General features: G+C 30.8%; 1 long non-coding RNA gene across 1 annotated transcript; it reads left to right on the plus strand.

Moving 5' to 3' along the window:
• The first annotated feature begins 18101 nt into the window (after nucleotides 1-18101).
• LOC129291754 (uncharacterized) lies at nucleotides 18102-45202 on the plus strand. Its single transcript, XR_008588757.1, has 5 exons — nucleotides 18102-18434; nucleotides 18650-18698; nucleotides 19026-19074; nucleotides 43855-43943; nucleotides 44862-45202. It is a non-coding gene; the product is annotated as an uncharacterized LOC129291754 (long non-coding RNA).
• The last annotated feature ends 26887 nt before the right edge of the window (nucleotides 45203-72089 follow it).

Raw genomic sequence — 72089 nt, forward strand, 5'->3', positions numbered from 1 at the left:
AGTCTCTAAAGGTGAGCTTTTAGAGAATGAAGATATCTTGGAGAAGGCATTGGGCATTAAAGATCACCCCGGTCGTGTTAGGGGTGTGGCATGGCTGTTACCAAAAAACAAATTGTAGGTGAAAAGAAGGCTCCAAAAAAGGATGTTAATGCTAAGCTTGAGGCATTGAAAGCACGAGTAGCATAGCAAGAATAATTTATTACAATAATAATGAAGACCCATGGACTTGGAAAGTCAACCTCGGAGCCTGTCCATACTCAAAAAGATAGCTGCACTGTGCTTCAACCTTCTCCTCGTCATCTCCCAGAGGTATTTAAATTATTTTACTTTCTTAATTGTAGTCCATAATTATTATTTCCTTATTTAACTTAGATTTCTTTTTATGTTCAGGGTGAGGCTGAGTGTTCGTTTGGGTCGATAGCCCAGGTAGACATAGAGTTGCCACGGGAAGAATGTACAATGTCCCAGGGCAACAAGTTCAAAATGAGCCCATGCCCAAGGGGTGGGTCAAAGGGCTGATTATCAAGCCTAATGATGCCACTTACAAGCTACTCAAACAAAATTATGAGTTAAAAATTATAGCAGACGCGATTGGCTCTTATATTGTATGGCCCAAGCATCTCATCTAGTTGGGAGCAAAAGAAACTCCACCATAGGTATGCCATTAATTTGCACTATCTTAATTCAAATTGAAGTTATAATCAATTAAAATTCAAATTCCAATAAATGATGTTAATTAGTACTTAGTCCAAGGGGAATGACACCCCCAGACAATAAGGTCAGCTATCAAAGATCGTGAAACAATCGACCTCCAAGCCAGCACCAGTGGATGTTGCTCCTCCTTTTACCAAAGATAAATTAAAATATACTAGTAAAGTATGTGCGATTGGCCGAGAACACGGTGGCATAGTTTGTATTGCCAAATGATGACATGTATCAAAAAGAGGTCAGTGAGCTTATTGATTTTGACATCGTCAATACCATCCTGATGCATAATGAGGTCGTCCATAGCCCAGTGAACATTTATATGAGGTACTTAATTACTCTTCCTATTCATATATCTAGATTATAGTTTTTATTCATATTTACTTCTGTTAATTTCTTCATTCTACTTGTATGATACCTTCATCATTCCTGGTAACTTGAGATCAAGGTTCATGTTTATCAATCCCCATGAGTTCCCAAGTTTTGAAGGCGGTCAAAAGGATAAGCATTTGCAACAATGATCTCAAACATTGACCACATACTTCAAGGAAAGACTGGCTTCAAAAGGGATATTATCTTTTATTCCTTATCTTAATGGGTTAGTTACTCGGTTTTTTAAAACCTTGATTGCATTTTATTGTCTTTCTCAAATTTTAATTATAACATACATCATCCAATTCTCCTAAGGGACACTGGATGCTCATTGTGATTGATCTAGCAAATCCTAAAGCTCCAAAGGTGTACTATTTAAATTTAGTTCCTTATGGTGGGGATCCAACTAATTGACCGAATATGATGGAGCTATTTAATAGGCAATTATATTTAGTAACTAATATTTTATTTGTTTCTAAAATTCTACATTTCTAACATGTTTGTCTTCCATATATTAGGGCTATTGTGCTATATCACATCGATGCAAATCTTCCAAACAAGAGATCATTCAAGGAATATAGGGATGCCATTGAATGGAATGTAATACAGGTATCCTTAAATTACTACCAATTAATCAATTATTTTCATTTTTTAATTTCAATAACATATATATTTATGATTTTCTTCATATAGTGTCCTCGACAAATCGACAACAATCATGATTGTGGCTACTGTGTGATAAGGTATGCTAAAGACATCATCATTCACGGGCAGCCTACAATCCCCCTCACGGTATCTATAATTTGTGTAATATATTTTTAATATTATAATGAATATTAATTGTCATCAACTAACTTCATTTTTATGTATGTTGCAGTACTATCAGATTGTGCTACACCTCATTTCGATAATACCCAAATTAATGAAGTTCACAAAGAGTGGAGTGAATATGCATATGAAAAGTGGATCACATCCAATATGAGGTGATAATATATAGTTTAGTTATTAAGGCTCGAAGTGGTCTAATGGGACAAGAAATGAGAATTGAGCACTTAGGGTGTAAGTTTTAAAAGAAAAAGCAATCTTTTACACTTGAGTGTCTAATTTTAGATTAGACCATCAGATTGGGTATAAACGTATTCCATTAGCTAGTACATGTTGTAAGCTTTATGTGGGTACTTAAATCACTCCAATCGGATGTCGAATGTGGAAATAAAACACTGTGAAAGTTCATCTTTTGAGCTATCCTATGACAGAAAAAATTACTATCATATATGCCACAGCACATAATGTGCCTACTATAAAGCATAACACTGATAGAAATAGAGTGCGTTCTCTTGTACCTCATGCCACGGCATATGTGGTATAAGCCGCAGCACATGGCCCTTTTTTAAGATTGAGATGTTATGTCTTGTTGAGTCTTATGGATGTGTTTGCACTTTTGCTAGCCCTTTTATTTGAATATATGTTTTAAGAAGTCAGGATCCCGTGATTTGAAAACAAATAAAGGGCTATTACTCTGATGTTATTGTTCTTGTATTGTGATTGTGTGATTGGGAATGGTAAAGTTTGAATTGAGTTGGGACATTATAGCTTTAGCTAGTGACTATCGGGTAAGTATCGTACAGCCTTGAGCTTCATTTTTACCTTATCTTCATTGAATTTGATTTGTTAAGAAATTGAATCAGGAAGTTTTAAGATATTGGAATCTAAAAGAAAGGCTTAAAAAGGGCCTTTAAATATAAAACTAAGGTTTTGTAACTAATCTAGAGTTGAATGATTGAATCTTAAGGATTTAGGCTCAAATTAGCTAAAAATGGTTAGGTTAAAATGGTGAAAATGGTGAATAAATAAGTTAGGTGGGTGTTATAGTCATTTGAACACCTATAAGGCTAGTGACTATAAAGAATGGATTATATGAATTCAAAGAGTGCTAATTAAACTATTTCAATTGTTTAAGGGATTTGGTTTAGCCAAATTAATACTTGTGTAAATGGTTGAAATTGATTGAGAGACCTTTCATTATGTAGATTGAGTATTCAAAGGTTTCTTGAGGAAGCTGGACTAACTTGAGAGGTTTAGTATGAACGATAACATTTGAAAATAAGGCTAAAAGGTAACTGGAATAACTCTTTTACTTATTCATTTATGAAATTATTTACAAGTATTTTGTATAACTTATGCATTATGATTTATGAACTAATAGAGTTGTAATATTGTGAAAGGAACATACAAGCGAGTGTGTGAGTTATGTATGAAATGAATGGGAAGTAACATGTGTATTGCATCTGTGAGTATACCACAAATTAAGGTAGGGGGTCATAGCCCAACTCTGTGTAAGGTTGGGAAGTCCTGAAGGTCTTAAGGGTAGAGCTTGACTCTATCAGGAAGGACCTAAGAGGTCTTAAAGGCTTAACTCTGCCAAAATGGACCTAGGATATTGATCTACGAGTATACCTTAGACTAAGGTAGGGGGCCGTGGCCCTACTCTATGTAAGTCTAGGAAGCCCTGATAGTCCAAGCATTGAGAAATGCTTCGCTAGGTGGGACTTAGGAGACCAACCATATACAAACAGGATACCTGGCCTAAGATAGAGGTATAGTGGGCCCTATTTTATATAAGGCTACAAGTCTTAGTTCGAGCATAGAGCCTACTTCGTGAGGAAGAATTGAGAGGGCATGAGCATAACTTTGATATTATGTGATTATTGTTTGATTATTGTGTACTTGAGAATGATAAAGTTTAGATTAAGTAAGAACTTCACACATGATTACTTTTATAATAGATAGTAGACATGAAAGAGGAGTATTTGATGTGAAATATGCAGTAAGGATACAAAGAAATATAGCTTAAAAATTAGAGAATTAGTGAGGAAGATTTTGCGAGGATGGAGGACATGATGAGGATAAAGGAGCAGGATATGAAGGGGTCATTTAGGGAAGGAGGCTAGTCAATGAGGATGAATTCCTATCAATTATGTCCTTGACCGCAAGATGTGATTGACATTGATGACCATAGATTCGACACCACCGTCACTATCCTTCTTCAACTAGGCAACTTGGAAGGCCTCCAAATCAAACACAACAAGGCCTTCAAATCAAACACAACAGCATCTGATTCTCGTTAGTCCTTTCCTCAATCCTTTGTCATTAACATTAGTGATATTCTCTAAGTACTCCTCTTCTTTTTGCTCACATTCACTCATTCATTATTCAGAGCAAGCTCAACAGAGAGAGAAGATGAGATTGTTAAGTTAACATAGGCCTACCATTTAAGAATAAACAACATTTGTTAGATTAGATGGAGGATTCTTGATACTATGTTTTAAATAATTGATGATTTATTTTGCACCATCTGATAGTATAGACTACTTAGTATTCCTTAAAAAATAGCCCATGGCTAAATTTGAACCTTTATCATTTTGTTTTTTGAGTTTTCTTTTTATTTTTTCAAGAAAAAAATTATTTACTTAGATCTTCATCACAATTAAGAGATGTATGAATCACACGACTTAGAAATTCATCCAAGTAAAAATATACTAGTTCAAACCATAACATCTTTAACTGATAGTCACAAAGATTAATCGACCCTATGGCATGGATAACATGGCATTAATGGCAATGAAGTTTGAGGAGGCAAGCATGAGCATGGTGGTATGAAAGGAGCCCAAGGCAAGAAACAAGGAGCCCAACACTTCCAATTCAACATGCTTAAAGACCCATCACAACATATTAGAGATCCAATGACAAGAGCCCGAACTAAAACCATAAAGCAAGCCTTGTTCAGTCTTGTACAAGAAGTCTAAGAGCTTGAAGAGCATTGAGGTACTCCTCTCAAGCCCAAAGGAGAGCATCTATGCATGTATAATGTGCTTAAGATCTAAATCCATAAAGAGTCAAGCCCAAGAGGTGTAAATCCTAGCCCAATGCAAGGAAAACTATAAGTGGAGTCTCCTCTAAGCAAGGAGGTATTAAACCCTAGCAAAGAGGTCAAGTGAGCCTTAGTGCTTTGTAATGCAGTTTGTGTGAGAAACTGACATGATTAAGAGCGTGATCAACTCTTATGGTGTCTTCAAAGCTTGAGGTTCCTAGAAGTAAGTGCTCTAAAGGATCTTTTTCTTGATCATTATCCCATTGTTTATTTTTTTTTTCTTTCTTTATTTTTTGTCATAAATTTGATCCCTTTCTTTTGTTCTTGTGTTTTTCTTATGTTTTAAGGTTTTGTCCCTAAACTAGCATAATTCTTCTTTCACGTCCTTTATCAAATTGTCATCAGAGTTTTGGTTGCTAGTTTGCTAGTTGTGGTTCAAATTCTTGTCCTTTCTTCTTATTAATTTTCGTTACTTTCATCTTCTTTTTCATCTTGAGTTATTTCTATGACCATTATCATATATCTCATCTACTTCTATCCATTTGTTTTTCTCTTCTTCATGTTTGTGATTTTCATCTTATGAGTTTTTTAATTTTATTAGCCTAGAAAAGAATACCTGAAAATTCATACAAAAAAAAGTGTTAGTGTGTTAGGAAAAAAAGAGAAAAAAATATGAAAATTCAAAAAATATATATATACAAAATATATATATATATTGTTGTGAGTTGTTATTATTGAAAAAGACTATTCTTGAACTCCAAGTCACTAAAAGGTTGCCTAAAGATAAAATATCAACTTGGGTAGTAAGAAAATCTTCTACTTTGGTCACTTTTCTATTTTAATTTTTGGTAGCACTTTTCAAATTATCTACTCTCCTATTTTGCTATTTGTATTACTTTCCTATTGTATTTGGTTTCTTATTTTTGTTTTTGAGTATTAACTTTTTGACTTTCTTTTTTTCTTTCCTATTTTTGTTTCTCATGTGTGATTTTTTCTTTTGCAAGCTTGATTTTATTTAAAAATTTTGCTTTCCTATTTGTTCAAAATTTCAAAAATTTGCAAAAAAAAATCCTCTTTTCATTATGCTTGTTTTCTAGTTTCCTTAATTTAGAAGATATTCACTTGATTGTTTTTTAGCTTCTTGATTTATGTTTGGTTTCACCATTAGATTCTATCCACAAGCTTAATGAGTGATAAAAGGCAAGTGTGTTTTTCATCATTAAAAAAGCCATTTTTTAGTGAAAACACGAGTGACTTTATTTGTCTTGAGAGTAAACACGTGAATTTGTGTGTGTAAGGATCCTTTTTATCTTATATGGTTTCTATTATTTTTGAGAACATGAATAACAAGGATGAATTCCCTAATGTTGATATGAACTTTGTTTTAAAACTTATTAAAACACCGTTATAGTAGTTTCGTTTGAAACTTAATCATAGGTTCCATAAGGAGGATAAGGATGAGCCAAAGTGAAGAAGCGTGAGACCACTAATAATGATAAGGATTATAAAGAGCCCCCTTCTCTTAAGGGAAAGAAATCCTCAAAGTATGATGTTGACCTACCAAATCAGAAAGTAAAGTATCCTTCATTTAAGCATAGCAACAATCCAGAAAAATACCTTAATTGAGAAATGAAGATGGACCAAGTCTTCATGACTCTTAATTTGTCTGAGTTAAGGAAGATAAAAACTACTTCTTTGAATTTCACTAACTATGATATTTATTGGTGGCAAGATTTACAGTACAAAAGAAGCCAACTTGAGAAAAAGCCCATTAAAATGTAGGAGAAGCTTAAAAGATACATGAGAAAGGCTTATGTCCCTAACTACTACTACACAGAGCTGAATAGAAAATTAAGAATGTTTTCTTATGGATCTATGATTGTAGAGGAGTATGTACACGAGTTAAATATCTTGAAGTTTCATGCAAACATTCTAGAGAATGAACATGAAGCAATGTAAAGAATTATGGATGGCTCGAGGCCAGAGTTGAGAGATAAGTTTAACTAGTATACTTTTGTAGATAAGGAAGAGCTCATACATAAAGCTATAAATTTGGAGTAGAGAAATAACAACAAACATTCCAAGTTCTCTTGGAAAGACTCTAAGGCAACTTTTAAATAGAAGGATTCCAAAGTCGAAGATACATCCAAGGCCAAGGAAGAAATGAAGACCAAGTATGAGGGTAAAACTTCTAACCTTAAGCCTTCTTCTTATTCTCCTATTAAGTTTTTCAAGTACAATGGCATGGGTCATATGGCAAGAGATTGTAGCAATAAAAGAGCTATAATCTTAAGAGATAATGGCAGCTATGATAGTATACATGAAAGTGATAAAAGATAATGCTAATAATGTTGATGATAATTCTACTTCTCATGAATCAAATGATGGGCTTGAATGCAAAGGCTTTGTTGACTTTATCTTAGTGGCAAGAAGAGCTCTCAATATTCAACCAAAGGAGGATGATGAAAATGACCAACATGAGCATATTTTTTACACTAGATACTTTATCAAAGAGAAAGTGTGTAGCATGGTAATTGATGGTGGTAGTTGCACTAATGTAGCTAGCACTTTACTTGTAGATAAATTGTCTCCACCTTTTAATTCTTCACCCTAAACCTTATAAATTGCAATTGTTGTATGATTGTACTAAAATTAAGGTTTCTAGGCAAGTATCGATTACTTTCTCTATTGGGGTTTATACTTGTAATGTATTACGTAATGTAACCCCTATGCTTGCTAGACATTTCTTATTAGGTAGGCCTTTGCAGTTTGATAGTAAGGCTACCCATGATAGTTTTAAAAATTTTTACAAGGTGCCTTTTAAATGTAAGACTTGTATTAAATCCTCTTAGATTCATCCAAGCCTATAAAGATCAATAGAAGATTGCTCAAGATTACGATTCAAGACATTATGGGTAGCTAGATTTCTTTGAATATCTTGTATCACCTCAAGCATCTATGCCATTATCGAGTCATTTCCTTGAGGTTGTTTCAATGGCACCTCTAATTCTTGCACACTTTGGGCACTCTGACCCCGTGTGTGTTGTGGATTTCTACCACACCCCCTCATGGTCACTATAGCTCTACGTGTCTCTCTCCCCTCCTAAGGAGTAAAGTTAGATGTTGGAGGCTAGAAAAGAGTAATGAATGTATAAAAGTTACTAACCAATATGATGTAATGTATAAATAGATCAAAACCAAATAAAACAAATACCAAACTATAAAGTCCGTTACTTAATCTGGACTTTACCATCACATTCACATACATTATAATACAATACAATATAATATCAAAGTTATAGCCCTTAATTTGCTTCCCAAATGCAGGATCCTAACTTTGTAAAGAGTATGCCTCAATAAAAAGGCTAAAGAAAGCATAAATATAATTTCATTACTTAAAATGACACCATTATCTTTCTTGAAAAAGGGCCACGCATCACGGCTCACACCACCATGTGCCACAGTATGTGGTACAGAGTCATGGGCTCTTCCCTTTGTGCCATGCACCATGACATGACACACAATATGCCACGATGCATATGACAATAATCTTGTTATCAGAAGATAATTTCATTACTCAAAATGACACCATTATCTTTCTTGAAAAAGGGCATGCATCACGACTCACACCACTATGTGCCATAGTATGTGGTACAGAGCCACGGGCTCTTCCTTCTGTGCCATGCACCACAACATGACACACAATACGCCCAGTGCATATGACAATAATCTTGTTGTCAAATAATAGTTCGCAAGGCAAATTTCTGCCACGCTCCAATTCCATATTTGATGTCTCATTAAAGTGATTTAAGTACCAACATGAAGTTTTTAATATATTCTATCTAATAAGATAAGTTCGGACACGATTCAATGGTCCAATCTAAGACTAGACACCCAAGTGCAAAAAATCCCTTTATCTTTCAAAAAATGGCACCTTAAGTGTTTAATTCTCATTTCATATTTCATTAGATTACTCTGGGCCTTAAACCAAGTCCAATAGGACTAAATGCACCTACTTAATACAATATATCATATATATCACATAAAACACTCATTTTGACCTCTCAATATCACATTACATAATTGTGGGCTTAAATGAGGGACCAACATATAACCACATACACACATAGACTTGTTGCATATCAACCATCTAACTTCCTCATATAGAGCTAAGCTACAACATATGGTCAATAATCACAATACACTTGACTCATATAAATAAGGCCAAGCCTCATCATTTGGTCAAGTTTCCCATAATACACAAGTTCATATAACAAATTCACATATATATAGTGGAACAAGTAATACAACATAATATAAATATGCTTGGATGGCATCTAGACCTACCCACATATCTACCTTAGCGAGATGCAATACCACATACACAAGTACGTTTTCACAGAGTAATCATATATTTATATTCACATGCACTTATGTATCTTAGTTGGCAACTCAAATCTTTAATCATACATTTATACATTTATTATGTTCAATAGTAGTCATACCACTACCAGATAAGAATACTCTTTCCTCATTTCCTTTTCTAAATTTCTCATGCTCTCTTCATCTATGTACAAAGATAATAGAGTGAGACATATGTCTCAATAACTCAAATATAACCCAAATACCAGTTAGTAAGTAAAATTATAAATAAGAGATAAAGCAGCATTATTTCAACAATAGTATAAATATACATGCACTCATTATCATTCTTATTCATGGCTATGCCCATGCACTCCTGGTTCCCCTTAGTGGAGCAAGCTCTATGCTTGAACCAAGACTTCCAGCCTTACATAAAGCAGGGCCCACCAAACTACTATCTCAGTTTTAGAATCATCAATATGGGTGGTTTCTTGAGCTCCCACTAGCAAAGTATTCTCATCACTTGGATTGTCCAGACTTCCTAGCCTTACACAGAGTAAGATCATGACCCCCTACCCTAGTCTAGGGTACACTCATGGATCATTCTCCTAGGTCCTTCTTGGCAAAGCAAGCTCTATACTCAAGACCTTCAAGACTTTCTAGCCTTGCACAAAATAAGGCCGTGACCTCCTACCCTAGTCTAGGGTAAACTTGCAAATGCAATGCACATGCTTATGCATATGTCACTTCTCATACATTTCAAACATCACTCGCACATCTGCATGCATCATTCTTCATCATTCTTTTGCAATATTACTGCTCTAACACATGCATAGTTTTATATAAAGTACTTGTAAATAATTTAACAAACCAAAAAGTAAAAGGGTTACTCCAGTTACCTTTTTACCCTTCTTACTAAGGGTTACCGTTCACACTAAACTACTCAAGTCAGTTCAACTTCCTCAAGAAACCTTCAGGTGCTCAATCTACATAATGAACATCCTTCAATCAGTTTCTAACACCCAACACAAGCATTAATTTGGTTAAACCAAATCTCTCAACAAATAAAACAATTCAATTAGCACCTTTTAAGCTCACACAACCCATTATCTATATTCATTTTCCCTTCAAGCTATCCAAATAACCAAATCACCTCTAATTCTAACTTGTCAATCAATTTTACCCATTTTTAACCTAATACTTAGGTTAATTATTCCTATATCCTCAAAATTCAACTATGAAACTTCAAATCATTTACAAAACCTTAATTTCGTATTCAAAAGCCTTTTTAAACCTTTCCCCTAAGTTTTAATTCTTTAAAACTTCTTGATTCAATTTCTCTATTAACAAAACTTAAAGAAATTTGGGTACAAATGCAGCACAGGTTTATTCGATACTTACCCGGCAAGTCAATAGCAGAAATAAACTTCCAATTCCTTGATAATGGTTGCCCAAGCAGAGACAAGCCCTTCTCTCCCTCTCATGCACGATTTCCTTCTTTTCTCTTTTGTTTTCATGAGTTGAAAAACATTAGCTTTAAGCAAATTTTGTGCCGTGCACTGCCGTACATGCAGCACATGCCACGGCTTGTGGTACAATGAGATAATTCTCATTGCTGCTCGTGCATCACATTTCAAATTGCCATTCTACCAAACGATCCTATAACTACACCAACCAACCAACAACATACATTAGTCCATCATTCAAAACTATAATCAATCCATTAACTACTAATCTATTCCTAATTAGCAACTAGTTCCTTGGATTAAAATTCAAGATATTACACTCTTCCTCATTTTAGAACACAGGTATTGATTTTGTTTTGAGGGTCTTCAATTTGCCACAAATGATTTCAAAGTGCTTCATTATGTAACATGATCCTTTGTCTTGGTACTCTTTAGTTTCAAAGTGATTTCAACTATCCATTATGTTAATTGCAATCTATCAAAAGAATCACACGCCTCAAAGATTTATCTGATTAGGAAATTGTTCAACTAAATCATTGCCTCCATAACTGTCAACAGAGGATAATGCGCTTTTATCAATTTGGAAGGGATTTTTTTTTTTTTTTTACTTATTTGTGTAGCTCCTTCTATGGATACTATGTATCTTAATCATCTTGTTTTGGACTGCGGTGTTAGAAATGCGAGCAAAAGCAAGACTTCATATTTGTTTGTATTAGTGCAAAGGGTCTTACAGAAACAGAGGAGAGAAGGGCAATATTACTCTTCAAATGGAGAAAAAATTGAAATAATTATACGATAATAATTGAGCATATAGATTTAAAGTTATATCAAATAAATGTCATTTTTTAAAAGTTTAATTTTTTTTAAAATAAATTTGTAAAGCATTATTATTATATTTTATTAGTATATTTAATTGTATCTCAAATTGTCTTATACTCCTTACATTTTCAAATACATATAAGAGAAAATACTCATCAATTCACACAATATATAAAAGTTGTTTAAGTATAATAATTATATCTTAAATTAAAAAATTTGGACTTAATCGTTCTTGTAATTAATAATTTGTCTAGACAAAATGAATATTAATTTTATGAGAGATAATTTGAGAAAAATGTGATAAATATTTATTAAATTTTATAATTTTGTTGATAAATAAAAATAAAGAGATACATATTTATAAAATAAAACCAGAAAGACAATGAGACACATAATTTTGTTTAATATTTAAAAATGGAGGGAGTAATTTGGAACTGAGGACGCGTTGCTTTGTAATCATTGAAAACGTCCAACTTTGTCGTGTTGCAATAATCGTTTTTTTCTTTCTTTTGTTTTTTGTTTTTTGTTTTACCAACACAATAATTGTTTCTTTTTACTATTGATTCATCATGCATGTCGGAGATACAATGATTTTTTCGTTTCCTTTTTGCAAACGTTGTCGTGCAACAATTGGGAGCAGTGGAAATTAAAGTAGCTTTTTTATACGACTGCAAGCAATTCTTTTGAAATTTGACGGTGTTTTAGGCCCTACTAACAAGAAAACAACGGTAAAATTGAGAGCACCGCAAGATATGTGGGCCTATCTACCAATAAACTGTTTTTGACCCTATTAATTGTCACCTTATATGGTAATTCCTCCTAGTTTTAATATTTTTATCAGAATAAACAAACCTTAATTTTTTTTAATTTATTTAAAAATTTAATAAAATTTTAATTTTACTCATATTAAGTATATACACTTTAAAAGAAAAATATTTTATTATTTAATAACTTTCTCAACATTATGTAACCTATTTGGATATTAGAAAAAGAAAAACCAACTCTACATACCAAAACCATGGTTCGATAAAAAAGACATTCAAACATTATTTTTTTCCACAATCAATTTCTTATAATCAATTGTTTATCTAAAACTCCAGTTTGCCTAAAGCAAACTGCTTCTCAAAATCAATTATTGCATTTGGCTCTATTATCATCTATCAGACTTTTAACTTTAGGATAAAGTAATAAATTTAGTCATAAATTATTTTTTAGGAGCATTAAGTAGCCAATATTATTAGGTGATGCAAAATAAATCTTTAATTGTAAAAAATAGAGCATCTGGTAGCCCATCATTAGCTTCACTCGGTAGACATTATGTGGGGCACACAAATGACAAGTGGCACGCCACCTCAACATATGTAAAAGTACAAATTTAATCACGAATTATTTTTCGAGGAGCACTGGGTAGCCTTTATTATTAAAAAAAGAATATTCAACTTTTTTTATCAATTTTGACTAAATACCGTTCATTTTTAGAGTTGTGAGATCCATAACACATTAATCTCTCCAATTTTTTTTTACCTTCATTCTCAATATCAACTCTAAAAGAAGAGGATTCAATGACTTCTTATCTAAAGACATTTATGAGGATGATGTCAAGAAGCAAAAAATTGATTTTACTAGGCATAGGGAAAGCTTGATTCTAACTTAATTTAGCTATGAATTATTTCTTCTACTTTTTTTTTTTGAATACAAGGCCACGGATGAACCGTGCAAAGGATAACTTAGGTCAAATCAAGACCTATGAGCTGACGACACCCTGGAGGTGGAATGTCATAAAATAAAGTGTCTGAATTTTCTCTCGTAGCTTGTCGAGCAAGCCAATCCGCACATTTGTTACATTCTCTAAATGCATGATTGAAGGTGACAACCTAATCCTTCATGATGAAACATCTGATCTTCTTAATGATATCGCCAAGAGGATGATTCGGATCATGATCCTTCTGAACAAGTGTCAGGGCTTTTAAGAAATCAGTGTATACATTAACTTGCTTGAAGTTATTTTCCCAACAAAGCTTTAATCCCTCAAAAATACCCAAAAGCTCAGCAGCAGTGGTAGGATAATAGCCTAGACTTTTAGTAAAGCCTTTAATCCAATTCCCTAAGTCATCGCGAATGAGGCCACCACAAGAAGCGTCTCCATTGGGGAGAACAGAACCATCAGTATCCAATCTGATCCAGCCAAGTTTTGGTGGAATCCATCTAGTGAAAGATCTGTCTTGATTCATCTGCATAATTCCAAGTTGAGATTGAAGGTAGAGGTCATTGATTATGTCCTGTGTGCAAGTGAAAATGATATCTTTCTAAAGAGTGTGGTTGTAACATTCCAATTTAAATTTTAATAGTTAATTTGGGTTAATAGAAATTTTGAAAAAAATATTTAGAGGTAAGCAAATTAGAAAGAGATGATTATTAAATCTAATCAGGAAATTAAAATTTAAAATAATAATAATAATTAATTAATTAAAAAATATTAAATTATTATTATTATTATTAAAAAAGAAAATGTATAAAAAAAGAAATGAGAAGAAGGAGAAGAAGAAATTGTGCTTTGGGTGCTCTCCCACGGCAATCATGACACATATATATAATAATAATAAAAAGAAGAGAGAGGAAAGAGGAAATAAAAAAAACATGTGGGACGCACAGTATTTTTTTTTTTTATAAAACCACCCTCATTCCTTTGTTTTTTCATTTCATCCCTGTACGCAAGTTGAGACAGAGAGCGAGCGAGAGAGCGAGCGACATTGATGGAGAGGCTGACTGATTTAGAAGGTGAAGCTTCATAATAGGATACTTCATATGAGATTTTAAATATTCTAAGACTAGGTAAGTGTTCTAAACATTTTTCTTAGTTATATTTTCTCTTTGGTTTCTGATTTTGTGATGGTAGAAAATTTAGAATTTGGAAGAAGGATGAATTTATGTTGATTAAATATGGTTTTGAGGTTGTTAGTAGTATAATAAATATTCTAGAGTATTATTTTATTGATAGAATTGGAATTTGAGGCATTTGAGTTTATCCCTAGATTCCTATGGGTAGATTTTTGGTTAAATCTGAAAATATAAATTGATTTGTTAATATTTAGATGATTATTTGAGATGAGAAATAAATTATTATGTCTATAGAATAATGATTCTAGACTTGAAATCAAGTTTGCAATTTTTGGGTATTTTTATGTGCGAATTTTTGGAATAAAAAGAGAAATTTTGATATTAGAAAAATATTTGAATGAAATTATTGTGAAGGAGACTATTGAACCAAGTAGATAGGTTCAAATACATGAAATTAAATTTTAAAATTCAAGAGAATAAGACTAATTTCTTAAAAAATAAATAAATATAAAATAAAATAAAATAAATACTTAGATGTTAGAGTATGAGTGAAAATTGTGTTAATAATATTATTGACACATTGGGATATGATCAATTGTAGATTAATTTTCTTTTGATACCATTCAAGCTTTGGAAAGCTTTGGAAGTGTTGTAACTTGAGGGGTAACCTTTGACCTCTCAAAGGTTGAGGTAATCGAAGGAAATCTATTTTATGCATTTGTATGTTAATTAATTAATTATGTTAGTGAAATAAAAGAATATATATATATATATATATATCTAAATTTAAAATAGTTGTTTGTAATGCATGTGACTTTGTTGAGACCTTATGATTTGTGACCAAGTTAATTGTGACTTGGTATAAGTAATGAGATTGATGTTGATGATGATGTGTACAATCTTGACTATAAATTATGAATTATATATATGAGTTTTTGAAATACATTTTTTTTATTAGTATGATCATATGGCGGGAGTTCGCCTTAGTGAAAGAGTTAGCGATTACACAAAATTCATATGGTATTTAGCTATTAACCAATAATCCTAGGGGTTATAACCACTACTTACCTTGTAAGATACTGTAGCATTGTTCCTATTAAGAGACTTGACCCTACTGGCCTACCTAGAGTTTTAGGTAGAGCTAGTTTTGGGTATGACACCCCATAGTGTGTGATTTGAGAGAAACCGTGTTCATAAGTGAGTAAGGTAACCCTGACCCGGTAGCCCCTCATGATATGATTAAGGCCTTGGGGTAGTCTCACCATATGGACAATCCCTTTCAGTTGTTGGCCCACGGATTTCATGTCAAAGAAAATAAGGGGGGATATAAGGAAGAGATTGATCATGCATATTATTATTATCATGCCATTTGAGTGATTGATGGCTATGTTGAGAACATGATTATAATTGTAGAAATGAGAACATGTAGTAATTATGCGAATAATGTATATGTGGCTATTTGTGCAAATTTTATACTTGACTTTATTCTTGAAATTATTCACATGAGTTAAATGTTAATGTGATTAACATGTTATTAATGTGATTGTTTGAATGGTCACCTTGATAAATTTATTGGTCACTTGCATTCATGATTAATTATCATGCATTTGTATAACTTAGATATACCTTGGTTACTGAGTGGTTGTACTCACCCCTTTCTTTTAACATATTACAGGAGCTAGCTCATCTGAGAAGAACAGAGGAAAGGAGCATTAGGCCAAGTGATAATAATCACTTCTGTAGGCCTCTCTCCTTTTATGTTGATATGTGTATTTAGTTTATGATATTGCCAATTAGGATAATATATTCTTGATCCATTTGCACTATGGGTTTTGTGTAGGATGGAAAGGTATTTTGGGCTCTTGAGAATGTGTTTTGATGCTTGTATTATATTAATGAGTCAAAATATTTGTGCAAGTAAAAATAGTTATTATCATGCTTCCACATATGTTTAATTGAATGATATGAGTTCTTAAAATATTTTAAAGACTTGGGATTCCTTTATATTAAATAGTTTGTGAAAAATAAATACATATTAAGAATTCATTTAGGTTAATCTCGTATTGTATAATCCATTTGGGTTAGTCCTTGATTAACCATGGTTAGTATGATGATTAAGCCCGTTACAGTGGTCTTCCGAGTAGATAGATTTGCAGTGCTCTTTCCAAATGTTCCAACAAATATGGGCAAAAATATCTTCAGGCAAATACTTTCAAACCTCTTCTACTCAATCTAAGACTAAGAATGAAAGCAAGAAAATTGAAGAGATTGACTCATTATGGGTTTCATAAATTTAAAAATAAATAATGTTTGGTCAAAATTGATAGAATGGTGTTGGATGGTTTGCTTTTTATAGTAGAGGCTATATAGTGCTTATCAAAAAATAATTATTGGCTAAATTTTCATTGCCACATGTCATTTGTGGGCCTCACATAACCTCTATCAAGTGAAGTTAATAATGGGTCATTTGATGCTCTATTTTTAAAAATTAAAAATTTATTTCATATTATCCAATAATATAGGTTATTTAGTGCTTAAAAAAAAATAATTTAGGGCCAATTTTGGTACTTTATCCTTAAATCTACCAAAGATGCTGTTTATTCTCCAGCGAAGGGCGCCACATTTCATATTGCTCGAGGCGGTCTTCAATCAAACCTTCCCAGGACTTCGACCAGCAAGATATGTATATGCAAGGAAAAGTAAAAATATGGTATCTTGAAATTAAAACGCCGCGGATTGTGATTATTAATATTATAATATAATATAATTTAAATTTTTATATATAATCATTATATATATGTGAAATAATTATATAAATATTAAACGAATCATTGTTATACATATTTTATTTATTAATTAGAGTAGAACAATTTTAATAATATTATATACAATTCTATTAATATTTATATTTTAAAAAATAATGTCTTTTATGATAATTATTGGCACATTTAAAATAAATTTTGACTAAATCATCTAAACATTTTGGTGTGAGAACTTCTAAATTAAATCCTCAACGATTTATCATGAAGATTAAATTTGTTGGTATTCATCTAAACATTTTTAATTATATCAAAATAAATATAAAAAGATAACATCCAAACATGATCACATTATAATATAATCAATTATAATTCAAATCAATCATGTTAATTAATTTCTTCATAATTAATTGTACCTAACTGAAATCCAAACACAACCATAGGGCTAAAAGGATAATGATAGACAAATTAATTCTTGAAGTATCTTATAAATATAACTAAAATAAATCTTCTCTCTATTCGATAAACAGGTTAAGAGAAACAATATGGTTACTTCTTCTAGTCCTTTCACTTCTAATTAACTCATCAAAATCAAAGGTGAATTAATTAAAATATTACACTTTCCAAATTTGTTCTTACATTAAAAAAAAGTGATTTGATGTGTGGAAAGTGTTTTTTTTAAATTGAAATATTGCCTTTCTTTTTAAAATTTACTGAGGGTACTTTTAGAATTATATATCAAATGTTATAAAAATAAAAAAAATTACTTATATAAAGGATTAAAAAACTTTCTAGAGCGGAGGGAGTAATAATTAAGCTAAGCTTTGCCCTTTCTTCATCTTCATATAATATGCCATTATTGCTTGCAACTTCATCAGATTCCTTCTGCTAAAAAGTAACCTTCAGCTTTTGTGTCCACTGCTGCATCTTGCATCTCTTCACTCCTTGTTCGCTATTTTCAAATATAGCTTCTTTAGCTATTTTTCATATTTAAAATTAATTAATTTCCCAAAAAACAAAAGAAAAAGAAGTGTGTTTTCGATCGTTTAAAGATCTCTTTTCTGGTTCATTTTCTGCTGCATCAACTTGCTGCTTTCCTGTTTGCTACTTCAATTTGCCATACACACACACATGTAAAAATATTTCTTCTTTTTTTTTTTTTTAATTGTATCTGTGTCTTGAAAGCTGATCGAAGAATGGAAGCTAAGATTGGTGCTGAGCATTCAGAGTGATACTACAGAGGTAAGAGTTTAAGCAATTTAAAAACAATATTGTATGGATATTAAAATTAATATTTTCAACACCATATCTCGCATTATTATTGTTTAATTTCCAGCTGCTTTTGCATCCTTCTTGTTCTTAAAATGGGCTGATGCAAGCGAGGGCAACTATTTAATTTCAGTTCTTTCATTTCATTCTAACACTGTATATTCTATTATAACACTTTCATTCAACAGAACTATTGTTAATTGGTGCTTTCTCGCTGGGCACAGAAAAGGGGGAGAGGTAAGTTCTCTCCTCTCATACATTTTAATTTCCATGAGAATTAATGATCGCAATTAATACTAGGAAGCTCTCTCATTTTGGAATGAATTATGTTCAATCTTTCTGATATTGGTCTAGCTCTTTTAGAACAAACACTACTACAAAATAATATTTTCATGTCGTACTTTTAGACCTTTCCATATCAAAAATGAGATGGATTTCATACTGGACGATTTTGAATAATGGATTATCCATATCACAAATATCAAGCGAGGGCAACTATTTAATTTTAGTTCTTTCATTTCATTCTAACACTGTATATTCTATTATAACACTTTCATTCAACAGAACTATTGTTAATTGGTGCTTTCTCGCTGGGCGCAGAAAAGGAGGAGAGGTAAGTTCTCTCCTCTCATACATTTTAATTTCCATGAGAATTAATGATCGCAATTAATACTAGGAAGCTCTCTCTCATTTTGGAATGAATTATGTTCAATCTTTCTGACGTTGGTCTAGCTCTTTTAGAACAAACACTACAACAAAATAGCATCTTCATGTCGCATTTTTAGGCCATTCCACATCACAAATGGGATGGATATCATACTGGACAATTTAAAATAATGGATTATCCATACCACAAATATCACTAACATGAAAGACTCTAAACCACATCCCCTTTATGTGTTGAATATATTTTTAGTGTCAGTACTCGATTGCTTGCTCATGAAACAAAACCCATAGATCTCATGCAAATACGGGCGTACAACACAAAAGGACTAGTGGTAACTATAAAGAGACAAATGAAATTAGTACATGAAAATATAAAAAATATTATCAAACTGAATATGTGTATGTATGTATATATATATAAATGAATATAAAAAAAACTTGCCTTTCAAGAATTGAGGCCACATAACATGACAATTTTCTTTTTAAAATAGTATTGCCCACGTATCTCATCCTATCACTAATATCATCATGAGTCGACATTAAAGAAGCTGGATACAAAAATTCAATTTGATTTTTTCATGGTCCAATGCAGAGATTATTGAGAAACTTATTAATAGAAGAGTATAAAAATTATTGCATATAAATAAAAATAAATGAAAATGAGATAGAATATAGATAATAAAATTACAAGATAGATAACATAGCCTATGAAATATCCAACTCCTTCATCAACAAGAATTCCAAGATGTCTTTCTTGTCTTCCATTGAGAAGAATTAGTCGGGTGTCAAAGTTTTCCATTAGATATTTTCTCATCAAAATGCCATTTCAAATTCTTTGCTTCTGTTATATTAGTAAACAAACATTGAAACCATTGTATTATTGGAAGATATCATATTACCTTCACAAGAGGCCCTTTAGCCATGATCTCATCACCTTCATTATCACCATCTTTCTTCACTTTGTACCACAAAGTCACACATTTCGGACACTTGTGTTACCCTTCATACTCATTTCTATATAGTATGCAATCATTAGGATAATTATATATCCTTTTATAATCCATAGCCATTGGACATAAAATTTTCTTTGTTTCATACATATGTTTCGAAAGCAAATTATGGGTTGGAAGCATTTGACTCAAGAATTCAAACAACTCTGTGAAGCTCGAATTGGTCCACCCACTTCTTGACTTTAAGTTGACTAATCCTCACACAGCTATCAAAAGTGTAAACTTAATACACCCTAAGTATAAGGGCTTCTCTGCATCAATACGCTTCAAATTTTGATAATTCAACATATATTTTTATTAATATACAAAGGAAGGTACAGTGGTACTTAGAATGAAAGGTTAGAGAGGAGAAAGGAAAAATTACAAGTGGAAGGTCAAGAGGGAGAGAGAAGAATAAGTTTCTAGAAAGAGAAGGAGGATGTCTAAGTAGTACCTATAAGAGGAAGAGTATTTTGCTTGTATAGACTTTAAAATGACTCTAGTTGAGTTGTTTCTAACTATGTTTGCTTTTCTTGACTATAGTCGAGTTTTCTTTTTTAATTACTTTCGATGGGATTCTACTTGTGACTTGCTTTTGAGTTTTCTTTTTTAATTATCTTCAATGAGATTCCACCCGTGGCTTCCTTTTACCTTTGTTGTATGCCATTTGCAAAAGCATTTGTCTACTTCTTTTTCTCTCATGATTTTCTTTTCTTTTTCTTCTTTTGTCCTTTATCGCCTAACTTTTATCTACCAGTGACCAACTAAAAATCTTCATAATCCGCTCCAAATATGCCTTCATCTTCTATTTCTTGACTGGAGAACATCAAATATAGCCTGGGATGCTTGAGAAGCCACATATTTGTCTCAATAATTCAAGATTTTACTTCTTAGGCATCCCAAGTTACATCAGGTATGGGATCCTCTACACAAGAAATAGAAGATGAGTACATATTTGGAGCTAATTATGAAGATTTCAACTGGTTAGACAAACAAAATTAAGGTGATAAAGGACAAAAGAAGAAAAAGAAAAGAAAATCACGAGAGAAAAAGTAGCAGACAAATGGTTTTACAAATGGTACACAACAAAAGTAAAGCAAGTCCACGGGTAGAATCTCATTGAAAGTAATTAAAAAAGAAAACTCAACCATTGTCAAGAAAAGCAATTAAAGCTAAAAACAACTCAACCAAAGTCATTCTGAAAGTCTAAATAATCAAAGTACTCTTCCTCTTACAGGCATCACTTAGACATCCTCATTTTTGTAATGTTCACCTTAGCATTATCAATAATCACCACACAATTAAAACACACAACGGTAATTAGGAGTCATTGGTCCCTACTAAACTTACTATAAACATGGAAAGGTTAAAACAATTAAATATTTGAAATATAATTGAAAAAAATTTTGGGATCCCAAGAAAACCCTTCAAATATATAGTTTGAGCTTAAATTTATTAATATTTAAAATTATGAGAAGCATGGTAGACAAAAGCAAGAAAATAATGGTAAATGACACATATGCCCTAACATTTGGTCCATTCACCATGGCATGTAGCACAAAGTAGGCATATGAGCATTTGTGCTGTGTGCCGCAACTTGTGTGCAACATGCCATGATGCACATGCCCTTTTTGCATCTAATGTCTAATTGGAGTGATTCAAGCACCTACATGAAGCTTATCAGATAAGGTAATTAATGGTATAAGTTTCATTCCAATATGATATCATATGAGAATTTTAGACATCTAGATGCAATAACTTAGATTTTAAAATGATTTTCAAGCATACAAGTATTCAAAACTCAAAACTTATACCATTAACCCATTTTAAGGCTTAAACCAAGTCCAATGAATCATTACACACCTGATTAAATAGTTAAACAAAATAACACATTAAAACTAAGATTTGGCCATTTTATGCCACCAAATTTAAACAAATAGGGTCCTTACATGAAATTTCTCAAATTTCATCCCTAAGCCAAATCTATGCAACATATAACATACAATTCTCATTATTATACATAAACACCAATAGCTTACACTTGTATATGTATTTTAGCCTTTGCCATAAGTATCATAACAAAATCCACTCTGGTTGAAATACCTCAAATCTATACAATATACAAGTTCAATACTATCATTTGTGCATTCCAATCACACCTCTCATAACACACACAAATCAGCACATCTTGCAATTATAACAAAAAATTAGCCTTTATTGTAAGTGATGTAACGAATATATACTTTGGGCTTATTTTACTACGTTCTCTCATATAACTACAAGTGCAAGACCTAACTTTACCACACCTATACAATCATCATGCAAAAGCATATGAAATCCATAATTGGCAACCATATATTTATATATACATTCATATACATAAAGCTTAAAATAAAGGCATTATAGAGCATAAACTAGCTTCTCCTAGCCTAGCTCTTTCCCTTGTCTCTTCTCAACCTCAAGACCTATAAAAATGTAAATTTATGGAGTAAGACAATGTTTCAGTAACTAAGATAATTCAAAACTATCTATTAATAGGAATAACTATAACAAGTAAATATAACCTCATTTTCTCAATTTCATTGAATATATAAAAATATATTTTAACATCTATAAATTCATTTTCATCAAATTATTTTCACACATTCGCATGATCATCTATCTATTGAACATCTATGCTCCCTTAACAAATCCATAGGCTCTACTAGACTAATCCTGTGCACATTGATTCGAGCACACCTTCAGTGATAAAATCACTTAGCCAAGGCATTCTATCCCACTTCCAAACTATGGATTATCCCTCATCACACATACGGTTGGAATATCATTGACTCATAAACTCTCTCTTATAAGTACTATAGAGTTGCCAACTAATCAGATTGTTCATGGTAAGAATCCTCAAAATTGTTGCACCATAGGTCCTTTGGTGTCAGCCTAACTATATGCATTTTTCACACTCTAACATATACACCAGTGAACTCCTACCATCATGATCATGTCATTTTTCACTCACATCACATATTTCAATCACATATATATATATATATATATATATGTATGTATGTATATATCTATTTGTATGCATATATATACATATACGTATGTAGATACCATAATTGAAACCAGCTGATTATGTGCTACTATAGGATTTGATTGATATTGATCTGAGTCACAACAGAACATGAAAGGTTTTCAGTCCTCTTTCATACTGAGATTAACAAGCCAGAAATCTCTTAATCCTAGCTATAGACCTTTCATAGAACCACTTCCTTTGGACCAGCATAGCACAACCTTCCTTTATTTCCTACTGGAAGCGTAGCCAGAGCAACACATAACTAGTAATTCCCCTTATAGGATCATTGTAAAACTTATAACTTTGTTACGAATCAGATAATAATTCCCCTTAATCCTCAAAAAGAAATTACTCAAACATACCTGTTACTCTTCAATACTTACAAAGTTAAAATATTTGAAACAAATACTTTTATTGATGGTAAGAAAGAGATCAGAAATTCTGAACTCAGATTACAAGAGAGAGATTGAGAGTCGTGAGAGGCATGTCTTGCCTCTGAGATTACAAGGCTTTATATAAAGTTGGTATACCAACCCTAGTTACATGACCATAGTTCATTGAAGATAAAAGGTAACTCTAATGATTATAAAAGACAAACATACTTTTGACTAATTACAAAGCAAAGAAATGATTACAAGAAACAAAATTACTTTCGGCTACAACTCTCCTTTGTCTGCCTTTTCTTCAAGAGTTAACAACTACTTTTTATCTTGTCAGCTTACTTTTCTGCCTTTTTCTTCTTGCTTTTACATGTTGGTAGGGTTAATCCAGAATATTCATGTTAATAGAGGGATCTTCATAGTCTTTTTCATTTTGTCTTCTTTCTTCACAATATTTACATTTGTGATTTGCATATTCAAACAATACATGGAAAATCTTCTTTTTTAGTCCCTTCATCAATTTTCATTTGATTATTTCTTAGTCTTTCATACCAATTATTAAAGTTTCATGAATTATTGCTATTTCTTCCTATTGAGAAAATACATGTGGTTGGCCCAATAAAATATGTCCATTGGGCTTCATCTGTAGTTATTGTCCTATTGAGTTCTTGGAAGATAATGTGCACTTCCTATACTCTGATTATTGAAATTTTGTGTTGGAGGTCTTCATCACTCATAATATCTTCTTTTTCTTCTTGTTCATATTGAAAAGGTTTTCTTATTGTCCCAAATTTGGTTAGATTAATTGAAGGATAGAATTTATCTAGAGTTATTTCAGGTATTGTTGAGCAGCACTGAATATAAATCTGGCATTGAGTTACAATTCTAAAATAATGTTTTGTAGTATCTTTGATAGAATCTAAAAGTCTAGATATTTTTAACATGTCATTAGATGAATATATACAGTGTATATGGCCATAACTAAAAAGACTTTTTACAAGTTCTGGGTTTGTTCCTAGATATACAATGACTTTGTTAAAGGAATAATGAGATACATATTTGATATTGTTGGTTTTTGAAAGTAGAAAATGGTTGGTCTTATTGATGAGAAGCTTAAAGAAATATACTGGTCTGTAGTTTCAAAGGAAGGTGAGGTTATAGGACTTGGACTTCCTCTCCTTGAAGAGTTAGAAGTAAAAGGAATATTTTGAAGTGTTTTAGGAACTATTTGGACTTGAGATTTCTGAGCTTCTTTTACTATTTCAATAAATAGAATTATTGGGCTAGATCTAGTTGGGCTATGAGGTTGAAATTGAGAATTATATGTCTAGGTTGAGACATTAGCTACTTGTATTACTTGTCTTTGAGGGGATTGGGATAATGGACCCTTTTGATTTTCTTCTAAGGCACCCACTTTGCTTGTGAAAATATTCATCTCATTTTTTAGATGAGCTATTATTTCAAATAATGATTGAATACTTGTATTTAGTTATCTAGCAATCAAGCTCATATTCATTTTTAGAATATTTACTTCCATAATTACTTGATCTAGTGGGGTCATTATTGGTCCTTTGAATGAACCACCACTACCACTACTTGTCATCATACTCGTGCTTTTTCTATTTGGCTCCATCTTGACAAATAATCTACAACAAGATTTTCTTTTTTTACCTTTGATATGTTCAAAGCATAGGTCATGATAATGTTAAGAGGATGATAATATGAACTTCCTAATGTCTAATGTTTATGTTTGTTAAATTACTTTGCTTTCTTGCTTTCTATACCTATTTTCTTGCTTCCCTTATCTACTATCAGCAATTATCTAAAATATATCTGAAATATTTGTTTGAATTAATTGAATTTAGAAGAATTCCTAAATATCCAAACAGTAAATTAAATATTTGCGGATAATAATTCAATAATGAATATAATTAAAGCTATTGAACTAAAAATGTATGAAGTAAAATCTAATAAACTTCTAGAATTCTTGCTTACTAGTAGAAAACCTCTCATGTATTTTAGTACTTTTTTATGTTAGATAGTATAAGTAGTCAAGCAAATTAGATAAATATGTTTTTAATGAAACAATTAATGAAAGATTAATGATTTAGAGCACTTATTTAGTGAAAAAGAAATAATAAAAATGTTACTTGAAGAACTACAAATAATACTAGAAAAAGAAAATCCAGAAGAAAGATTAATAAGACTTAAAGAATATGTTAAATCTTTAGAACAAAAAATATATGAAATAAAGAAAGATTGTTATGAACAATTAAGAGAAATAAAACATGATACAGAACAATTAAGGATTGAACAAAGTTTAATAAAATATAACACTTATAGAATAATGGAAGCTTTAGGAATAAATCCTATGAATAGTATAAAAGAAAAATGGTCTCAAGTAAATATGATAAGAATAGTTGGATATGAATATATGACTAAAGAAAAAATAAAAAAACAAGACATGCATGAAAATATAAAATAAACTATAATAGAAACAGAAAAAATAAAACAAGGACAAAAAATAATAAATGATAATATATGGTATGTATTTGAACAAATTGAAAAATTAGAATTAGAAATTTATGATAAAAGAAATGGAACTAATTATGCAAAAAAAAAAAAAGATAAGAGAAGAAAAGATAGAATTAACAAAACAAGAAGTATTAGATTTTGAAGAAGCTAAAAAGCTGCAAAAATAATGTTAAGAAATTATAATTATAAACCAACAAAGAAAATACAAAAAACACAACCAAATGTAAACATAAACATGGCTAAAATAATAGATGAAATAAATGAAGAAATTATAAGCCAATTAGAGAAATTAGAAATGAAATTAGACAAATTATTAGAAAATGAAGAAAAAGAAGAAAGAGAAGAATTAGAAAACATAAAACAAGAATATAAACTCAATAAATAATAATTATGATAAAGTCTTTATAAATATGCAAGATTCTCAATTAGTAATCCATGAAAGACCCCAATATGGAATGCCTAAAAATTTTGAGGCTCCAAATTTAAATAGTGATGCTTATAACAATATGAATGTAAGATCAAGTAAAATATCGGAAGATAGACCAGACGAAAAAATGCTAGAATCAGGTGAACATGAATTATATTATGAAATTGATTTTATAAAGCCAAATAAAGAAAGTTGTAATAATATACCCTTTAAAGCTACTTTTAATATACCAAAAAATAATGAATTTATACTAACACCTTTAGCACAATATGAAAATAAACAAATATTAAATTCAAGAATATGGTTAGATTTAAACTGTAATTTAGATAATAGTAAAATAATAGAAGAATGAGGAAAAGCTACATTAATAGGACTAATAGGAAAAAATATAGATATACGAACTGCAACTATGTTGATAGAGACAATATTTTTAGAAAATGTATAAAATGGGTGGAGAAGTAAACATCAAGAATTTAAAGAAAAATTTAGAAAACCAGATAAAACTTATAGTAATAGAAGAGAATATTATGCTATGATTATAGAAAATTATCAAAAAATATTATTAAATGAATTTGTAGGATTAACAAAAGATATCAATGAAATAAGTAAACAAAATGATGCTATAAAAATATTACATGAAATATAATTATGTTCTTTAGAACTAGAATAATTAAATATTTTTATATGTGAATATAAAAAATACTATTATGAAGCAAGATTAGAAGACTTAAAAGAAGAAAGATTTTATTTAGATCAATTCTATAGAACATTATCAAAATTATTATCAGATATAATAATAGAAAATTATTATAATACTTATAAAATAACATCATTTGGAGATGAAATAATAGATGATTTAAATCAAGGATCAATAAATGTATTAAATAAAGTACATACTATGAGAAGAAAAGAAATGTTTTTAAGAAAATATATAGCTGATAAATTTAAAAATGCCTGAAGAACTATGAAATATTATAAAACTAACAAAAATATATTTAGATGTGGAGAATTAATAAAAAGACATAAATGGGAATGTAAATCAAAAAATATAAAAAAATAAAATTAAATTTAAAATTAAATTTAAAAAATATCCTAAAGATAAATATTATAAAAATATAGAAAATATAAACCAAGAAAATTCTTTAAAAGAAAAGGGCAAAGAAAAATAAATTATAATAAAAAACCTAAAACAATGTAAATGTTATAATTATGGAGAATTAGGACATATATCACCAAATTGTCGAAAAGAAAAAAAATAAGAAAATGATAAAAATAATAGAAAAATCTTATGAAAAAAAAATTAAAATCTATAAGGTATGATAAAGAATTATCTGAAATAAAAAATAAATTAAGTAAATTAGATACAAAAATTTATAAATTAAAAATAATAAGTGAAACTGAAATTGAAACTGAAAATAGTGAATTTAAAGAAAAAATGAGTTATATGTATATGATAAATAGAATAGAAGATAAAGCAAAAAGTATTAATTAAAATGAATATGATGAATATAAAGAATTCATAAATGCTGAAGAAGGAATAACTCAAAAAATAATGAATTTTAACCAAAAACAATATGAAAAAATAAGGGATGCTAAACTAAATCTAAAACTTGAAAAATTTAAAAATAAAAGTTTTATGAATAAAATGGAAAAACTTATGAAATCTAAAAAACAAGAAAAATATGCATGTATAGTATTAAAAAAGAAACACCCTATAAAATTAACTTTAACTGAAGGAGTATTAAGAATACCTTTAATAAGTAAAGCCTTAATAGATGCAGAAATTAATAAATTATTATTTAAAAATGAAGTAACTGAAATATATTTTGCTGGCTAGAGTATAGCTATTAGTAAAAGTTTATTTTTAAGAAGGAAGAAATACAACTAAAATTATTAATAAATGATGAAAGAATAATAAGTAGTATTGAATATAGTATTTTAGTAATATTAACAGGAAATTTAATATATCAAAAATTAAAATTCAAAATAAATACTAACTTTTGTATTTTAAGAGCTGATGAAAATATAAATAAAATCTTATTAATATATCAAAAATTAGAAGGAATAAAATTATTACCAAGATCAAGAATAATAAGTATAATAACAATGATAGGATTAGTATTTATAAATGAATATAAGATTTATAAAAAAAATAAAGGAAAATTAACTATCGATAAACATTTTATTCCTGTATTACAAGAAATTAAATTAGATCCCATAAAAATAACAAGACCTAAACAATTAGGGTTGGAATTAGATAATACTATAGGATATTATGAAAATGAAAACAATTCAAGAAGATTATTAACTAATGATATTATAAGACAAAGATCATTAAGGATAAGTACAGCAATCTTAAATATAAATATTAATCAACCCATAAGAAGAAGTTTAAGTTTAAAACAAAGACTAGTATAAGTAGAGGAATATCGGGAGAAGAAATGTTATTACTTAGATCAAGAAGTGAAAGACCAATAACCTCAAATTTAGAATTATTAAGACCTGAAACACTAAGAAAAAAAATAATTATACACTAATAAAAGTAAAACAAGAAGCAAATTGGATTGAAGTAATGACTTTAGTAAGTCCAAAGAGAAGAAGAAATACTATACAATTAGGATTAACAAATAATAATTTAGAAGTAACAAATGAAGGAAATAAAACAAAATCTTTAATAAGAATAAATAAAAGAGATGCTTTACATATAATATTTTGGGTAATAGATGATAATAATAACCAATGTGAAATAATTTTAGGAAGAGAATTTTTAGAACAAGTTAAACCATGGAGAATACAAAAAAAAAAGAATTATGATAAATATTAACCACTAAATAATAATGATCCCAAAAATAAAATTGATATGAAAAAATTATACTACATATTGATAAAATTTAATTATAAAAAATATAGATAAAGAAAATATCATGCTTTAGTAGTACAGAAGCAAATATATCAATAGCAAAAGCAAATGTATTACCAGAAGAATTATAAAAAAGAAAAATAAAATACTAAGAATGCAAAGAGTAGGAAAAGAAATAAATTGCATAGAATTATAAGCAAAAGATATTATGGTACAAATAAGAGAATATGAGTTAAAAATAAGAAAATTAAATTAATATAATGATAATTCATGTGATGTAATATTAGGAATAGATTTTATAGAACAATATTATTCTTTACATATATTTGAAAAAGCAATAATATTTACAACATCTTGTAATCAAGTATGGGAAATAAGAGTAACTAAACCTTATAGTAGAAGGGACGAAAAATTTCAAAAGAAGACAGAAGATTTTGAAGTACAATTCTTACCAAATAAAAAACCTTTATATAATAATGAAGTGATAAATTAAATAAAAATGTTAAATACTGCAAAAGAAATAAAAACAATTGAATAAAAATTATTAAAAAATTATAGTGATAATCCTTTAATACATTGAGAAAAATCTAAACCTTTAGCAAAACTAGAACTAAGAGATTATAGTAAAGAAATAAATTGTAAACTTTATCCATGGACTGAAAATCATAAAAGAGAATTTGTAATGCATATTAATGAGATGAAACAATATGATCTAAATATTCATTACCTGCAATGATAGTAGTTAAACATAATTAAAAAAAGTGAAAAATCTAGATTAGTCATAAATTATAAAAAAAATAAATGAATTAGCAATAAGGAATAGGTACCCAATCCCTAAAATAAATTTATTATTTAATCTAATAAGAGGAAAAAATGTATTCAGTGAATTTAACTGTAAATTAGGATTTTTTCAAATAAAATTAGAAGAAGAAAGTAAAAAATATACTGCTTTTAGTATATCTGAAGGATTGTATAAATGGAATGTATTACTAATAGGATTTCATAATAGTCCTAGTATATTTTAAGAATATGTGACAAAATTATTATTACCAATAAAAGACTTTGTTGTAATATACATAGATGATATCCTAATATTTTCTAAAGATAAAGAAGAATATGAAAAACATTTAGAACAATTCATAAATCTAATAGAAGAAAAAAGATTAAATATATCACCTAAAAAGGCTGAATTAAGAAAAGAAAGAATAAAATTTTTTGGTCAATATAAAACTAATAATGGAATAGAATTATAAGAATATATTAGTAAAAAGATACTAGAATTTGATGAAATAAAAAATAAGAAAGAGCTTTAATTATTTCTAAGATTAATAAATCAAGCTAGAAATTATATTCCAAACCTATCAAAATTAACAACCAAAATAAGTAAATTGGCTGGAGAAAAAACAATATGGACATGGGGCAAAGAAAAAAAAAAGTAAACCAGATAAAAACTTTATGTCAAAATCTACCCAAATTAATTATTTCAGTAAATAATGATGTAATTATTGGGGAGTAGCTTTATATTACATTAATAATAAAGAAGAAGAAGTAATAACTAGACATGCAAGTGAAAATTTAATGCTTCTCAAACTAGATATCACTCTAATTGGATAGAATTCTCAGCAATAGTAAAGGTTGCGCAAAAATTTAAACTTTTTATAGTTAACACTAGATTTATTATAAGAACTGATAATACACAAGTAAAACATTGGCTGAAAAAAATAATAAAAACAACCCAGTTGTTGTAATAAAATGTTAATTAAATAGAAATCAGGTATGTCTTATTATTATTATGAGATTGAATATATCAAAAGTAAAAATAATCTTGTTGCATATTATTTTCCTAGATAGAGCTAAATAGAAAGGAGACAAGTATGATGATAAGTGGTAGTAGTAGTGGTTTACCAAAAAAACTAATAATAACCCTACTAGACCAAGTAATTATGAAGGCAAATATTTTGGAAATGAATATAAGCTTGATTGTTGGACAAATAAATACAAGTATTCAATCATTATTTGAAACAGTAGCTCATCTTAGAAATGAGGTGAATATTTTGACAAGTAAAGTAAATTTCTTAGAAGAAAATATAAAGGGTCCATTATCCCAATCCCCTTAAAGACAAGTAATACAAGTAGCTAATGTGTCAACCCAGACATATGATTCTCAATTTCAGCCTCATAGCCCAACTAGATTTGGCCTAATAATTTCATTTACTGAAATAGTAAAAGAAGCTCGAAAATCTCAAGTCCAAATAGTTACTAAAACACCTTAAAATAGTCCTTCTACTTCTACCTCTTCAAGGAGAAGAAGTCTAAGTCCTGTAACCTCACCTTCCTTTAAAACTACATACCAGTATAATTTCTTTAAGGTTCTCATCAATAAGACCAACCATTTTCTACTTTCAAAAACCAACAATATCAAATATGTGTCTCATTATTCCTTTAACAAAGTCATTGTATATCTAGGAACCAATCTAAAACTTGTAAAAGGTCTTTTTAGTTATGGCCATATACACTTTATATATTCATCTAATGACATGTCAGAAATATCTAGACTTTTAGATTCCATCAAAGATGCTGCAAAATATTATTTTGAAATTATAACTTAATACCGAGTTTATATTTGGTGTTATTTAACAATAGCTGAAATAACTCTAGATAAATTCTATCCTCCAATTAATCTGATCAAATTTAGGACAACAAAAAAATCTTTTAATATGAACAAGAAGAAAAAGAAGATATTATGAGTGATGAAGGCCTCCAACACAAAATCTCAATAATTAGAGCATAAGAAGTGAACATTATCTTCCAAGAACTCAATAGGACAACAAAGCCTAGTAAACATGTTTTACTGGATCAACCACATGTATTTCTCAGTAGGAAGAAATAACAGGAATTTAAGGAACTTCAATAATTGGTATGAAAGACTAAGAAATAATCAAATGGAAAAATGATGAAGGACTAAAAAGAAGATTTGCCAAGTATTGTTTGAATATGCAAATCACAAATGTAAATATTGTGAAGAAACAAGACAAAATGAAAAAGACTATGAAGATCCATCTATCAACATCAATATTTTGGATTAACCCTGCTGATATGTAAAAACAAGAAGAAGATGGCAGAAAAGTAAGCTGACAAGATAAAAAGTAGTTGGCGACTCTTGGAGAAAAGTAAAGTGGCAGACAAAGGAAGGTTGTAGCCGAAAGTAATTTTGTTTCTTGTAATCATTTCCTTGCTTTTGTAATTAGTAAAAAGTAGGTTTGTCTTTCATAATCATTAGAGTTACTTTTTATCTTTAGTGAACTACGGTCATGTAACTAGGGCTGGTATGCCATCTCTATGTAAAGCCTTGTAATCTGAGAGGCAAGACATGCCTCTCACAACTCTCAATTTCTCTCTCTTGTAATCTAAATTTTTGATCTCTTTCTTACCATCAATAAAAGTATTTTTTTTCAAATATTTCAACTTTACAAGTATTGAAGAGTGACAGGTATGTCTGAATAATTTCTCTTTAGGGATTAAGGGGGGATTATTATCTAATCCCTAACAAAGTTATGATTTCCACTAGTTATGTGTTGCTATAGTTGTGCTTCCAGTAGGAAACGAAGGAAGGCTATGCTTTGCTAGTCTGAAAGAAGTGATTCTATGAAAGATCTATAGCTAGTATTAAGAGACTTCCAGCTTGTTAATCTTAATATGAAAGAGGGCTGAGAACATTTCATGTTCTGCTGTGACCCGAATCAATATCGATCAAACCCTATAGTAGTACATAATCAGCTGGTTTCAGTTATACATACATACATATACATATATATATATATATATATGTATATGTATATGTATATGTATGTACACACACACACACACATATATATGTATCCAAACACACAGATATATATATATATGTATGCATACATACATACATACATACATACATATATATATATATATATATATCTATATCTATATGTATATAGATATACATATTCTATTTGCATAACATTCCACTTACATAATGAGTTTTTAATTCTTCTCCTATTTCATCTTTATGATATAATGCCACTCTTTAATAATTTTTGGATACATCAGTATATATAATCCGGCTTACATTATTAGTAGTTGGAATAGTTAACTTAAGTAAATTTTGACATAATATTTTATTTGATCTATTATATTTTCTAATTCTTTGTTCCATTTTTATATTGTTTTTTCTCCTGCTAATTTACTAAATTTGGTAGTTAATTTTGATAAATTTGGTATATAATTTCTAGCCTGATTTACTAGTTCTAAAAATGATTGTAATTCTTTTTTGTTATTTATTTTAGGGAATTCTAAAATCTATTTACTAATATGCTCTTGTAATTCTATGCCATTATTTATTATATATTGTCCTAAAAATTCTATCCTATATTTTCTCAATTTAGTTTTCTTAGATGATATTCAATCCTTTTTCTTCTATTAATGTCATATACAAATGTGTGTGTGTGTGCACAGAGAGAGAGAGATATACATATATATCTATATCTATATACATATGTATATAGATATACATATTTGATATATTAAGCTAAATAGTTGAGTAATTGAGTTTGCTGACAAATTTCCTAATAAGATCATAGATGAAAATCAACTATGGAGATTTTTTAGGATGTCTCAATTATATTGTTGACTTCCTTCCAAAAATAAGGATAAAGATTGCTTCAGTTTTCAAAAGGCTACAAAAAGCCCACCAGAATGGTTAGATATAATGACAAACATAGTAAAAGAAGTTAAGTCACAAGTTCAAAGCCTATCTTGTCTAGGGATAACTAACCTAATAGCTTTTAAGATATTGGAGACAGATGCATTAGAAATAGGACATGCGGTATCCTAAAATAGTTAGAAGGAGAAAAGGAGAAAGTAGCAAGATTCTAATCAGGAGTATGGTCAAAAAGCTCAATAGTAATATTTCACCATAAAAAAAAATTATCTATCATTTTTTGTGTTGCAAAATTTTAAGATGATTTGATAAATTAAATTTTTTTATTAAAGTAGATTGCAAAGTAGCAAAAAATGTTTTACAAAAAACTGTTAAAAATTTGGTGTCAAAATAGATTTTTGCTAGATGGAAAGCTATTTTATCTTGCTTTGATTTTAAAATATAGTTTATAAAAGGAAAATAAAATTCTTTATTAGATTTTCTAACAAGAGAATTTTTATAGGAGAAAAGTAAAGATTTTCACAATGAGTAAAAAGGACAAAGGGAAAAGGTATAGCCATTCCAACAGCTACACCTCAAAAGCCAAATCGACCTATGACCATAGAGGATTATGTATCGACTAGTCCTCCAAGCCACAAACATATAAATAAGTTATCACTTCTCAAGCCAATTCATCAATAAAGCCTGAATATAGTCCTTATATTTCAAAAGAATATATCATGATAGTTTGTCCTATAGAACCCGAATTCAAAAGAGATTCTATTGTAGAAACCATACAAGCTATATTTCCTCGCCACCTAGAAGAGGAAATATGGAACTTTATCCTAACTAATTTGAGAAAAGATAGAAAGTATTATGAATATATATTAGCGGCATCTCAGTCCATTAGAATTGAACATAAAGAAAAAGATGGCAACTCTTATAGCCAGATAAAGATACTTAAAGTATTAACTCCCACCACTTGAGTGTATTCTCCTTTTACAGCCAAGAATTTTCCAAAAAATTATAATGACTAAGTTTATAATTAATATGATTATAAAAAAGTTTGGTTCAATATTTTATATTACAAAAATTACAATAACTCTTGATTTTTTTGGTTTGACCAGAAGTGTCCAAATAATTTTTCAAAATAGTTTCTTGAATGGTTCCATATTTTTGGACCAGTAAAGAAGATTGTACCTCCTGTTATTATAGAGGAGTATGAATGTTTTAAAGGTAAAACTAATTTTAAAGATATAGAAAAGCTTTTTTGTTTTTTCTATCACATGTAAGTACTATGGGTAATGAGCTAGTGCTTCACAATAATCAATGACAAATAGCCATGTCCTTTAATATTTTACTTAGTTAGAAAATTTAGAGTAAAATGGTGGGACAAATATATAGAAAGAATCACCAGCAAAGAAGTAATAATAAGGTGAATTGTTAAAATTTAAAAAGACATTCCCTAGCAAATAAGGCAAAAGGCAATGGAATCAACATCTTTCCAACCTCTCTCCTTGATGACGTAGCTTCACAAGCATCATAGGCATCCTATGACGTGGGTTCATCGACTTAGTCATACATCCAAAAGGAAGAAGATAATATAGAATTAGAAGAAGACATATGGAGTGGATTTCAAATAATTTCAGCTTGTCACCCACAGGAAAAAATAGGAATTAAAGCCCTACAAAAGACAAGTTGAAAGTAAAAAGAAAAAGTGAAAAGAAGAAAGAAAAGTAAGACAAAGCCAAAAGTCACGGGAAAAGTTAGTGGAAGACAAGAAAAAAAGTAAAAGAAAAAATCAAAAACAAAAGGCAAAAGTCACAAGTAATCAAAGACTTATGGCAGACAAAACTAAAAGGAAAAAAATCGTGGGTGAAAATTAAAAGTAACCTAACCATGGTTGTAAGGAAAGTAATTTAGGTTTAGTAAATTAGAGTTTTGAAACTCTATAAATTCAGAAACTCACTCAGTTTACAAGCATGTTTTTTTTTTTTTCACCTTTCTCTCTTGTAATCCATCCCTTTCACCTCTCACTTGTAATATTTTTTCTCCCAACTTTCCGCCCCTTCCATTCTAAGCATATCTACTATATCTTCTCTCTAATTTCAATAAAGTTATATTTTGCAAAATTTGTGTTTTTTCATACTTTATATGCTATCAATCTAGCTCCTACCCCCAGCATGGTATTAGAGCCATGTTATTTTTTTTCTAAATTCTTTTGGTTTACCTATTTAAACTGCTTTTATTTTTTACCATTTTACTATTTTCCTGGTGGTAATATTGGTAAGGGTGTGAACCCGGACCCAATAATGTGTGTAAGTTTGTTGGATTAGGCGGTGGTGTTCTCATGAAACCTAGGAAAAAGAGAAACAGTAAAAAACCCAGTTAGAATAGAAAAATGAGTTAGTTTAGAAAGATAATAGGATTTGAGTCAGAAAAGGGAAAGAGATTAAGTTATAAAAGCTTAAGCCCAAATAGGAGTAGTGAACTGAAGGAAGAGATAACAGAAGTCAAAAACAGTCAAAATTCTGGAGAATAAAAAATTACTACAGTCACCCTCTAGGAACTATTGACCGACTGGTCAATCCTTACCTTTAAAAAAAAAGAGATTAACAAACCAACTAGTTTTGATTTCTCTTATGTTACCTAAACTATAGAAAAAGAGATAGGAATTAATAAAGACAGACAATACATATACATGATTCTAGAAGAAACAATTATCAAAGTATAATTGGATGCATATAGGCATGATATAGGTTGTAGTTAAACCTAACTTTAGGTTAGGTTTGGATAAACCTATATTTATATGTCTTAGAGATAGAAGACAAGAAAAAAATTTCAAAAATCTATAGTAGGAATTATACAGTCCAACTTGTTTGAAGAACCAATCTATTTTGATTATTTCCTAAACTATGTTACTAGACTAAAAGATAATAATTGTAGAGAAGCCTTAGTTGTAGAAATAGGTAGTAAAGGAACTTGGAAAAAGGGAATGACTTATGTGGTTGTATAGTATAAGATCATGTTCAAAATACAGGAAACACATAAGAACTTTAAAGCTAAAAAGAAAAGCCCTAGAGGAGAAACCATATTAATGGAAATAGAAGATCCCTCTAAAACTTTGGTAGTAGTACCAAAGAAAATAAAACACATTGAGATTCAAATTCCAGAAAGTTGGACCTTCCCAAAATTGATAAAACCTACTCCCTTAGAGTAAGGAAAATTAAAAGAAATAATTACAACATCTAAAGAAGATGTAACCTATAAAATAATAAATAGGTCAACCTCTTATAATGATAAAAGAGAACATTCCCATAGTCATATCAAGAACTTCTATTGACAACTCCAGATAGGATATAAGCTAGCAGGAGTAGATTTTACACCAAACATACTAAAGCCAATTTACAAAACTAAAACCTCTAGAGTAAGATGTGAGGAAAATTAGGAAGAAAATATAGATTTAGAAACACAATCACAAATAAAAAAAGAATTTAAACCCTCCACAGAATATCAATCTCTTATGGTAATTATAAAAGAAGGTTTCGAATTAGATAAAGAAAGACTTAGGAAAACGTTCATGTCCCCAAAAAATAAAGATAAAAGAAATTGATGTTTTAAAAAAATTTTGTCAAAAGAGTTAGAAGAAATAAAAGAAATTTACTACATAGAACTAAAACAATAAAGAGTACATATAGATTTCTTTAAATGGTTAGAAACATATACCTACAATAATGAAATATTTAACCCCGTTAGTAAATATAATCACCCTTCAGTGAATGTCAATACAATCAGAACTAGAAATTGAAAATGTAGAAATAACACTTCAATAATAGCTATACACCCTCCTTTTGAAGAAATAATTTTTAAGGTAGGAGAAAGTGACATTATAACCTCACCATTAAAGTTAGTAAACCCTCAAGAAAACAAAGAATTACAAAAAACCATACAACAAAACAATTATATGAACATAACCTTACATACTATAGGACGACAATTAGATAGAATAGAAGATAAGTTAGAAAATAAAAATAAATAAATAATTAGTACCTCAAACATAGACCCACAGAGACTGATATTCAAATATGAAGCTATTCCCATAAAACAAGTAACACAATAGAAAACTTATTAACAAAGATAAGTAAAAAAATGGAAATTCTAAAATATAAAGGATAAAAAAGATAGAATAAATGTTTTAAATAAAGATATAGATGAGATAACTATAAATAAAATTAAAAGAAATGATTTTAGGAAAAATAAGAATATTAAAAATTATTATTTGAGACCAACACTCTTGAATTTACAGTTTGAAGAAAGATATACCATGACACCTTCTCATTATAATGGAATATCCATATATTAGTAGAATATGGATGGATTTAGTGAATATGAAATAATGAACTTAGCACAGGAAATAACAATGGCAGTAGTTGCTTATAGAATAAATAATTTACAGGATAATAACATATTTGATATGCTAACCCAAGACTTTATAGAAAGTTTAAAAGGTTGGTGGAAAATGTTCTCACTAAATTAGAAAGACTTCAAGTAAAAACTTGGCATTCTATAAAAGATGAAGATAATGGTTAAGAAACAAGATATTTAACTAATATTACATAGTTAATATATGCTATAATAAAACATTTTGTAGGAGAACCTACAAAAATGTAAGAAAGATATTTAGAAGAGCTAATGAATATGCAATGTCCTCCATTAACAGATTTTAGATAAAGATAATTTTATTCCAAAACTTCTTAAAAGGCAAGATACTAACTCAAATATATGGAAAGAAAAATTTATTTCAAGATTACCTAAGATATTTGTAGAAAGAGTAAAAAATGAAATTAGACAAAGACAAAGTATAGGAACTACAATTTATAGTGCCATTACTTATAGAGAAATAATTAAAATGAAAAATATTACAAGATTAAAATTGGTAATGAGATAAAAAATGCAAAAGAAAATATATAATGACACAAAACAAGGAAGATTGGAATTAGGAAACTTTTGTGAGCAATATGGATTTGGGGAAATCCAAGCTCCATCTAGAAAGAATAAAAAGAAAAATTATATGCAGATACCTATAGGAAATATAAAAAGAATAAACAATATTTTCTTCAAAAATATGGAATATCTTTTAAGAAAAATAAAACCTTTTAAAGAATAGAAAAGATAAAAAGATATAGTTTGTCATAAGTGTGGAAGATGTGGACGTTATTCTAATAAATGTAAAGTAGAAGAGAAAATTAGAGAACTTCAGACAAGTGAAGAAAATAAATAGAATTTATTATGAATTATATCAAAAAGTGAGTCTGAATTTGAAGAAGAATATTCTTTAAAAGAAGATGGAGAAAAAATAGAGAAAATATTAAATATTAAAGATATAGACAGTAATAGTGAATCGTCATCGTCAGAAGAATTTGAAAAAGATTGTTTAGAAAAAGAAATTTGTAGTTGTAGAAAAAAAACTAAAGATAACTACATTAGATAGAGAAAACTTAAAGTTTTTGGTAGAAATTATAGATAAATCTAAGATGAAGAAATTAAAAGACAATATTTACTAAAAATTAGACACATTCTAGATAAAGAAGAAAACCCCCAAACTTCTAGAGATTCGATAAGTATAAATGACATTTTAAAAAAAATTTGAACCTGAAAGTAGTATACCAGTGGGAATAAAAGAATTACAACAAGAAATAAAACAAATACAACAATAAATTAAAGAATTAAAGAATAATGAAACCCATAGAGATATAGAATTATTATAAATAAAAGTTACAATAGAAACAAAATAAATAAAGAAATAGATGTTAAAGGTGAAGATGATATTAGTGAAATTCTGACAGACATAGATCAAAATAGATATATTATTGTAGTTTCACAATTCACTTATAGAAAATGGTACTATTAAATTAGTCTAGTTATTAACCAAGAATTTGCTAGAACCATAGTAGTTTTAGTATATTTAGGAGCAGGCATGAATTGTATACATAAATCCAACAAAGTATTATGAAAAGACATATGAAAAGATAGGAATAACTAATAACTCGAACCTAGATATACAATATAAATTAACAAATTCTCATATTTGTAACCAAGGAATGTGTTTTAAAAATATATTTATGTTGGTTAAAACTTCGAGCGAACTTGCCATTTTAAACACACCTTTTTTTTAAAATAGATATTACCCTTTAAAGCTAGTTAGGAAGGAATAATAACAAAAATAGTAGGAAAGAAAATAATTTTTGAATGGGTTAAACCCCGACTAATCAAGGAAATAAAAATGTTAAAACATGAGTCAATATTTATGGTTAATTATATACATAAAAAAAAGAAAACCAGTAAATTTTCATAATAAAGAAATTCGTTAGAAGAGAATAGAAGAGCATAGAAGAGCAGGTAGAAAATTCACATATTAAAGAAAGAATAATTAATTCAAAAGGTAAATTTGAAAAATACATTTGTTTAGAACATCAAATGCTTTTTGGAATGAGAAAAAGCATATAGTGGAATTATCCTATGAAGAAAGTTTTAGTGAAAGATAAATCCCAAGAAAAGCCAGACCTATATAAATGAATCAAGAATTGCTTCAATACTGCAAGACAAAAATTCAACAATTACTTGATAAGAAATCAATTAGACCTAGTAAGTTTCCTTGGAGTTGTTTAGCTTTTTATGTGCAAAATTCTGCAAAAATATAAAAAGAACATCAATATTCTATTTCTAACAAAAAGGATTTGATAGGAAGATTATCTAATGAATCAATATTTTTAAAGTTTGATATGAAATCTAGATACTATCAGATCCAGATGGCAGAAAAAAGATAGACATAAAACTGTATTCACAATCCGCTTTAGTCATTACGAGTGAAATGTAATGCCCTTTGGATTAAAGAATGCTCCATTAGAATTTCAACTGATAATGAATGATATATTCACCCCTTACAATAAATTTACCATAGTCTATATTGATGATGTTTTGGTGTTTTTCAATTCTATTGAAGAAAAGTTTAAACATTTAAATCAATTTTATAAAATCATTAAAGCCAATGGTCTTGTAGTTTCAGCTAGAAAAATGAAACTATTTCAAGTGAAAGTTAGATTTTTAGGGATAAAAATATATCAAGGAAATATTAAGCCAACTAGTTGAGCAATTGAGTTTGCCGACAAATTTTTTGATAAGATCGTAGATAGAAATCAACTATAGAGATTTTTAGGATGTCTCAACTATGTTGTTGACTTCCTTCCAAAAATAAGGATAAAGATTGCTTTACTTTTCAATAGGCTATAGAAAAACTCACCAAAATGGTTGAAAGCCTACCTTGTTTAGGGATAGCTAATTCAATAACTTTTAAGATAGTAGAGACAAACACAACAAAAATAGGACATGGTAGTATCCTGAAATAGTTAGAAGGAGAAAAGGAGAAAATAGTAAGATTCTATTCAGGAGTATAGTCAAAAGCTCAACAGCAATATTACACCATCAAAAAAAAATTTTGTCTATCGTTTTTCATGTTACAAAATTTCAAAACAATTTGATAAATCAAAAGTTTTTGATTAAAGTAGATTGTAAAGTAGCAAAAGATATTTTACAAAAAGATGTTAGAAATTTGGTGTCAAAACAGATTTTTGCCAAATAGAAAACTATTTTATCTTGTTTTGATTTTAAAATACAGTTTATGAAAAAAAAATAAAATTCTTTACTGGATTTTTTAACAAGAGAATTTTTATAGGGAAAAAGAAAAGATTTTCACAATGAGTATAAAGGATAGAGGAAAAGGTATAGCCATTCCAATAGCTACACCTCAAAAGCCAAATCGACTTATGACCATAGAGGATTTTGTATTAGACAAGTCCTCTAAACCATAGACATATGAACAAGTTATCACTTATAAAGCTAGTTCATCAAAATATCTTGAATACAGTCCTTATATTCCAAAAGAATATATCATGATATCTTGTTTTATAGAACTTGAATTTAAAAGGGATTCTATTGTAGAAACCATACAGGCTATATTTCCTCCCCATCCAGAAGAGGAAATATGGAACTTTATCCTAACAAATTTGTGAAAAGACAAAAAGTGCTGTGAATATATTTTAGTAACATAGTTCAAAAAACAATCAATATAGATTGGTACTTTAAACAAGTTTGACTATATAATTCCTAATATAGATTTTTGAAAATCTTTTTCTTGTCCACCACGCTAGGGTGTGAGCAGGATCAAGAACATATAAAGCTTGAAAACATAGAGTTTGCAAATATAGCTTTATTGAAATTAAAGAGGAGGTATGGATATGCTTACAGTGAAAGTGAAGGAAAGATGGGAGAAAGAAAATATTACAAGTGAGAGGTGAGAGGGATGGATTAGAGAGAGGTGAAAAGAACATGATGCCTATTATAGAGTTTCAAAACTCTATTTTACTAAACTTGAATTACTTTTCTTACCACCCTAATTAGGTCACTTTTAATTTTCACCCGTGATTTCTTTCCTTTTACTTTTGTCTACAATAAGTCTTTGATTACCCATGACTCTTGCTTTTTGCTTTTGGTTTGTTCTATTACTTTTTTCTTGTCTTTCATCAACTTTTCTTGTGACTTTTAGCTTTGTCTTACTTTTCTTTCTTCTTTCCACTTTTTCTTTTTGCTTTTGGCTTGTCTTTTGTAGGCCTTTAATTGCTACTTTTTCTATGGGTGATGAGCTAAAATTCTTTGAAATCTACTCCATATATGTCTTCCTCTAATTTTGTATTATCTTCCTCCTTTTAGGTGAATGACTAAGTAGATGACCCCACATCAAAAGTCGCCTATCATGCTTGTGAAGCTACCTTGTAACATTCTAAAAATTTTAAGACTCGAATTTATTTTAAAAAAATAAAATAAATATCTATAATTAAATTAAAATTTAGATAATTTGATAGAAGTCCAGAGTTTGAATTTTTCTTAGCAAAATTTTGATTTTATTTGATTTTTAACTATGAAAAAAATTACCAAAGTTGACTCGGGTTTTTGTGCTATAATAAAAAAATGTTCGGCCATTTCTTGTAATTTTCCCTAAGGCATTAAACCAGCAATTTAAAGAGGAAAAGAACGTAGAAACTGAAAAGAAAGAAGGAAATGAACGCGTGAGAGAGAGAGAGGAAGAAGATAGGAGAAAGAGAGGGAGTTAGGCTCGAATTTAGGAGGCTTTGCGGCCATTGCGAGCTCGGCTACGCAATAGGTAAACTCCCTACTTCAATCCTCTTCCCTCCCTCTTTGTTTTTCTCAATTTTTGGAAGAGAAAATTTATGGATTTTGATCCCAAAGGCTTTATTCTTGTAAGCTTTTGTTTCTTTGGATCCTAGGGAGGATGTTTTGAGTTTCTATATAGTGATCTAATATTTTGAGTGAACAATTAAATGAAAAGAGGTGTTTTGGGCACAAATTAAACCCTGAGAGATTGGGTTTTCTTCTTAATGGTTTAAGCCTATTGATTAGTTATAATGTTGCCATTTAAGCCCAATAAAATTTAAATTAAGGTTTGGTTTTCATTATAAGGGCTAATGGTGAAAGTTGGTGACACTAAGTGAAGGTTTTTAATTGATTAAAAATTATATAAATTAGAAATTAGTCTAGTGATGACTAATAAATAGTTTTGGTGGTTAAGTGATACTATATGGATGGTTGGTTTAATATATGGACCATTAGGATGGATTATGACTCATTAACCTAAGTTGTGTGGTATGAGTTATAGTCTTCATTAATGCTATTTGTCATAATAAGTGATGTGGATCACTTATATGTTGTAGGGATTGTTAGTGGAATTTGTTTGGAAGTTAAGGAACAAGCCAAGCCCTATTTTGTACAAGAGGAACCCTTTTGGTATTAAAGGATTGAGGTAACAGGAAAATTTATATTTCTTATTACTTTGTTTTAGCTATTTTTGAATAAATATTACTAGCTATCATGCATTACATGTTTTAAAAGATTAAATGTGCTTTATAAGGGGTTATAGGGTACTACTTTGATTATAGTGCAAATATGTTTTTCAATTGTTTAACAACAATGTTTTTATAGAAACAAGATTTGTTGCATGTATTGTAATCATAAAGAATAGAAGTTACACTTAAGGAAGTGTAACTAAGGTACCTTAGATAGGCTAAGGAACCGTTTAAGGGAGGTTTATAAATGTTATACTACCTTAGAGTGTTGAAGTGGTCAATACTATGGAAAGGTAGCCATGAATAAAAGGTATGATCTCGGTGGGAATTCACCAATGAGAAGGTGTGGACTTTTGATATTCTGTGGCACACTGTCAGTACTCAGTGTTGCCTTACATATTATGGGCTCAGTGCATTAAGGTGGTTAGTGTATTGAGTGTTCAGCACCTCTCAGTGGGAGAGGAAATTTGACATATGAATTGTGAGGTTGAGTGCCTAGCCAAGGTAGCCCTCACATGGAGAGTAAGTCGGGCTGGCTCTGGGAGGGAGTTAGCTTTGACTACTCAGGATTTACGTCGAAAGGGCATAGGCGGTTCGGTGGATTAGATCATACCTTAGATTATGTTTTGTGCCTGTAGAGATACAAGTAGGTATAAGGTTTACCTGTGAGTTAAAGAGTGTCAGGGGGCATTTTGTTGGTCATGAAAGGCCATACCGACCTAGGTCATGCATTCATGCATTTTAAATGGCTAAATTATACTATGTTGAATTTATTATTCATTTATTCAATTATGGCTTGCTTTGTAATAATCAATGTAGATTTCTCTATTATTAAGACTGTGGTTGTCTCACCCCTTTCTTTTCAATATTTTCAGTCCAAAAGAAGGAACCAGTGGAGGATGAGGAAAGGAGTAAAGCTAGGGGTTGTTTGTGAATTGTAAAGAACTACAACCCCTTTCTTTTTGAGCAAATCTATTGTAATGTATTTAGGATTAGGGTGCTAGTAGGATATGATTATGTATATGTGCATGAGTATGTGTGAATTGTATGGCTTGTGTATGAATTTTTGTTTGCTTGTAGACTTGTAACTAGGAAACTTGGCTATGGTGTGTGGTTTTGATGAATTTATTCAGTAGACCAAGTTTCCACTAAAATAAATATTTATTTTGGTATATATGTGATTCCACAAGAAAATACAAAGTGGTTACATTGTAAATGGTGTCCTATGGGCAAACATACACCTTGGATAAAGAGAGTGGGTGCGTGGGCCCCACAGAGATCTCTAAGCCAAGTAAAAATGTTTAGGGTGTGTATTCATATGTGTATATGATATTTGAAATAGTTTTTGGCCACTCTTGTGTGATTTGTGCATTTTGGGGGTTTAGGGTCCATTTTGGGAAATGGCACCTAAGTGGTCAAATTTTAGTATAAAGGATTTTTCTATCATTTAAATGTTTTATCAGGTGTTTTTAGTCCTATTTAATGTGTCCAAAGTGTTTCCACAAGTTTGTGACCATTAGGATGAGATTTGGACAATTTTGAAAATGGTTTTTACTAAAAACCTGCACTTTTGTACTCAGGTGTCCAAATCTTAATCTGACCGTTGGATTTTTCTAAAATTTGGGTCACAAGTAAAACCTTTTATAAGCTTCATGTGGGCTTTGGAATCACATTGATCGAATATCAGAGGAGAAATGGCGCACTCTGAAATTTGGTCCGGAGGAGCTGTCATGACAGCAAAAGTGCTGTCATGAGAGCAATAATTGATAATATTGCAATATGCACTAAATTTAATCCATCTATTGGATATTTCCAAAATTTGGTATGCTAATAGTACTATTTAAAAGTGACATGTGGGTTTTGGAATCGCTCCAATCGGAGGTCGGATGATGAAATGGTGCACCTCAGAAGTTAGTCCGGAGGTGCTGTCATGATAGCAAAAATAATCAATCTTTTAATATGTTTAATTTTTAATCCAACTGTTGGATCTTTTCAAAATTTGGTACACTTATAGTACCCTTTGAATGTAACGTGTGAGCTTTAAAATCACTTTGATCAGAGGTCGAATGACGAAACGGCACCTCCCAAAAGTTGGCCCAGGAGGGCTGTCATGACAGCAATTTCATGATCGCATCTTTTTATTTCACTTCCATCTAGCTTGCTTCCGTGCACTATAGGTTGAACCTATAATTTTTTTTAGGTTTTAAATGATTTATTTCTTAAGTTAGTTAGAGGATCAACTCCTTAACCACACTTAGTTTATTTGAATTATATGATTTTTGGATAACACTCGGGGCAAGTGTTACAAAAACCTATGTCAATAATAAGAGCATTGAAAGAGCTTTTTATAAACGCATAAATCACTCTAATCGAGCATAGGATAGAGGAATAGGTGTGTTAAAAATTCACCCCTGCTACTATCATGTCAAATAGTGCAATGCATTGCAACTCATGACACAGTGTGGAGTGTGCCGTGGGGCACAGAGAGTATGTCGCAACACACCCTCTATTTTTATACTATTATGTTATTTTCAATAAAAATGCACATGCTTTGAACTTTATTGGTATCCCATGCTTCCGTAATCATATTTTACTTTATTTTTGTTTACTAAATGGTGTTTAAGTATTTTTCTAATTTTGAAAACTTAGGATTTCATTCATACAAATATTATAAGCTTGGTAATCCAATTAGGTTAGTCAGTAATTACCTTAGTTTTAGTGTTAATGGTAGTTTAGTAAAGGTAACCTTATAACTTCGTATCAATTTCTCAAGTTTTGAGAACTGATATGTGGTTTGTGTTTGAGAACTATGTTTGACATATGAGTATGCATTGTTTGTAGAGTTGGTAATATCATATTGCACATATTGTTTTCCCTTATCGAGCTAGTACTAACTCACTTTTCTTTTTGGAATTGCTTCCATCCTTAAGAGGGCAGGATATGGTGCAAACAAGAGAAAGCAATAAATGTTCTAAAAAATGTACAAATACTCAAGCAAGGTGGTTTGGTAGGGCCATAAGTAATACCAATGGGACCACTACTAGAATTAGGGGCTATAATATCCATCTTGACATTACCAAACACACAAAACACAAGACACCTAACAATGTTATGATAACCAAGATTAATTAAATTCTATATAAGGTTATCATAACATAAGAGTTTAGAAAATTTGGGTTAAAAGATTGAGATCTCAAGAAATCCTTTTAAAAAGACATTTGAGCTCAAACTATAGTTTAAAATTAATTTAAAAAAGTAACAGAATCATAAAAGCCAAATAACAATACCAATAAGCATTTAAAAGATCATTTTGGACTACTCCCAAAATGTTCCATCCACTATGGCACATATGTCATCCATCGTGGTAGATGGCACAGAGATATTAGGTCTCTCGTTGTGTAATACACCATGATGCACCCTTACTGTCATGGCAATATTCAGCTATTATGACAGCACTCAAGACCAACTTCTAAAGTGTATTATTTTGCCATCCAATGACTAATTTGAGCAATTTAAATGTCCACACATAACTCATTGAGCCCCCTATCTATTAGCATCGGTTCCACACCATACACTTTACCATTTAAAATTTGGACACTTGAACACAAATTGGTTCAATTTCAATTCAAAACCACAACATGGGTGCCTAAATCAACCAACCTAGTACCAATAGCCTTGAAACCACTTGACCCAACTCAAATGAACCACACACAATCTGATAGACTAATTATACAGTAATTAAAACAATCCAAACACAAATTGGGTAACAAAACCTCAATTTTATAATGAATTCAAGGGGTAACAAAACATTACATTTAAACATTCTTATGGCTATTCCAACACATAATCAACATAAAACATCACTTGCACAACAATTCTCATCCAAGTAACCTTAAAATAACAGATGATCCTAAATTAGTATATTCAATATGAATTCATTACATTACCTAAAAAGGAGAACTATACAAACTTAAGCTCTTTAAGACTCGGTAGCCCCTCCCTTGCATTTGCCCCTATCAAAGCCTTTACCTATAAAGTATAACCATAGGGTGAGTCGAGGACCCAATGACCCAATAATATAAACAAACTACTCATATGTGAGAATATTTAGTGAATATGTGAAGTGGCATTTAAACATATACTGTGTAGGTCAAGTTTACATGCACACATATAGCTATACAATACTGATATGCATGATCAACACACCACTTTATATCCCCTTTCTTTCCTCCCTTTGAATCTATAGGCTAACAATTTAATAGAATTAGATCCATGTAACTAGATTGGCTTAAGCATACTAATCATGGGAGGTAAACCTAGCCAAAGGCACCTTCACCTACTATGGACCATAGATTCTCCCCTTCTACAAATACCTGAGGTATCATATGTCTAATCTATTTCAAATAGTATTTAGACTTCTAAACAATAATAGAACTGTCACCTAGGGGCTCTGTGGTGCTAATATACCATATGGATTTTCAAAAAATGTTCCTGAACAACATTAGAGGTGAACTCCCACCGTCTCATAATGATCATACCAAACATTATGCTCAACAATTCTACACATGGCCATAAGCTTGTAGTTTGTTTACAATAATCATCTCCATAATAACTCATACATTTTTGCAAGCATATACATATATACATAGGATTTAACATGAAATCTCTCAATCTCATACTCGCAAACATATACGCCCATTCTACTTTACATAGGGATTCAAAATGCCAAATCACTTTCTACTAATAATATACTAGTTTAAAATAATAATGAAATAATGTTTCACAATCCTACACAACCATTCAAGCATGCCAGTAATAAGTTCAAATAATTTGGTTATCTCAACTCTTTTGTCACAAAAAGGCTATCGTGGTCAATTATCAGCTTTACCAAAGTCCACTCGCATAACGAGGCACAATCAATATTTAATTTATAAGATTAAACATTTAATCATCAATTGTTATTCTAATTAACCCTTTCTAGTCTAATTTTTGGGTACCCACTATATCTAAAATTCTACTATAATGATTAACACTTCTAATATACTCCATTAATTTCATTTAACACCCAACCACATAAATAACACTAATTCTTTATCCATATTGATCCAAAACTCCTAAATTTCACTTAAGGTTTGGTCAAACCTTAACTAAAAATTTTAAATCCATACAAAATGCAGAAACCTATGTTTAGAAGCTTGATTTAACTCCTTAAGATCTTATCTAAGCTAATAGGTTTAGTTACTATCCAAGATAAACTAAAATCCCTAAAACATAGAAAATTCACATAGAAGGAGAGGAAGGAGTATAGGAAACTTACAAATGTTGATTTCCAACTCATAATGCCCTTAAAACCATCCAAGAATGAAGCCCTAGCAGCCTTAAGCTTCACCTCCATCACCCTCTCACGTTTTGTTTCTTTTCTCCCTTTTGTTTTAAACAAGAACATGAATCTAATAAAAGGAAATTTTTGTGCATCTATCACAGCTCATAGCATGTTTGCCACGGCAGATGGCACAAAAGGACTTAGACATGTTTGGGTTCTCCATGCCATAATCCGATTGAACTTCGATCTAGCCCTCTTACAAGGCTGTCTAATCATCCATAAACCATATTAGTTATCCAAAAACATTTTTGATTTATAAATCTCTTATTTTGACCAATTTACCTTTCTTAAAGTACACTTAAAGTTTCTAAGTTGAAAACTCAGAATGTTATAAGGGTGTAATAGAAGAATTAAAATTTAAAATTCCTAATTCCATTCACAAATTGAAAAATATTATTTATGCTAGAGTAGATAGAACTTTACCTTTATGCTTGCAACCTTAAGGATCTTATCATTTTGATTTAAAGAATTGAATCTCCATGACTAGCTCCCTCTACTAGTATCCACACAAACAGCTATCCTACTCAAATAATGTGCTAGCGCTTTAAACTTCTAATGTCTATTTATTCATCACCGAGCCTGAAGAAATCATGACCTCCTTCTTTTCTTGTATAGCATCTCTCTCTTTTCTCTTAGGGTAAGGGTGCCTCTCTCTACCTTTCATTAGCCTTTTTAAAAAATAGTAGATTCTATTTTATATAGAGGTTAGTTATTTAATTAATGAAGAGATATTTGAACTTAATAAGGATTAATTTTGAAGATTTCATTTCTTCATTAATCTTTATCAATTTCAAAATTAGATTAAATAGGTTACTTTAAATTTAGATCGATCCAATAGATTAATTTAAACTATTTTTTATGATCCATTTAAGAGCCAACCACAAACAATTTAATTTATTTCCATAAATTAAATATAAGATATCATATCTTATAAGATTTTTTTTCAGCTTGATTTTATCTAAATTCAAATTTCAAAATTTATAGAATATATTTCTATATCATATTAGTTATTAAATTTATCCTATCTTATAGAAATAAATTTAATTCTACTATAATATAATATAATAATATACACACATGTCATATATATTATATAATATTAAATTTCAATTTTACATTATATATACATATAAATATTTATCACATAAATATTAATAGAGAGAGAGAGAGAGACACATACCTACACACACACAAATATAAATCTATTCACCCTAAATTAAAATGTTGTATTCATTAAATCTAGACTTGTGAAATCTCCTTACTAATCCACAATTAACAACCAAATCTAAGGTACTTATTAGCTAAACAAATTAGATTACCAAGTTTGTAATTTGTAGAAATGAGATTTCAAGTTTTAATGATTTAAAATTCATTCAAAAATCCTTAACAAATTTCTAATCAGAGTAAAATATAGTTATGAAAGCATAGGATACCTCGCGGGAGTTAAAAAGCTTCAAAACAATTAAAAATAACATGACATGAAAAATAGGGCAGTGTGTCACAACTTTACACATACGCTGCAACTACTCCTTTTCTGTGCCATGCCTAAACCACGATGTGTTGCACACATTAGACAACCATTTCGTTGTCATTTGACAACAAACCAAGGTAACTTCTGATGCCTTGTTTCTCCATTCAATATCTGAATGAAGTGATTTAGCTGTCTATGAAAAGCACTTTTCATAAACTATCTAACGACATGAGTTTTACTTCCAAATTAAGTAACACATGGAAGTAGGACACCCAAACAAAAATTTTCATAACTTTTCTTACTTTTCACAATCCAAGAGTGTCTAAAACACCACACATGTGCTAAAAAATATTCCCAACACACTTAATGGACTTAGACTACCTGTACAATACACCACATGGATATAATTTTAATCATATCAAATTTTCACTCTTCAACCTCTTAAATATCAAAAACAGAGGGGGATGTTTTAATATTGCATTTAACCATAAATATTCACAAAGCATGATCAAGTTAACTTTCCTAAACTTGCATTAGTATTTCGACTTTATCAATGTTTACAAATCATCTGAACAACAATCCAAGGCCCCAAAATACATTCCAAAGATCATAAGTCTTTATAAGTACAAGTGTATGCAAAATATGACCTAATTGGCAATATCCAATAATTTACACAAAATAAATGAGATAAGGAGGCTTTATAATGGGAATTTTATGAATTCCTAAGCCTCTAGAGTCCTTTCCTTTTTTGCAACAGAGCTAGAGCCTGTAAAATATTAAGAGAGAAGGGTGAGTTTAACCACTCAGTAACCAAAGTACACCTGCCCTATATAATTGCATATCATTTGATTTAAAATACAAAATACAAGGTTGAATGCTCAATTTATGTGTTTAAACATATCACGAGTTAAACTTTCTCTTATTACATTCATTTGCATATTTTGCAATTCAAATCATAAGGTACATTGCCATAGTACTCACAAACCTATGATAATGACCCAATTCACAACTTGATGCATGTTACTACATTACACACAAGCATATGGCAGTGATATATTTACTATCATGACTTGCCACAAACTTAACAACCATTTGACATGTCGAATATACATATATGCATGATTGATTCCTCCTTATAACCTCCTTATTTCCTCCAACTAAAACCATAGGCTATAATATTAATCAAGGCTCTATTCATATGACTGGACTACTTAAGCTTACCAATTGTGAGGTGTGATCCAGCCAAAAATCACAATACTCACTCTCAAATCACAACTTCCCCCCACTCTCAAATCTATGAGGTGTTGTATATCCTAAGCCAATCTTCTTGACAAATATGAGGAGATAGTTAGGTTTTAGTCCCTTGACAAACTATGACACAATCTCTTAACAAACAATGGGATAAAGCAAGCCTCCATGCACTAAAAGGTGACCATAAATACTATATGAATTTTATCTACTCCTCTACATGGCGAACTCTCACTATATGATCATGCAATATCTTATGCTCACACATATTTTTTCACATACTTGTAATTTATAGCAACAAGCTTATTATCATAAATCATTTGAGCAAAGGAATCATCAATTTTCTCACTCTAACACATATACTTAGTTTAAAACTCATTTCAAATTCAACTTCACATTTTGGATTAAATCAAAATTAATACATTATCATGTGATTTATAGCATATTTTCACATTTAAGATTTCAATTATATATGAAAATAGATTCATTTTCACATTACAATTCATTGAACAAACAACTACCCAAAATATTTTTCCCTTGGTTACCTCAAACCTTTGAGAAGTTAAAGATTTACCCTTCAATATATGCTTTCAAGCTTGTTTTCCAAGATGAATATGGTGTACAAATGATTAATTTATAATTAATCAAGTCCAACTTATCAACATTACCATATACCATTTTATGCTTTCATTTTTCATTCATATAATACCTAAAGCCCTTATTTCTCATGTTTGGGTTTATCTATTGGGCATATTAACCTCTATCCATCCCTAACTAACCATTATTAATCACTTATAAGATCATTAATGCCATAACAACCCTTATGACTTAAATTTAATGCTCTATTTTTGAACATTAATGAAGCTTGCTAACCAAAAACTTATAAAATCAATAACATTAGGTTTAAATAATCTAAAAAATACCATTCACTTTATCCAAGTCAATAGATTTAGACTCATAACTCATATAGATTGAAAGCTACTCTCTCAACTCAAACCTTAACTTAAATCTCCAAAAAAATGGGTTGGGAAGGAAAAAAGAATAAGTTAAAAGGCTTACTCTTAGTGTTTAATAGCTTTAAACTATTTCTACTCCTCTTGAGAATGAAACCCTAGTAGAGCTTTTTTCATTCTCTTTGTTTGTATTTTCTTCTTTATTTTTCAGGTCTGATTTGCAATCTATTTTTGTAGAAAGTGTATTGTGTGCCACAGTGCCTATCTCTATGCACAGCAGTAAGTGGTATAGAGAGGTAAACTTTGCTTTCTGGTGTCTCGTATGATGCATCATGTCAGGCATGCATCGTGATGTATAACCCAAAGCCATTTCTCCTTGTTTTTCTCACTTTTTATGCTTAAGTGGCTCAATTTCATTTTGAAATCAATGCTAGAGTTGAAATCATAGCATGAAACATTTGTCAACTCTTTGTAGCCATACACCACATAAATTTTCTTAATTATCCTCATTACTCAGTTAATTTAGGATTCTCAAATATTAAATCTCCATATCTAAAGAAAGTGAATCTGAATGAGGCTTATTGCAGTAAGTATATGATTCATCCAAGAGCTACAAAGATGTATCAAGATGTGAGGTGGCATTTAGTGGTGGCTTGGTATGAAGAGAGACATTACTAACTTTGTGACTCGACATTTGACCTATCAAAAGGTTAAGACATAACACCAAAAACTAGCTGAGATGTTGCAATTGCTGGATATTTTTAAGTGAAAGGGGGAGAGTATATCCATAGACTTCATAATTGGGTTGTCGTGAACTCAGTTAGGACATGATGCAATTTAGGTGATAGTTGATAGGCTCATGAAGTTAGCTCATTTTCTGGCAATTCAGAGAAGTCATTTTTTAAACAAGTTGGCAAAGATCTATATCCGAGAAGTCATGAGGTTGTATGGCATACTAAAGAATATAGTGTCTGATAGAGATTTAAGGTTTACATCCAAGTTCTAAGGAGCTTTACAATAAGCTATGAGTACTGAGTTGAGATTCAGTACAGCCTATCATCCTCAGATAGATGGGTAGACAAGATGAACTATACAGACTCTTGAAGACATGTTGAGATCTTGTGTATTAGAGTTAAAGGGTAGCTAGGACTGCCATCTTCCTTTAGATGAGTTTACTTACAATAACAATTACAACTCCAGTATTTAAATGGCACCCTATAAGGCATTATATGGGAGAAAGTACAGATCACCTCTATATTAGATAGAATTGAGTAAAAAGAGTATATTGGGACTAGATGTAGTGGATCAAACGACTCAATAGATTGAATTAATTAGGTAAAAGTTTTTAATAGCTTAGAGTAGGCAGAAGAGTTATGCGGATAGGCATAAAAGACTGTTAGATTTTTTAGGGAGAGACCATGTGTTTCTAAGGGTTAGTTTTTATGTAAATAGGCATAAAATCATGAAAGGGAGAGAAAAAGAAGGCTTTGGTTGCTAGGGTAAAGGTTTTCAAAGCATTAGAAGGTAATTTTGAATAGTGACTTGTTGGGTATGCTTCATACAGCCCCTACCTTTGATTCTACAATAATTTTTCTTAGTTTGAGTTATAGATAAATTAAATCGGGAAGATTTAAGGGGTAGTTTCTTACCTTACATTAACCAAAAGTTTCTTGAGAGTTAAATTAGAGCTTTGTGATTAGTTTGAAGTCAAATGATAGAGCTTTAAAGCTACAGGCTTCATTTAGCCCTGTGTTAGAGGGAAAATGGTATGGAAATTATGTAAAAGTGAAATCAGGTTGTTTAGAGTTTTAGAAAGTAGCAATTATGTGGTGGTGGATTGATGGGGATTTAGTCGCTTATCCTCAAAATTAAACTAAAGATAACCCTAATATAATATAGGGCCAACCCTAGGTCATCTCCCAAGAAATGGTTTTAAGTCAACTGAAAGTTATCTAGTAAAATAAATCAATCAAAGTTTGTAGAAATCTAATTACCTAGCTAATTATCTCAACTAATCACCTAATGTGAAAGTAATTAAAATGCTAGTAAAAGTGAGTGAAATGAACTTCCCTTTTCACAATAATGAAACCCTAAGATTATTTGATTTTGGACTATTATCTTCTTATGATTAGGCTAAGTTTAGCTTCCCTTTCCTCTTGACTAAAGCTGTCATGACTTAAGAAAATTATCCTAAACCAATTAACCTAATTAGCTAATTCCCCTAGGTCTTAGATTAAAGTCTCTATTGCAATTAACCAATTGGTGAAGAAATTAGCCGAGTGATTTACTCAAAATCTCCTCTCAACAGCCACGGTCAAAACAACAATGTGAGTAACCACAAGATTATGTCAAGCTACTCAACAACACAAGTATTAACACCACAAGATTATGCAATATTAACACAAATAATTCACTAATTGAAAAACATAAATTATGTGCCAAACAAAAAATGAAAAAATTCAGTCACGGTTGTCCAAGGAAGAAATTAAATGAAACAATTCTCTATCTTTACATCAACATCAAATTCAAATTAGAATTTACAAGCTAAGATGATTAAACCCTAGATTAAGGAATATAACCATCTAGTAAAAAGAGAAGAGGATACAAAACAAAAGAACTTAGCCAATTTAAAGCTCAAGACTTATCCTCCATCTTCATCTCTCTAGATTGCACAAAGAAACTTAGCCAATCTTCATCATCTTCAAGAACCCTAGTGATTGCTTGTGAAGGCCAAACTCCATAACTCTTGAATGATGAAATGAGCTTCAATCCTTATGAAAATAGAAGGGACAGAATGAAAATGAAGAGAGGAGAAGAATGGTATGAGTTTTGTAGAGATTTGGTGGCTGAAAATGGAGGTTAGGGCACTGGAAAATGAAGAACAAAAGAGAAAGAAGAACACTATGAACAAGAGAGAGAGAGAGAATGAAAGAGATGAATGAGATGAGTTTTGGATCTGAATTAGGGCTGAATAGTCGTGTTCCTAACTGTTTCCTATCAACTAAATACTCAATTGAAAAATGGGAAAATAAAATAAAAAGAAAATGGAGCCTTGTCACACTTACAAAGTGGTACCCTCCTATTGGATTGTAGATGATTCAAATATGTGCTTAATTTTCCATATGTCATCCACATTTTCAAGCTAATTTAATCCCTAAATAAAGCCTAATTCACGTGCAAACTACCAGCTTTAACCTCAAGGAGTGTTAACCTCAATTGCCTAATTGATGCACAAGTTATATGCTAGCTATTTCACATAAATCACATAATTCAATTAAACAGCATGTGATATAATAAAAAAATTTTTAATTTCCAAAATTAAATTCATAATTATAAGGGAGAATTAATTAAAATAACCAATTTTCAGGCTACACAAAATTATATAAAAATTTTCACACAAAGACGAACGAAAACTAGGTCAAACTAAGACACTTAAGAAAGTGTTGACTTTTTTATTTAATTAACCCCAAAATAAAATGAATTTTAAAAATATAATTTCATGACTCATCAACTAGACATGAAATGGACTTTGTCAATTTTTTTTGTACATTTTCTCAAAATTTTATTTTTTGGACCAAAATACCCCTAATGCACTGAACTTAGAAACTTAGGCAAAATTTTAAATCTAATATAATTTGTGTACTTGAAGGTGATAAATCATTAATAAAACGATCTTAATTGATAAATAAAAGTGGGTAACAAATGAGTTCTATCATGGACCTAAATTTTATAAGTGAAAAAGAATGAATGGCTAAATATGGTTTTGATTAACAATTAAGTAGTTTTGGTCAATTGAGTCAATTGATTAATTGTGTCAAATATGTGTAGATTGGCATAATCCAAGTGTAAAGTGAGAAGGGAACTTAGTAAGACAAGTTAGCAATTAAGAAAGTACCATGGGTAATGTTTCTAGTGACAAATATGTTGGGGTAACTGAGTGACTTCCTCTATTCAATTATCTATTGTAATTATTTGAAAGTATGAATATTAATACATGAAAATATTTTATAATAAGCATGTTTGTAAAATAAGTTTTCATGTATGAAATGGTTTCTAAGAAAGTAATTTTATGAATTGCATGCTTGAGAATATATGTGTTATATGGGTATATATATATATATATGGTTTTATATACATGTGGAGATATGGTTTATACAAAAGCATGATCTTAGGGGTGGGAGTTCACCCGTAAGGAGAAGTAGAGAAAGACTATATGGCATATTCTCCTTAGTGCCCGACATAGTGCAGTATTGGAGAATTGTATCTCCTTAAGACCTTTTGAGGTGTGGTATTGAAAATTCAGACTCCTTAGTATCTATATGATGTGATATTAGAGTCAATGACACCCCATTATGTGTAATGGGAGAAACCATAATTTGAAAGTATGATGGAATGCCTTCGGTCGGATGATTCTACCACTGGAGGTGAGCTCAAGGCTAACGTTTGTGTATGTTGGTCTAGGATATGAGCTTATGATTTTGAGCCAAAGTGATTTGGAGGTTTGGATAGTAGTGATCATGTCATATGTAAATAGTGGTCAAATATTGTGAGATGGCTTCTAAAAGTAGTGATTCATGGTGAAACATTATGTTGATATAGTGATTTAGAATGAAATCCGTGTTATATGTTATGTTTAAAAAGTATATTACATAATACTTGTTTATGGTTGCATGTGATAGTCAGTAGTAGAGAGTTATTCTATTACTAAAATTTTTATCTCACCCCATGGTTACATTTTTACAAGACAGAGTAGTGACCAAGCCAAAGGGAAAGAGTCAAGACCGACTTAGAGTTGTTATAGTGTGCACCATAGAGTTTTAGGTAATGAACTCAAATTGATATGAATATTGTATATATAAAAGTTTCCATAGGACTTGTATCCATGTCTAAATGATTATAAATAGGGAATTGTTGAAATTATAGAATCTTGTACTGATTTTGTGAATCTTAGCCTATACATGTGTGTTTGTTGTGAAATGAGTAATTTGCACTAGGATTTGGTTGTGAATCTATTATACATATTCTAGTAGTGAATATGAAGTGAATTTGTTGTGATATTTTAGTGGGAATGGCTAGGGAAATGTTTTTATGTTAAGGAGTAAAAAGTTAGGTTTGTGAAAATAGGCTATTAAACGGCCCTAAATTGTGATATATGTGTATTTATGCTATATAACTTGGTCAATCAAGTGTATTAGGTCTTTTTGACCTTAGTTTAAGGCCTAAAATGGTCTAATGAGATAATGTGAGTGATTTGAGCATTTGGGTGCACAAAATTTTTATAAAAAATAACTTTTTGCACTCAGGTGTCCAAATTTTGATCAAACTATTAGATTGTGTCCAAACTATCTCATTAGTTAGCTTATGAAATAAGCTTCATGTGGGCACTTGAATCACTCTGATCAGACATCATATGTGAAAGCGACGCACGTTAGAAGTTTACCTTGTAAACTATCAAATGACGGTTGTAGAAACTGTCATGTGCACCAAGGTGTATGGCGTGCTTACGCCAGGGTGCATGACACTGAGAGAAGCTGCTTGTGGCTCTGTGCCACTTGTCACGGTGCATGGCTCAAATTTTGACTTTATTTCTTTATTATGAAAGCATGCATGGCCTCTATTAAATGCACATGTTTTATTTTGCTATTCTCTACTCTTTTAGATGGTGTTTTAGTTGAGGATTATGATTATTTTAAAAATCAACTCTTAGGCATAGGCTTTTCAAACTAAAGTTTTGATTACAGGTTGTATTGTATGTAGTGATTATGCTAATCCTCTTCTTATATGGTAATGATATAAGGGGAGGGTTGTATATTTTTCAGTCTCACTCATTGAGAGGGCTAGAACATCTCTCTACTAATGTGAGGGATAAATTTCATCTCGGCCATTCACATTCCTCTACATGGAATCCATAAAACTTGATCATAGTTTTTATAATCACCCGATCAAATATGCCTTTTGACTAATCAAAGCTTAGCAATCCTCATGTAGGAATCCATGATAATCTTAAGTGCAGTACCTTATGCTCTTTATAAGTTCTAATGATTTTGATTCGTATCTCCATACATCAATTAAAATCATACTAGTCTTACTTCATCTTTATTCCCATAAAGATGATTAACCAAGGACATTTAGGACAACCACTACGATTTATCCTAAGATACAATTACCATAGTAAACATGCAAATGATAATGAAGGAGAAATTCATTATAAATTACAATTTTCATAATAAAATGATTTGTTCCAACATCCTCCTACTTATACTAGGTATAACCATTAAGTTTCCTAATTTCATTGTCCTAACATGACACCCATACTTAGTTTGTGCAAGCGGCTTGGTAAGATAAACAACATTGTCTTCTCCTGCTAGCTTGCATATTTTTATGTCACCACTATCATTTATTTCTCTAATAAGATGAAATCATCTAAGTATGTACTTAGTCCTTTAATGTGACCTTGGCTCGTTGGCCTATTTAATTACACCATTATTATCACAAAAAATGTTTATCTGATTTGAGATGGTAGGCACCACTCCTAGTTCAGTAATGAACTTCTTAATCTAAATGGCTTCCTTTTCTACATCTAATGTCATTAGATACTCAGCTTCTATTATAGAATCAACCACAGTGCTTTGCTTATAGCATTTCCAACTCATTACTCTCCTATTAAATAAGAATACAAGCCATAATTGTGATCTAAATTGTCTTAGTCAATTTGGAAACTTGCATTTGTGTAACCACTTACAATAAGCTTACTGTCTAAATCACCATACATTAAGAAAAAATCTCTTGTCCTTCTTAAGTATTTCAAGCAATTCTTGACAACTATACAATAACCCTCACATGGATCCAATTGGCATCTATTTGTCATACTTTAGGCAAATAAGACATCCGATCAAGTACATAACATGGCATACATGATAAATCCAATGGTCGAGGCATATGGAACCTTACTCATGCAATCTCACTAATCATGTGTACTAGGGCACAGACCCTTGCTGAGATAAATGCCATAAAACATAGATAGGTAACCCCTTTTTGAATCTTGCATGCTAAACCTATGCAATATCTTATCTATGTATGTGCTTTGACTTAGGCCTATTAGCCTCTTGGATCTATCTCTATAGATCTTAATTCTTAGGATGTTAATGGCTTTACCTAAGTCTTTCATTGAGAAAGACTTTCCTCACTGAGTCTTGACATTCTATAAGGTAGGAATGTCATTTCGAATGAGTACAATGTCATTTATATAAAGCACTACAAATACAACTACGCTTCCACTAAACTTCTTGTAAACACAAGGTTCATTGATATTTTAAATACATCCAAAGTGTTTGACTACTTCATCAAAATGGTGATTCTAGCTTTGAGGTGCTTGCTTCAATCCATAAATGGATCTTTGAAGCTTGCATACCTTTCCAAAGTCCTTCAGATACACAAAGCCTTTAGGTTGTTTCATGTACACATTCTCAAGTAGCTTTCCATTAAGGAAGGCTATTATGACATCCATCTGCCATATTTTGTAATCATAATATGCTGCAATGGCAAGAAGGATCGTAATTGATTTGGTCGTTATGACTAAGGAAAAGGTTTCATCACAATATACCTTATGAGCTTGGGTGAATTCTTTTGCAACCAATCATGCCTTAAAGACATTTACCTCACCATCCATATCATTTTTCTCCTTAAAAACCCATTTTCACACTTCAAGTGGATCAACTAAGGTCTATGCATAATTATCATACATAGATTTCATTTCAGATTTCATGGCATTTAACCATTTCTCAAAGTTTGGTCCTACTATGGCTTCTTGGTAGGTAGTTAGGTCATTTTGCTTAATGAGCAACATGTCATAATTTTTAATAGTCAGAAATACATATCTCTGAGGTTGATGTAGTATCATACAAGATATTTGGGGGCCTTTTGTTACTTGAGTAGGCTCAACAACTTGTTGTGAGTCTTCTTGGTTTTTTTATCTCTGGTATAGTGCTATTTTGTAACTCTCAAGCTTCTTCGAGATGTATCTTACTCCCACTAGTTCTTTTAGAGATAAATTCTCTTTCTAGAAGGATATCATTCTGAGCAACAAACACTTTCTTATCAGTGTGATTATACATATAATATACTTTCGTTTCCTTAGCATACCCTACAAAAAGGCACTTTGTAGATTTGGATGCTCACTTAGCTTGTTTAAGGCTTCTTTTTTAACATACACCTCACATCCCCATATCTTAAGAAAAGACAAATTTAGTTTCTTTTTAATCTATATCTCATATGGTGTCTTTTCAATTGCCTTAGATAGAATACAATTTTTGTGTAAATGTAGTTGTTTCTAGTGCATTTCCCTAAAAGAATGATGGAAGATCCATTTGACTCATCATATTGAACCTTATCTAATAGTGTCTAATTTCTTCATTCAAATATGCAATTCCATTTTAGTGTTCCTGGAGGAGTTAATTGTAAGATTATTCCATAACTCCTAAGATGGTTAATGAATTCTTGGCTCAAATATTCACCACCTCAATCAAATCGGAGTGCTTTAATAGTTTGGCCAAGTTAGTTTTGTACTTCATTTTAAAATATTTTGAACATTTCAATAGATTCAAATTTATGTTTCATTAGATAGATATACCTATATCTACTAAAGTCATCTATAAAGGTAATGAAGTATAAGAAACCACCTCTAGAAGTGGTACTTAGTAGACTACATACATAACTATGAATTAAGCCTAATAAGTCAGATGCCCTCTCATTATGCCCAGTGAAAGGTGCCTTAGTCATCTTTCCTAATAAAGAGGATTCACAGGTATCATATGATTTAAAATCAAATGAATTGAGAATTCTATCTTGATGGAGTTTGGAAATGCGTTTCTCATTTACGGGTCTAGACAATAATGACATAGGTAGGTTAGATTCAAATTGTTAACTTGATGCTTTTAGTAGTTGTGTTATAGATATTTTCATTATTAGGGAGTTCTAAATTATTAAAAAATGACCAGCATGTAAATCACCATTAGCATAAAAAATGTTATTATGATCAATAAAACATTTATCATTCTCAATAATGAAAGTAAAACCTTCCTTATCTAAATAAGAAAGACAAACAATGTTACTACTTAAAGTAGGAACATAATAGCAATTGTTTAAAACTAACAAAAGCCTACTAGGCAAAACTAATTCATAAGTGCCTATAACTAAAGCAGCAACTCTTTCTCTGTTTCTAACTTATAGATCTACTTCATCCTTATTCAACTTTCTATTGTCCTTAAGACCTTGTACATTTGTACAAATATGAGAACTACATGTAGTATCTAATGTCTATATTGAAGAAGTAAAAAGATGAATGTCTATAACATAAATACCTAAAGGAGTATTCTTTTAGATCTTCTAGGAAGAGTTTGCAGTTTCTCTTTCAATGACCAGGTTCATTACAAAAGAAACAAATGCCTTCCTTTAGAGGCTTTGTCTTCTTAGCTCTAAGCTTGGATTTGAGCTTGCTTGACACTTTGATCTTACCATTCAAGCCCTTACCCTTTCCCTTGCTGTTCTTTTTCATTTCTTTTCTTTTCTAAACCATCAAAACAATACTAAGCTCTTTCTTAGTATCTTGCTCAATAATTTTAATCATCCCATGCAATTCAAAAATTAATTGATATATGTTATAGTTCATGACAAACTGGTCATAACTATCTGGGAGTGCTTTTAAGATCAAATCAATAGCTAACTCCTAGTTTAGGGGAAATGTGAGCCTCTCAAGATGATCAATATAGCTTTTCATGTTTAAGACATGAGTGCTAATTAATTCACCTTTAGCCATTTTGCAGGAATGTAAGGCTTCTATGGTCTCATACCTTCTTCCCTTGATTGTTTCTAGAATATTTTCTTGATATGCTTGATCATCTCATAAGCCTTCATTTGTTTTAGACCTCTTTAAAGTTTTAAAACCATGGTAGCTAGCATTAAGTATCCTATATCCACAGAGTCATTAGCATGCTTTATGTAAGCATCCTTTTGAATTCTTGGAGCATTGCCTGCATGCTCCTCTAGCATTGAGTCATCTAGGACCTAAGTCTTTCTTTATTACTTAAGAATAATCCTCACGTTCCTAGACTAGTCAATAAAGTTCATCCCATTGAGTTTGCCCTTCTCAAAGACTGATCCTAATAATAGTATAGCAATGTTATTTGTGGACATAATTCTACAATAAAAATATGCAAAGTTAATTATCTCCCACAAAAATTAACAACCCTCAAAATTATAATTAATGGGATAGGATCCATATTTTCTTAAATTTAAATCTACTTTTGCAGGATGCTTAAAATTAAGTTATTTATGTAGGTAACTCATTTACCAATTGCATTACATGTAATTCTTATATCTTTATGGGATTCAATTATTAAATGATTTGGTATGTTCAATCCCGTCTAATGCCTTGAGATCCAAAACCATTTTGTTAATCTCCATTTGATCAAATAATAGTAAACCATTATGAGTATCACCATTACCCATGGTTATCTCATCAAGATAACTCAAATGTATCCACTTTGGTAGAATCTAAATTTAAGCAATCTAAGCCTTGATAAGTGTTTATTAATTAATGGCATTATAACTTAAGATTTAATCAAAGGGTTTTTATTTAATTTGTTATTTTAATATATAGATTTAACCATTGTGTGATTATATGTCATGATTGCATCACATACAAGTATATGCATATAACGATCTCATCATATAGCATAAAATGTAACATCCTAAGTTTTTGAATTAGGAATTTTCAATGTCTCCAAGGATAAATTAGTCGATATAGATAAATTATTGATTAATGAGATTTATAGGAGAATAATATGGTTTTTAGATCATTAGATAGCCTTAGAAGAAGGCTAGGTCGATGTTTAAGCAGGCCATGGCACGAAAGGGAGATTGAATTTTGGAGGGATTCTTTGTGGCATACGCCGTGGCGGGCATGTCAATGTGCCATGGTGCATTTGTAAAATTTGCACTTATTAGATCGTGAACCAAACTGAAAATTAGAAGAGAGGAAAGGATGAACGTGAGAGGAGCAATGTAAAGGAGCTTGTGGCCGTTAAGGCTTGCTTCCAACGTGATTTTAGAGGCCTTACAAGCTTGATATACATTGGGTAACTTTCCTTTCTTCTTCCTCTCCCTCATCATGTGAAAATCTGGACTTATAGAGCAACAGGGGGCTTGTGTTTAGATCCTTTAAGTTTATGAGTTTTATGGTGATTAGGAATTTTTGTTGAGGGTTTGGATGAACCTAGGTATAATCTAAAGGTTTTGAGAGAATGTGGGGAATTGGCTAGTGATTTTGGTGTATTAAGATGTTTAATAGGATGGTTAGAGTGTTTTGAAATGGTTGGCATGTTTAAATAAGAAATTCGGATGTTATAGGTACCTAGAGCCTAGTGAATTCGGAGTTATCCAAAGTGATAATTGACGATTGTGACTTAATTGTGTTGATTGAGTGCTGCTTGAGCTACCTTATACATATAGAATGTGTGGAGCTAATGTTGAGCCATGGAAATCCTTTTATGTGACAAAGGGTTAAGATAATGGAATAATTTACATTGATTGATGATAGGAAATTAGTCGCTTATCCTCAAAATTAAATTAAAGATAACCCTAATGCAATATAGGGCTAACCCTAGGTCATCTCTCAAGGAATGGTCTTAGTCTAATTAAAAGTTATATAGTGAAATAAATCACCTAAAGTTGTAGAAATTTAGTTACCTAATTATCTAAACTAATTACCTAATGATTAAAATGCTAAATAAAGTGAGTAAAATGCACTTCCCTTTTCACAATAATGGAACCTAGAGATTAGTTGATTTTGGACTCATTATCTTCTCATGATTAGGCTAAGTTAAGCTTCCCTTTCCTCTTGACTAAAGCTGTCATGACCTAAGAAAATTATCCTAAGCCAATTAACCTAATTAGCTAACTTCCCTAGGTCTTAGATTAAAGTCCCTATTTTAATTAACTAATTAGTGTAAAAATTAGCCAAGTGATTCACTCAAAATCGCCTCTCAACAGCTACAGTCAAAACAACAATGTGAGTAACCACAAAATTATGTCAAGCTACTCAACAACACAAGCATTAAACCACAAGATTATGCAATATTAACACAAGTAATTCACTAATTAAAAAACACAAGATTATGTGCCAAACAAAGAGTAGAAAAATTCAATCATGGCTGTCCAAGGAAAAAAATTAAATAAAAAAATTCTCTCTCTTTACATTAACATCAAATGTTAAAATTAAAATTAGAATTTACAAGCTAAGATGATTAAACCCTAGATTAAGGAATCTAACCATCTAGTAAAAAAAGAAGAGGATAAGAAACAAAATAACTTAGTCAATTTGAAGCTCAAGACTCATCCTCCATCTTCATCTCTCCAAGATTCCACAAAGAAACTTAGCCAATCTTCATCTTCAAGAACCCTAGTGATTACTTGTGAAGGCCAAACTTCATAGCTCTTGAATGATGAAAATGTGGTTAAATCCTTGTGAAAATGGAAGGGATGGAACGAAAATGAAGAGAGGAGAAGAATGGTATGATTTTTGTGAAGGTTTGGTGGCTAAAAGTGGAGGTTAAGGTGCTAGAAAATAAAGAACAAAAGAGAGAAAATGAAGAATACTATGAACAAGAGAGAGAGAATGAAGGAGATGCATGAGATGAGTGTTGGATCTCCAAATGAGGTATATGTATGTGCTCCTAAGTGTTTCCCATCAGCTGAAGCTTAATTAAAAAAAAGGAAAAGAAATTAAAATGGAAATGGAAGCCTTGTCACACTTTCAAGGTGGCAACCTCCTATTTGTTAGTAAATGATTTCAATGTGTGTGTAATTTTCCATGCAAACCATTAGCTTTGACCTCAAGGAGTGTTGACCTCAATTGCCTAATTGATGCACGAGTCACATGCCACCTATGTCACATAAATCACATAATTCAATTAAATAGCATGTAATATAATAAAATATAATTAATGTGTAGAATTAAATTCATAATTAGAATGGAGAATTTATGAAATTAACTAAGTTTCAGGCTGCACAAAATTATATAAAATTTTTCACACAAAACAAACCAAAAACTAAGTCAAACTTAGACACTTAAGAAAGTGTTAACTTTTTTATTTAATTACTCCCAAAACTAAAATGAATTTTAAAAATATAATTTTACCACTCATTAACTGGAAATAAAATGCACTTTGGCAATTTTTTTTGTACATTTTCTCAAAAGTTCATTTTTTAGACCAAAATATCCCTAATATACTAAACCTAAAAGCTTAGGCAAAATTTTAAATCTAATGAAATGTGTGAACTTGAAGGTGATAAATTATTAATAAAAGGGTCTTAATTGATAAATAAAAGTGGGTAACAAATGTGTTCTATCAGTTGATTATATTGCTTAACTGTCTATAAGTAGATAAATATAATTATCTACATGTGTTTCAAAAGCTTGGCATATTGTGAAAGATAATTTTCTTGTGCATTAGAAATTGATTTCAAAATGGTAAAGAAATTTGGAATCCTTATGTGAAAAGTAGTGATTTTTCATAAGTGTGTGAAATATATGGCAACTTGAGCATAATCATGATAGGGGGTGGGAGTTCACCTGTAGGAAGGAATAGTAGAAGTTTATATGGCATGTATCTCCTTAGTATCTAGTGAGGCATAGGGTTAGAGATTTTCTCCTTAGTATCCAAGTGATAGGCGTTAGAGAGTTATGCTCCTTAGCATCAGTAATGCAGTGTTGGAGTAACGACACCCCGATTTGTGTGCAAAAGGGGCAAACCTTAGTCCAAAAGTAGGATGGGACATCTTTAGCCAAGTAATCCTACCACCGAAGGTAAGCTCGGACCATTGTAGATGTGTACTTGGTCCAAAAGCCCATAGTTTCAGTCAAGATGATATAGAGGTTTGGATAGTAAAATGATTATACTAGTAGAAAATGATTTGTATTTATGAAAAAGAGTATGTTGTAATATGCTAAAAGTACATTTCTAGTGCTTAATAGCTTTACTCCCTTATGATTGTGCATGTTAATTAATGGTAGTGAATTATTCTGTTACTGAGATGTTTAACTCACTCTGTGGTTATATTTTACAGATGAGGGCTCTGGTAAGGGCAAGGGAAAGGAAGGGATGATTGAAGAGTGAAGAGTGTTGTTATATAGCTCTTCCCTTTTATCCTTTAGGTTTGTAACAAATATTGTTATAATATTATGCCAACCTAGGATCATGAGATTGTTTCAGTTATCACTTGCATGAATTTGTGATAAGTATGCATCTCTTTGTCCAAGGCTGATTTTGTGGATTAAGTGTGTGTGCTTAAAAAAGATACAATTACAAGTGAGTATTTGAAGTGATTTAAGTGTCAAAATGACTAAATTGAAATGTGTGTTAAGTTTTACCCACCCCTTTGTGTTGTTGTTAATTGAGGGTTTGGTGGTTATTTTGAGTGTTAATGCTTATTTGTGAGATATGAATGATCTTTCATGCTTTGTGTGGTCTATTTAAGGTGGTCAAAGTGTTTTCAGGGCTAATGGCATTTGGTATTGTGAGTTGGACATCTTTATGTGTGTTTTGAGGTGAAAACAAACCATTTTAGTTCAGGTGTCCATCTTTTCAATGGATGATTATTTGAGTATGAAACTAATGCCATTAGTTAGAGGGCTTGAAGAGCTTCGTGTGGATACTTAAACTGCTCAAATCGAACGTTGAATGGCAAGACAGTACACTCTAAAAGTTTGAAGTGTTATCATGACAATAATCTACTGTCATGACAGTAGGTGCACGTCATGGTGTATGGTAGTTGTGCCATGATGCAAATGCCTTCTAAATGCTTGTCCCTCTATACGATCTGCCACGGTGGATAGGCCTGAATCTGGAGAATTTTCTAAATTTGTTTCAGCTTGTTTCAATAGCTGTTTTGATTTCCATGCTTACATTATCATGTTTAATTAATTTTGAACTATGGTTTGAGCTCAAACACTATTTCAAAAAGGGTTTTTCTTGGGATTCTATTATTTTAAACTAATTATCTTTTAAACCCTTGAGTTATGATAACTTTATCTTGGAATTTTATCTAATCTTAGTTATTATAATGGCGTGTAAGAGTGTTGTCCTAGTAATGTCAAGGCAGACATTACATAAAACAAATCTAATATAATGTGGCCCATCTAACCTATGTCTTCCCAAGCCAATGAGAGCATCTCTCTAAAGAAACTAAAAATACAAAGAGAAACCTTGTTTGAATATATTAAGGGAGTAAGATGAGAAAAGAACATACATTCAGATTATATAAAGAAAGGCACATCTAGCAAACCATATTACAAATCCTTTGCAAATACCTAGAGCCACATTGCTCACCATGCCCAACTAATTTCAAACAAGTAAATCACAAAAAATTAATAAATCATACAATATGAAAGGCAAAAATATGATTTAATTGGTCAAATTGAATTATGTGCTTTAGGATTAATTAACTAAATTAATCCTTTAAATCGAAGATATATATATCTCACATACATGATAGAAACCAATTCATCACATGATTATTGAATTCACATATTTTATATCAAACATATAAACAACATACAAAATCTAAGCAAGGTAAACACTTAAAGCATGCAAAATTTAAAATTCCCAATTTTGTTTCCAGGTCGGACAACATCATTTATGTTAAAAGTACATAAAACTTTACCTTTACGCTTGCAACCTTAAGGATCTTATCCTTTAGATCTAAGGAATTGAATCTCCACGATCAACTCCCTTTATTAGTATCCACACAAACAGCTTTCCTACTTGAACAACATAGTAGTTCCTCAAACTACTAACATCTATTTGTTCGTCACCAAGCCTGAAGAAATCACATTATTCTTTTCCCTTACAACGTCTCTCTCTTTTCACTTAGGGTGAGGGTGGCTCTCCCTCTACTTTCCATTAGCCTTTTGAAAAACCCTAGCCTTTATTTATATAAAGGTTGATTATCTAATTTCTAAATAGATATTTAAATTTAATAAGAATTAATTTTGATGATTTAATGTCTTCATTAATCCTTACCAATGTTAGTTTAAATTTAGATCTATCAAATAGATTAATTTAAACTATTTTACTTAATTAAGAAGAAAGTATTGATTATGATGAAACTTTTGCCCATGTTGCTAGACTTGAGGCTATTAGACTTTTACTTGTTTTTTCTTGCATTAAGGATTTTAAGCTTTATTAAATAAATGTTTAAAGTGCTTTCTTAAATGGACTAATAAATGAAGAAGTTTACGTAAAGCTACCTCTAGGATTTAAAGATTCATCAATGCCAAATCATGTCTACAAATTAAAAAAGGCCTTGTTGTAACATCCTGAATTTTAATCTCAAGAACTAGTTGCTAATCAGGAGTAAATTATTAATTAGGAAATTGATTGTGGTTTGGATGTTGAGTTGATAATTGTGTTGGTTGGATATTATGCTGAAAGGATTGAAGGGTAGAAAGACAATTCAAGGCATAACGAGTACAAGTGAGATTGAACTCACTACGCCACGCACCGTGACAGAAGCTGCATGCGCCACAGCACACCATCCAGGGATCACTTAAAGCTGACATGATCAACTCACAAAATTAGAAGGGAAAAGGCTGGAAACGCATCTGGAGGGGTAGAGGAGTTTAGCTCTACTAAGGCAAGCAATGTTTAGAGCTTGAGGGTCTGTTTTGATTAATAACTTGTTGGTAAGTATTGTGAAATCTCAAGCTTCAATTCTACCCCTTTTTCATTGAATTTCATTGGTTAGGAAATTGAATCATGAGATTTTGAGGTGCGATAATCTAAAAGAAGGTTAAAACGAGCCATCAAATACAAAACTAAGGTTTTATGACTAGTATGAATTTAAATGGTTGATCTTTGAGGATTTAGGCTCAAAATAGCCTAAAAGTTAGGTTAAATAGAAAAATTATGGTTGAGTAGTGTGTTAGGAGATTGTTATGGTTGTTTGAGTAACTTATAAGGCTAATAACTATAAATAATAGATAAGTAAATTCAAAAGAGTTCAATTGAATTGTTTTATATGTTAAGGGATTTGGTTTAGCCAAATCAATATTTGTTAAAAGTGTTGAGAATTGATTAAAGGGTATTGTGTTATATAGATTGAGCACCTGTGAAGTTGCTCGTGAAAATTTGTGCCCCTGAGAGCATAGTATGATTGGTAACCCTTAGTAGCAAGGGTTAAATGTAACTAGAGTAACCCTTTTACTTGTTTGTAAAATTGTTTGCAAGTACTTTCATATAACTACATGCATTGTATTTTGAACTGGTAGAGTAGTAACATTGTGAAAGTATATGCATGCAGGTGTATAGGTATTGATTGAAATGAATTTGAGATGGCACATGCATTAACATGCATTGCATCTATAAGATATACCCTGGATTATGGTAAGGGGACATGGCCCTACCATGAGGAGGTCTAGGAAGTTTTGATAATCTAGAGCATAAAGCTTGACTCTGTCAGGACGGACCTAAGAAAAGAATCTTAATGATCCAGAGCGTAGAGCTTAACACCACCACAACGGACCTAGGATATTGAATGATCCATAAGATTATCCTAGACTAAGGTAGGGGGTCATGGTCCTACTCTATATAAGGCTAGGAAGTCCTAACGATCTAGAGCATAGAGCTTGACTCTGCCATGACGGACCTATGAGACCACCTATATGCAAAGAGGATTACCTGGTTTGAAAACTGATATGGTAGGCCCTGTTCCTTATAACTAGAAGTCCTAGTCTAGTTGTAGAGATTACTCTGCCGGGGGAAACTAGGAAAGCCTTGCATGAGCATAATGAGATTGATGAGATTGAATTCCTATATATACATATGATATTGTTTTTACCAATACACATGCCACTTTATCGCTTGTTTATAATTTTGCTTACTAACCGATAATTGAGGTTACCTTAGAGTTAATAGGACATATGTCTTACTCCATTACTTTTGAATACAGGTGAAGAGAGTATGAGAAGGTCGGGAAAGGAAGAGAGGAAAGAGTAGCCTTAATTGGTAGTGGTATGACTACCATTTGAATAAAATGAATGCATAAAGTTGTTTATAGAGTTAAGTTGCCAACTAATATGTATAGATGTAAGTAAATATGAGAAAGTAAATTGTGTTATGAATCTTGTTTGTATATACATATATATGGTGCTGTATTATGCTAAGGGTGCCCTAATAGAGGGTACGTGGGTAAGCTTAAATGCAAAACGTTGCGTTGTAACTTGTTCTACTTGTGTATATGTGTTGATTGTGAATTAAATGTGACTTGTGTTGTTATGTGAGAGTCTAACACAAATAGTGAGAACTTGACACAAATAGTAGGCGAAGCTCTATATGTAAGAGTTGGAGGATTGAAAGTGGAAAAAGTTTAGTTATATATGTGAATATGTTTTGTTATGTATTCCTCATAATAAGACCACAATTGTGTAATGTGGCATTGAGAGGCCAAGTTGGGCTTTTGATGTGATATTGGATATGTGTGGTGTTAATCAGGTATATATGGTCATTTTAGACTCAATAGCCCGAAGTAGTCAAATGGGACAAGGAATGAGAATTTAGAACTTAGGGTGCAAGTTTTTGAAAGAAAAGTGACTTTTTGCATTTAGGTGTCCAATTTTAGATCTAACCATCAAATCGAGTATAAACTTGTTCCATGTTTGGTAAGCTTCGTGTTGGCAATTGAATCACTCTAATTGAACGTCAGATATGAAAACGACGCATGCTGAAAGTTCATTATTTTTGCTATCAAATGATGGCAGAAAATTTGAACATGCATGCCGCGGTGCATGGCGTCTCATATTGCAGCTCATTACACAGTCAGAAATAGAGCATGTGGTGCCTGGCCTTTTTCAAGGTTGAGAAGTTATGGCTTTTTGAGTCTTTTAAATATGTTTATACTTCTGTTAGCCCTCTTATTTGAATATATGTTTTAAGAAGTCAGAATCCTATGATTTGAAAACAGATAAAGGGCTATTACTCTAATTTTGATTTAT

Source organism: Prosopis cineraria, unplaced genomic scaffold, assembly GCF_029017545.1.
Source record: "Prosopis cineraria cultivar Desert tree isolate PC_DT_omini unplaced genomic scaffold, ASM2901754v1 PC13, whole genome shotgun sequence".
NCBI classification, from domain to species: Eukaryota; Viridiplantae; Streptophyta; class Magnoliopsida; order Fabales; family Fabaceae; genus Prosopis; species Prosopis cineraria.